The sequence below is a fragment of the Aegilops tauschii genome, chromosome 5 (assembly GCF_002575655.3).
Source record: "Aegilops tauschii subsp. strangulata cultivar AL8/78 chromosome 5, Aet v6.0, whole genome shotgun sequence".
In the NCBI taxonomy this organism is placed as follows: domain Eukaryota; kingdom Viridiplantae; phylum Streptophyta; class Magnoliopsida; order Poales; family Poaceae; genus Aegilops; species Aegilops tauschii.
Window position 1 is genome coordinate 122,437,346 of NC_053039.3, and position 72,089 is coordinate 122,509,434.

General features: G+C 44.4%; 2 protein-coding genes and 2 long non-coding RNA genes across 4 annotated transcripts; 2 read left to right on the forward strand and 2 right to left on the reverse strand.

Annotated features, from left to right (window-relative positions):
• Window positions 1–23,451: 23,451 nt before the first annotated feature.
• LOC109783329 (pentatricopeptide repeat-containing protein At4g13650) lies at window positions 23,452–26,582 on the forward strand. The gene has a single exon (XM_020341940.4). It carries the CDS (start codon window positions 23,737–23,739, stop codon window positions 26,494–26,496), a length of 2,760 nt encoding a protein of 919 aa, XP_020197529.1. The 5' UTR covers window positions 23,452–23,736; the 3' UTR covers window positions 26,497–26,582.
• A 1,609-nt stretch (window positions 26,583–28,191) lies between these two features.
• Window positions 28,192–37,230, reverse strand: LOC109783327 (uncharacterized). The gene is made up of 3 exons (XM_020341938.4): window positions 36,759–37,230; window positions 29,184–30,753; window positions 28,192–29,061 (listed from the first exon to the last, which is right to left on the reverse strand). Exons 1-3 carry the CDS (start codon window positions 36,980–36,982, stop codon window positions 28,363–28,365), a joined length of 2,493 nt encoding a protein of 830 aa, XP_020197527.2. The 5' UTR covers window positions 36,983–37,230; the 3' UTR covers window positions 28,192–28,362.
• Window positions 30,551–31,888, forward strand: LOC123493961 (uncharacterized). The gene is made up of 2 exons (XR_006663754.1): window positions 30,551–30,816; window positions 30,942–31,888. It is a non-coding gene; the product is annotated as an uncharacterized lncRNA (long non-coding RNA).
• A 1,911-nt stretch (window positions 37,231–39,141) lies between the features above and the next one.
• LOC120964401 (uncharacterized) lies at window positions 39,142–42,180 on the reverse strand. The gene is made up of 3 exons (XR_005756499.3): window positions 41,350–42,180; window positions 40,062–40,532; window positions 39,142–39,480 (listed from the first exon to the last, which is right to left on the reverse strand). It is a non-coding gene; the product is annotated as an uncharacterized lncRNA (long non-coding RNA).
• Between the last annotated feature and the right edge of the window lie 29,909 nt (window positions 42,181–72,089).

The window sequence follows — 72,089 nt, forward strand, 5'->3', positions numbered from 1 at the left end:
ACAACAAAGTAGAGGAAGTCTAACTTGTTTTTGCAGGGCATGTTGTGATGTGATATGGTCAAGACATGATGCTATATTTTATTGTATGAGATGATCATGTTTTGTAACCGAGTTATCGGCAACTGGTAGGAGCCATATGTTTGTCGCTTTATTGTATGCAATGCAATCGCCCTGTAATTGCTTTACTTTATCACTAAGCGGTAGCGATAGTCGTAGAAGCAATAGTTGGCGAGACGACAACGATGCTACGATGGAGATCAAGGTGTCGCGCCGGTGACGATGGTGATCATGACGGTGCTTCGGAGATGGAGATCACAAGCACAAGATGATGATGGCCATATCATATCACTTATATTGATTGCATGTGATGTTTATCTTTTATGCATCTTATCTTGCTTTGATTGACGGTAGCATTATAAGATGATCTCTCACTAAATTTCAAGATAAAAGTGTTCTCCCTGAGTATGCACCGTTGCCAAAGTTCGTCGTGCCCAGACACCACGTGATGATTGATACGTCCATTTTGCATCATGCTTTTATATCGATATTTATTTCATTATGGGCTGTTATTACACATTATGTCACAATACTTATGCATGTTCTCTCTTATTTCACAAGGTTTACATAATGAGGGAGAATGCCGGCAGCTGGAATTCTGGGCTGGAAAAGGAGCAAATATTAGAGACCTATTCTGCACAACTCCAAAAGCCCTGAAACTCCATGAAAGTCACTTTTGGAAATAAATAAAAATACTGAGCGGAAGAAATACGTCAGGGGGGCCTCCACCTGTCCACGAGGGTGGGGGCGCGCCCCCCTGCCTCGTGGGCCCCCTGTTGGCCCTCTGGTGCCCATGTTTTGCTATATGAAGTCTTTCGTCCAAAGAAAAGCCATAAGCAAGCTTTTGGGACGAGACTCCGCCGCCACGAGGTGGAACCTTGGCGGAACCAATCTAGGGCTCCGGCAGAGCTGTTCTGCCGGGGACACTTCCCTCCGGGAGGGGGAAATCATCGCCATCGTCATCACCAACGCTCCTCTCATCGGGAGAGGGCAATCTCCATCAACATCTTCACCAGCACCATCTCCTCCCAAACCCTAGTTCATCTCTTGTATCCAATTCTTGTCTCTAAGTCTGAGATTGGTACCTGTAGGTTGCTAGTAGTGTTGATTACTCCTTGTAGTTGATGCTAGTTGGTTTATTTGGTGGAAGATCATATGTTCAGATCCTATATGCATATTAATACTCCTCTGATTATGAACATGAATATGCTTTGTGAGTAGTTACGTTTGTTCCCGAGGACATGGGAGAAGTCTTGCTATTAGTAGTCATGTGAATTTGGTATTCGTTCGATATTTTGATGAGATGTATGTTGTCTCTCCTCTAGTGGTGTCATGTGAACGTCGACTACATGACACTTCACCATTATTTGGGCCTAGAGGAAGGCATTGGGAAGTAATAAGTAGATGATGGGTTACTAGAGTGACAGAAGCTTAAACCCTAGTTTATGCATTGCTTCGTAAGGGGCTGATTTGGATCCATATGTTTCAGGCTATGGTTAGGTTTACCTTAATACTTCTTTTGTAGTTGTGGATGCTTGCAATAGGAGTTAATCATAAGTGGGATGCTTGTCCAAGTAAGGACAGCACCCAAGCACCGGTCCACCCACATATCAAATGATCAAAGTACCGAACGCGAATCATATGAACGTGATGAAAACTAGCTTGACGATAATTCCCATGTGTCCTCGGGAGCGCTTTTCTCTATATAAGAGTTTGTCCAGGCTTGTCCTTTGCTACAAAAAGGATTGGGCCACCTTGCTGCACTTTATTTACTTTTGTTACTTGTTGCTCGTTACAAATTATCTTATCACAAAACTATCTATTACCTATAATTTCAGTGCTTGCAGAGAATACCTTGCTGAAAACTGCTTATCATTTCCTTCTGCTCCTCGTTGGGTTCGACACTCTTACTTATCGAAAGGACTATGATAGATCCCCTATACTTGTGGGTCATCAAGACTCTTTTCTAGTGCCGTTGCCGGGGAGTGAAGCGCCTTTGGTAGGTGGAATTTGGTAAGGAAAATTTTATATAGTGTGCTGAAATTTACTGTCACTTGTTACTATTGAAAGTAATCCTCTGAGGGGCTTGTTCGGGGTATCTTCACCCCGACCAATAGAGCAAAGAGTTGCTCCTCAACATACTGAACCTACTGAAAATGAAAATGTTTACTTTGAAATTCCTTCGGGTATGTTAGAAAAACTGCTAGCTAATCCTTTTGCAGGAGACGGAACAAAGCATCTTGATGAGCACCTAATCTATGTGGATGAAGTTTGTGGATTATTTAAGCTTGCAGGTATACCCGGTGATGTTATTAAGAAGAAGGTCTTCCCTTTATCTTTGAAGGGAGATGCATTGACATGGTATAGGCTATGTGATGATACGGGATCATGGAACTACAAACGATTGAAATTGGAATTTCATCAGAAATTTTATCCTATGCATCTTGTTCATCGTGATCGTAATTATATATATAATTTTTGGCCTCGCGAAGGAGAAAGCATCGCTCAAGCTTGGGGGAGGCTTAAATCAATGTTATATTCATGCCCCAATCATGAGCTCCCAAAAGAAATAATTATTCAAAGTTTTTATGCTCGGCTTTCTGATAACAATCGCACCATGCTCGATACTTCTTGTGCTGGCTCTTTTATGATGAAGACTATTGAATTCAAATGGGATTTATTGGAAAGAATTAAACGCAACTCTGAAGATTGGGATCTCGATGAAGGTAAGGAGTCAGGTACGACACCTAAGTTTGATTGTGTTAAATCTTTTATGGATACCGATGTTTTCCGTAAATTTAGCACTAAATATGGACTTGACTCTGAGATAGTAGCTTCTTTCTGTGAATCTTTTGCTGCTCATATTGATCTCCCTAAGGAGAAGTGGTTTAAATGTCATCCTCCCATAGAAGTAAAAGTAGTTGCACCTATTAAAGTTGAAGAAAAGACTATCACTTATAATGATCCTATTGTTCCTACTTCTTATGTTGAGAAACCACCTTTTCCTGGTAGGATAAAGGATCATGCTAAAGCTTCAACTGTGGTTCGTAAAAGCAATATTAGAACTTATACACCTCCTGAGCAAGTTAAAGTTGAACCTAATATTGCTATTGTTAAAGATCTCTTGTCTGATAATATTGATGGGCATGTTATTTATTTCTGCGATGAAACTGCTAGAATTGCTAAACTGTGTGTAAAGATAAACATAGACCTGTGGTAGGCATGCCTGTTATTTATGTTAAAATAGGAGATCATTGTTATCATGTCTTATGTGTTATGGGTGCTAGTGCTAGTGCTATACCTCATGACTTATACAAAGAAATTATGCATGATATTGCACCTGCTGAGATAGAAGATATTGATGTTACCATTAAGCTTGCCAATAGAGATACCATATCACCCATTGGAATTGTTAGAGATGTTGAAGTCTTGTGTGGAAAAACTAAATATCCTGCTGATTTTCTTGTTCTTGGTTCCCTACAAGATAGCTTTTGTCCCATTATATTTGGTAGACCCTTCTTGAACACCGTTAATGCTAGGATCGATTGCGAAAAGGATGTTGTTACTATTGGTCTAGGTGATATGTCTCATGAGTTCAACTTTTCTAAATTTCGTAGACAACACTGTGAAGAGGAATTGCCTTGTAAAGATGAAATTATTGGTCTTGCTTCTATTGCCGTACCTCCTAGTGATCCTTTAGAACAATATTTGCTAGACCATGAAAATGATATGTTTATGAATGAAAGAAGGGAAATAGATGAAGTATTCTTTAAACAGGAACCCATCATGAAACACAATTTGCCTGTTGAAATCCTAGGGGATCCTCCTCCACCCAAGGGTGATCCCGTGTTTGAGCTCGAACCGTTACCTGATACTCTTAAATATGCTTATCTTGATGAGAAAAAGATATATCCTGTTATTATTAGTGCTAACCTTTCAGAGCATGAAGAAGAGAGATTATTGAAAACTCTGAAGAAGCACCGCGCTGCTATTGGATATACTCTCGATGATCTTAAGGGCATTAGTCCCACTCTATGCCAACACAAAATAAATTTGGAGAAAGATGCCAAACCAGTTCGTGATCACCAACGACGGCTGAATCCTAAAATGAAAGAAGTGGTAAGAAAGCTCCTTGAGGCAGGTATAATTTATCCCGTTGCTGATAGTCAGTGGGTAAGTCCTGTCCATTGTGTCCCTAAGAAAGGAGGTATTACTGTCGTTCCTAATGATAAAGATGAATTGATTCTGCAAAGAATTATCACAGGTTATAGGATGGTAATTGATTTCCGCAAATTAAATCAGGCTACTAAAAAGGATCATTACCCCTTACCTTTTATCGATCAAATGCTAGAAAGATTATCCAAACATACACATTTTTGCTTTCTAGATGGTTATTCTGGTTTCTCTCAAATACCTGTGTCAGCCGATGATCAATCAAAGACCACTTTTACTTGCCCTTTTGGTACTTTTGCTTATAGACGTATGCCTTTTGGTTTATGTAATGCACCTGCTACCTTTCAAAGATGCATGATGGCTATATTCTCTGACTTTTGTGAAAAGATTGTGAGGATTTCATGGACGATTTCTCCGTTTATGGATCCTCTTTTGATGATTGCTTGAGCAACCTTGATCGAGTTTTGCAGAGATGTGAAGAAACTAATCTTGTCTTGAATTGGGAAAAGTGCCACTTTATGGTTAATGAAGGTATTGTCTTGGGGCATAAAGTTTTTGAAAGAGGTATTGAGGTTGATAAAGCCAAGGTTGATGCTATTGAAAAAATGCCATGTCCCAAGGACATCAAAGGTATAAGAAGTTTCCTTGGTCATGTCGGGTTTTATAGGAGGTTCATTAAGGACTTCTCAAAATTTCTCGGCCTCTGACTAATTTATTACAAAAATATATAACATTTGTCTTTGATGATGATTGTGTAGAAGAATTTGAAATACTTAAGAAAGCATTGATCTCTGCACCTATTGTTCAGCCACCTGATTGGAATTTACCTTTTGAAATTATGTGTGATGCTAGTGATTATGCTGTAGGTGCTGTTCTAGGGCAAAGAATTGATAAGAAATTAAATGTTATTCAATATGCTAGTAAAACCCTAGTCAATGCCCAGAGAAATTATGCTACTACTGAAAAATAATTCTTAGCAGTCGTATTTGCTTGTGATAAGTTCAGACCTTATATTGTTGATTCTAAAGTAACTATTCACACGGATCATGCTGCTATTAAATATCTTATGGAAAAGAAAGATGCTAAACCTAGACTTATTAGATGGGTTCTCTTGCTACAAGAATTTGATTTGCATATTGTTGATAGAAAGGGAGCTGAGAACCCCGTTGCAGACAACTTGTCTAGGTAAGAAAATGTTCTTGATGACCCACTACCTATTGATGATAGCTTTCCTAATGAACAATTAAATGTCATAAATGCTTCTCATACTACTCCATGGTATGCTGATTATGCTAATTATATTGTTGCTAAATTTATACCACCTAGTTTCACGTACCAGCAAAAGAAAAGGTTTTTCTATGACTTGAGACATTACTTTTGGGATGACCCACATCTTTATAAAGGAGTAGATGGTGTTATTAGACGTTGTGTACCTGAGCATGAACAGGAACAGATCCTACGCAAGTGTCATTCCGAGGCTTATGGAGGACACCACGCTGGAGATAGAACTGCACATAAGGTATTGCAATCCGGTTTTTATTGGCCTACTCTCTTCAAGGATGCCCGTAAGTTTGTCTTATCTTGTGATGAATGTCAAAGAATTGGTAATATTAGTAGACGTCAAGAAATTCCTATGAACTATTCACTTGTTATTGAACCATTTGATGTTTGGGACTTTGATTATATGAGACCTTTTCCTGCCTCCAATGGGTACACACATATTTTAGTTGCTGTTGATTACGTTACTAAGTGGGTAGAAGCTATTCCAACTAGTAGTGCTGATCATAACACTTCTATTAAAATGCTTAAAGAAGTTATTTTTCTGAGGTTTGGAGTCCCTAGATATTTAATGACTGATGGTGGTTCACATTTTATTCATGGTGCTTTCCGTAAAATGCTTGCTAAATATGATGTTAATCATAGAATTGCATCTCCTTATCACCCACAGTCTAGTGGTCAAGTAGAATTGAGTAATAGAGAGCTCAAATTAATTTTGCAAAAGACTGTTAATAGATCTAGAAAGAATTGGTCCAAGAAACTTGATGATGCATTATGGGCCTATAGAACTGCATATAAAAATCCTATGGGTATGTCTCCGTATAAAATGGTTTATGGAAAAGCATGTCACTTACCTCTCGAACTAGAACATAAGGCATATTGGGCTATTAAAGAGCTCAATTATGATTTCAAACTTGCCGGTGAGAAGAGGTTATTTGACATTAGCTCACTTGATGAATGGAGAACCCAAGCCTACGAGAATGCCAAGTTGTTTAAAGAAAAACTTAAAAGATGGCATGACAAAAGAATACAAAAGCGTGAGTTTAATGTAGGTGATTATGTATTACTATACAACTCTCGTTTAAGATTTTTTGCAGGAAAACTTCTCTCTAAATGGGAGGGTCCTTACGTTATCGAGGAGGTCTATCGTTCCGGTGCCATAAAAATCAACAACTTAGAAGGCACAAATCCGAAGGTGGTGAACGGTCAAAGAATCAAACATTATATCTCAGGTAATCCCATAAATGTTGAAACCAATGTTATCGAAACCGTAACCCCAGAGGAATACATAAGGGACACTTTCCGGAATGTTTCAGACTCCGAAAAGGAATAGGCATGTGGTACGGTAAGTAAACCGACTCCAAAACAGTTCTAATGGCAATATTTCTCCGTTTTGGAATATTTAGAAAAATAGAAAAATAAGAAGTAGTCCGGGAAGGACACGAGGCCTCCACGAGGGTGGAGGGCGCGCCCCCCTGCCTCGTGGGCACCTCGTGTGCTCTCCGGACTCCGTTTTCTTGCACGATATGTATTTTGGTCGGTAAAAATTCATTATATAATCTCCCGAAGGTTTTGACCACCGTATCACGCAATTATCCTCTGTTCTTGTTTCGAGCTGTTTCTCTGACAGATCTAGATCATCATGACGTCTCCAAGCGCCCCCAAGGACAAGTTCTTCGAGAAGGTCATCAACCCCTACCTCGCGGAGGTGCTGCAACACCCTCAAACCATTGAGATGTGTGATGGGTTGCTGCACATCCGCGATGTTGAGGGACCACGGAGGACCGGAAGCGTGGAGACAAGGCTTGAAGCAATGGAGCAACAAGTTTTCAAGTGCCAGGAGATGGTGGAGTGTGGATTTGAGTCCAATCACATAATGATCACGGAGTTCACCAACAACCACAAGCTGGATGCCAAGGACATTGGGGAGGCCATCTTCAAGCTCCACGAGAAAATCGAGCACCTCCAAGCCCAAATCTATGACCTGCAAAACCAAAACTGTGAGTATGAATATAGATTCAAAAGGATGAGTTTGGCTGCAGATTTAAGGATCCCGGAGACTCGATCATCTTTCTATGATGGCGAGCCTATGCCTTGGAAGATGGACGACAAGCCTACATCATCAACAATCCCTTCACCAGCGAAGGAGATATAATCACATGGGTATGGGCACTCCCCTTGGCAACTGCCAAGCTTGGGGGAGGTGCCCCGGTATCATATCACAACCACATCTCCTTTCTTTACCGTTTTTCTTAGTTTGATCCTTTTAGTAGTATCTTGATCTAGTAGAATAAAGTTTTGGTATAATCTAGTTTTGAGTTTTGCTTTATGATCCCTTTATGTAATCGAGTCCGTGAGCTATATAATAAAGATTAGTGTTGAGTCAAGGGCTTGATTATTTTGCTATGATCTTGAGTGAATAAAAGAAAAGAGAAAATAATAAAAAGAAACAAAGAGATCATATTGATCTTATGGAGAGTAATGGCTTCACATAGAAAGAGTATGATGATTAAAAGTTGTTGGGAGTTGGCAAACATAGCTTTGGTCATCGTTGCAATTAATAGGAAGTAATAAAGAAAGAGTGGTTTCACATATAAATATACTATCTTGGACATCTTTTATGATTGTGAGCACTCACTAAAATATGACATGCTAAAGAGTTGGTGTTGGACAAGGAAGACAACGTAATGGGTTATGTTTTCTTATATCTGAGATAAAGTATATTGTCATGGATCATCCAACATGTTGAGCTTGCCTTTCCCCCTCATGCTAGCCAAACTCTTTGCACCAAGTAGAGATACTACTTGTGCTTCTGAATACCCTTAAACCAGTTTTGCCATGAGAGTCCACCATATCTACCTATGGATTGAGTAAGATCCTTCAAGTAAGTTGTCATCGGTGCAAGCAATAAAAATTGCTCTCTAAATATGTATGATTGATTGGTGTGGAGGAAATAAGCTTTATACGATCTTGTGGTGTGGAAGAAATAAAAGCGACGGACTGCATAATAAAGGTCCATATCCCAAGTGGCAATATAAAGTGACGTTCTTTCGCATTAAGATTTTGTGCATCCCACCTTGAAAGTGCATGGCAACCTCTGCTTCCCTCTGCGAAGGGCCTATCTATTATTACTATCTTCTACCTTATGCAAGAGTCATGGTGATCTTCACCTTTCCTTTTTTACATTTTATCCTTTGGCAAGCACAGGATGTTGGAAAGATCCTGATATATATATCTAATTGGATGTAAGTTAGCATGAGTTATTATTGTTGACATTACCCTTGAGGTAAATGGTTGGGAGGCGAAACTATAAGCCCCTATCTTTCTCTGTGTCCGATTAAAACTCCGTAACCACAAGTATTGCGTGAGTGTTAGCAATTATGAAAGACTAAATGATAGTTGAGTATGTGGACTTGCTAGAAAGCTCTGACATAGACTCTTTCTGATGTTATGATAAATTGCAATTGCCTCAATGACTGAGATTATAGTTTGTTAGTTCTCAATGAAATTTCTGATTCATACTTTGCATTGTGAATAGATTATTACTTGAGCATAAGAAATCATATGACAATATCTATATATGTTGCTGTTATGAGAATAATCATGATGCCCTCATGTCCGTATTTTATTTTATCGACACCTCTACCTCTAAACATGTGGACATATTTATCGTTATCGGCTTCCGCTTGAGGACAAGCGAGGTCTAAGCTTGGGGAGTTGATACGTCCATTTTGCATCATGCTTTTATATCGATATTTATTGGATTATGGGCTGTTATTACACATTATGCCACAATACTTATGCCTATTCTCTCTTATTTCACAAGGTTTACATAAGGAGGGAGAATGTCGGCAGCTGGAATTCTGGGCTGGAAAAGGAGCAAATATTAGAGACCTATTCTGCACAACTCCAAAAGCCCTGAAACTCAACGAAAGTTATTTTTGGAAATAATAAAAAATACTGAGCGGAAGAAATACGTCAGGGGGGCCTCCACCTGTCCACGAGGGAGGGGGCGCGCCCAGGGGGCCTCGTGGGCCCCCTGTTGGCCCTCCGGTGCCCATCTTCTGCTATATGAAGTCTTTCGTCCGAAGAAAAGCCATAAGCAAGCTTTCGGGACGAGACTCCGCCGCCACGAGGCGGAACCTTGGCGGAACCAATCTAGGGCTTCGGCAGAGCTGTTCTGCCGGGGACACTTCCCTCCGGGAGGGGGAAATCATCGCCATCGTCATGTGAATTTGGTATTCGTTTGATATTTTGGTGAGATGTATGTTGTCTATCCTCTAGTGGTGTTATGTGAATGCCGACTACATGACACTTCACCATTATTTGGGCCTAGAGGAAGGCATTGGGAAGTAATAAGTAGATGATGGGTTGCTAGAGTGACAGAAGCTTAAACCCTAGTTTATGCGTTGCTTCGTAAGGGGCTGATTTGGATCCATATGTTTCATGCTATGGTTAGGTTTACCTTAATACTTTTGTTGTAGTTGCGAATGCTTGCAATAGGGGTTAATCATAAGTGGGATGCTTATCCAAGCAAGGGCAGCACCCAAGCATCGGTCCACCCACATATCAAATTATCAAAGTACCGAACGCGAATCATATGAACGTGATGAAAACTAGCTTGACGATAATTCCCATGTGTCCTCGGGAGCGCTTTTCTCTATATAAGAGTTTGTCCAGGCTTGTCCTTTGCTACAAAAAGGATTGGGCCACCTTGCTGCACTTTATTTACTTTTGTTACTTGTTGCTCGTTACAAATTATCTTATCACAAAACTATCTATTACCTATAATTTCAGTGCTTGCAGAGAATACCTTGCTGAAAACCGCTTATCATTTCCTTCTGATCCTCGTTGGGTTCGACACTCTTACTTATCGAAAGGACTATGATAGATCCCCTATACTTGTGGGTCATCAAGACTCTTTTCTAGTGCCGTTGCCGGGGAGTGAAGCGCCTTTGGTAGGTGGAATTTGGTAAGGAAAAATTTATATAGTGTGCTGAAATTTACTGTCACTTGTTACTATTGAAAGTAATCCTCTGAGGGCCAGTTTTGCACACGCAGAATACTCGGGTTAAACTTGACGAGCCTAGCATATGCAGATATGGCCTCGGAACCTTGAGACCGAAAGGTCGAGCGTGAATCATATAGTAGATATGATCAACATAGTGATGTTCACCATTGAAAACTACTCCATTTCACGTGATGATCGGTTATGGTTTAGTTGATTTGGATCACGTAATCACTTAGATGATTAGAGGGATGTCTATCTAAGTGGGAGTTCTTAAGTAATATGATTAATTAAACTTAAATTTATCATGAACTTAGTCCTGGTAGTATTAGCATATCTATGTCGTAGATCAATAGCTCGCGTTTAGCTCCCCTGTTTTATTTTTGATATGTTCCTAGAGAAAAACTATGTTGAAAGATGTTAGTAGCAATGATGCGGATTGGATCCGTGATCTGAGGATTATCCTCATTGCTGCACAGAAGAATTATGTCCTTAATGCACCGCTAGGTGACAGACCGATTGTAGGAGCAGATACAGACGTTATGAACGTTTGGCAAGCTCGATATGATGACCACTTGATAGTTTAGTGCACCATGCTTTACGGCTTAGAATTGGGGCTTCAAAGACGTTTTGAACGCCATGGAGCATATAAGATGTTCCAAGAGTTGAAATTGGTATTTCATACTCATGCCCGTGTCGAGAGGTATGAGACCTCTGACAGTACTTTGCCTACAAAATGGAGGAGAATAGGTCAACCAGTGAGCATGTGCTCAGATTGTCTGAGTACTACAATTGCTTGAATGAAGTGGGAGTTAATCTTCCAGATAAGAGAGTAATTGACAAAGTTCTCTAGTCACTATCACCGAGTTACTAGAACTTAGTGATGAACTATAATATGCAAGGGATGACGAAAGTAATTCCCAAGCTCTTCGTGATGCTGAAATCGATGAAGGTAGAAGTCAAGAAAAGCATCAAGTGTTGATGGTTGATAAAGACCACTAGTTTCAAGAAAAGGGCAAAGGGAAGAAGGGGAACTTCAAGAAGAACGGCAAGCAAGTTGCTGCTCAAGTGAAGAAGCCCAAGTCTGGACCTAAGCCTGAGACTGAGTGCTTCTACTGCAAAGGGACTGGTCACTAGAAGCGGAACTGCCCCAAGTATTTGGCGGATAAGAAGGATGGCGAGGTGAACAAAGGTATATTGGATATACATGTTATTGATGTGTACTTTACTAGTGTTTATAGCAACCCCTCGGTATTTGATACTAGTTCAGTTGCTAAGAGTAGTAACTTGAAACAGGAGTTGCAGAATGAACAGAGACTAGTTAAGGGTGAAGTGACGACGTGTGTTGGAAGTAGTTCCAAGAATGATATGATCATCATCGCACACTCCCTATACTTTTGGGATTAGTGTTGAACCTGAATAAATGTTATTTGGTGTTTGCGTTGAGCAAGAATATGATTTGATCATGTTTATTGCAATACGGTTATTCATTTAAGTTAGAGAATAATTGTTATTATGTTTACATGAATAAAACCTTCTATGGTTATACACCCAATAAAAATGGTTTGTTGGATCTCGATCGTAGTGATACACATATTCATAATATTGAAGCCAAAAGATGCCAAATTAATAATTATAATGCAACTTATTTGTGGCACTGCCGTTTAGGTCATATTGGTGTAAAGCGCATGAAGAAAATCCATGCTGATGGGCTTTTGGAATCACTTGATTAATGAATCAGTTGATGCTTGCGAACCATGCCTCATGGGCAAAGATGACTAAGACTCCGTTCTCCGGAACAATGGAGCTTGCAACTGACTTATTGGATATAATACATACTGATGTATGAGGTCCAATGAGTGTTGAGGCTCGCGGCGGGTATCGTTATTTTCTGACCATCACAGATGTTTTGAGCAGATATGGGTATATCTACTTGAAGAAACATAAGTCTGAAACATTTGAAAAGTTCAAAGAATTTCAGAGTGAAGTGGAAAATCATCGTAACAAGAAAATAAAGTTTCTACGATCTGATCGTGGAGAAGAATATTTGAGTTACGAGTTTGGTCTTCATTTGAAACAATGCAGAATAGTTTCGCAACTCACGCCACCTGGAACACCACAGCGTAATGGTGTGTCCGGACGTCATAACCATACTTTATTAGATATGGTGCGATCTATGATGTTTCTTACCAATCTACCAATATCGTTTTGGGGTTATGCATTAGAGACAGCTGCATTCACATTAAAAAGGGTACCATCTAAATCTGTTCAGACGACAACGTATGAACTGTGGTTTGGCAAGAAACCAAAGTTGTCGTTTCTTAAAGTTTGGGGTTGCGATGCTTATGTGAAAAAGTTTCATCCTGATAAGCTCAAACCCAAATCGGAGAAATGTGTCTTCATAGGATACCCAAAGGAGACAGTTGGGTACACCTTCTATCACAGATCCGAAGGCAAGACATTCATTGCTAAGAATGGATCCTTTCTAGAGAAGGAGGTTCTCTCGAAAGAAGTCAGTGGGAGGAAAGTAGAACTTGATGAGGTAATTGTACCTACTCCCTTATTGGAAAGTAGTTCATCACAAAAATCTGTTCCTGTGACTCCTACACCAATTAGTGAGGAAGCTAATGATGATGATCATGTAACTTCAGATCAAGTTACTACCGAACCTCGTAGGTCAAACAGAGTAAGATCCGCACCAGAGTGGTACGGTAATCCTATTATGGAGTTCATGTTACTTGACCATGACGAACCTACGAACTAGGAGGAAGCGATGATGAGCCCAGATTCCGCGAAATGGCTTGAGGCCATGAAATCTGAGATGGGATCCATGTATGAGAACAAAGTGTGGACTTTGGTTGACTTGCCCGATGATCAGCAAGCCATAGAAAATAAATGGATCTTGAAGAGGAAGACGGACGCTGATAGTAGTGTTACTATCTACAAAGCTAGACTTGTCGAAAAAGGTTTTTGACAAAGTTCAAGGTGTTGACTATGATGAGATTTTCTCACTCGTAGTGATGCTTAAGTCTGTCTGAATCATGTTAGCAAATTGCCACATTTTATGAAATCTGGCAAATGGATGTAAAGACTGCATTCCTGAATGGATTTCTAGAAGAAGAATTGTATATGATGCAACCTGGAGGTTTTATCGATCCAAAGGATGCTAACAAAGTGTGCAAGCTCCAGCGATCCATCTATGGACTGGTGCAAGCATCTCGGAGTTGGAATACACGCTTTGATGAGTTGATCAAAGCATATAGTTTTATACAGACTTGCGGTGAAGCCTGTGTTTACAAGAAAGTGAGTGGGAGCACTACAGCATTTCTGATAAATATATGTGAATGACATATTGTTGATCGGAAATAATGTAGAATTTTCGGGGAAGCATAAAGGAGTATTTGAAAGGAGTTTTTCAAATAAAGACCTCGGTGAAGCTGCTTACAAATTGAGCATCAAGATCTATAGAGATAGATCAAGACGCTTGATAAGTTTTTTCAATGAGTACATACCTTGACAAGATTTTGAAATAGTTCAAAATGGAACAGTCAAAGAAAGAGTTCTTGCCTGTGTTACAAGGTGTGAAATTGAGTAAGACTCAAAGCCCGACCACGGCAGAAGATAGAAAGAGAATGAAAGTCATTCCCTATGCCTCATCCATAGGTTCTATAAAGTATGCCATGCCGTGTACCAGATCTATTGTATACCCTACCACTGAGTTTGGTAAGGGAGTACAATAGTGATCTAGGAGTAGATCATTGGACAGCGGTCAAAATTATCCTTAGTGGAATAAGGATATGTTTCTCGATTATGGAAGTGACAAAAGGTTCGTCGTAAAGGGTTACGTCGACGAAAGTTTTGACACTAATCCAGACGACTCTAAGTCTCGATCTGGATACATATTGAAAGTGGGAGCTACTAGCTAGAGTAGCTCCGTGCAGAGCATTGTAGACATAGAAATTTGCAAAATACTTACGGATCTGAATGTGACAGACCCGTTGACTAAAATTATCTCACAAGAAAAACATAATCACACCTTAGTACTCTTTGGGTGTTAATCACATAGCGATGTGAACTAGATTACTGACTCTAGTAAACCATTTGGGTGTTGGTCACATGTCGATGTGAACTATGGGTATTAACCACATAAAGATGTGAACTATTGATGTTAAATCACATGGCGATGTGAACTAGATTATTGACTCTAGTGCAAGTGGGAGACTGAAGGAAATATGCAGTGGAGGCAATAATTAAGTTATTATTTATTTCCTTATTTCATGATAAATGTTTATTATTCATGCTAGAATTGTATTAACCGGAAACTTAGTACATGTGTGAATACATAGACAAACAAAGTGTCACTAGTATGCCTCTACTTGACTAGCTCGTTAATCAAAGATGGTTATGTTTCCTGGCCATAGACATGAGTTGTCATTTGATTAACGGGATCACATCATTAGGAGAGTGATGTGATTGACTTGACCCATTTCGTTAGCTTAGCACTTGATCATTTAGTATGTTGCTATTGCTTTCTTCATGACTTATACATGTTCCTATGACTATGAGATTATGCAACTCCCGTTTACCGGAGGAACACTTTGTGTGCTACCAAACGTCACAACGTAACTGGGTGATTATAAAGGTGCTCTACAGGTGTCTCCGAAGGTACTTGTTGGGTTGGCATATTTCGAGATTAGGATTTGTCACTCCGATTGTCGGAGAGGTATCTCTGGGCCCACTCGGTAATGCACATCACTATAAGCCTTGCAAGCATTGTAACTAATGAGTTAGTTGCGAGATGATGTATTACGGAACGAGTAAAGAGACTTGCCGGTAACGATATTGAACTAGGTATTGAGATACCGACGATCGAATCTCGGGCAAGTAACATACCGATGACGAAGGGAACAACGTATGTTGTTATGCGGTTTGACCGATAAAGATCTTCGTAGAATATGTAGGAGCCAATATGAGCATCCAAGTTCCGCTATTGGTTATTGGCCAGAGACGTGTCTCGGTCATGTCTACATAGTTCTCGAACCCGTAGGGTCCGCACGCTTAATGTTCGATGACGATTGTATTATGAGTTTATGTGATTTGATGTACCGAAGGTAGTTCGGAGTCCCGGATGAGATCGGGGACATGATGAGGAGTCTCGAAATGGTCGAGACGTAAAGATCGATATATTGGACGACTATGTTTGGACACCGGAAAGGTTCCGGAAGGTTTCGGACATTTATCGGAGTACAGGGGTTACTGGAACCCCCCCCCCCCCCCCCCGGGAACTAATGGGCCTTGTTGGGCCCTAGTGGAGAGAGAGAGAGGGGCCGGCCAGGGCAAGAGGCGCGCCCCCTCCCCTTGAGTCCGAATAGGACAAGGAAGGGGGCGGCGCCCCCCTTGCCTTTCCGCTCTCCCACTCCTTCCTTCCTCCTCCTTCTTGGACTAGGAAAGGGAGGGGCAAACCTACTTGTAGTAGGTTTCCCCCTCCTAGGGCGCGCCACCCCCCTTGGCCGGCCCTCTCCTCCTCCCCCCCCTTATATACGGAGGAGGGGGGCACCCCATAGACACAACAATTGATCTCTTGATCTCTTAGCCGTGTGCGGTGCCCCCCTCCACCATAATCCACCTCGATAATATCGTAGCGGTGCTTAGGCGAAGCCCTGCGTCGGTAGAACATCATCATCGTCACCACGCCGTCGTGCTGACGGAACTCTCCCTCAAAGCTCGGCTGGATCGGAGTTCGAGGGACGTCATCAAGCTGAACGTGTGCCGAACTCGGAGGTGCCATGCGTTTGGTACTTGATCGGTCGGATCGTGAAGACGTACGACTACATCAACTGCGTTGTGCTAACGATTCCGCTTTCGGTCTACGAGGGTACGTGGACAACACTCTCCCCTCTCGTTGCTATGCATCACCATAATCTTGCGTGTGCGTAGGAATTTTTTTGAAATTACTACGTTCCCCAACAATGTCTGGGTACTACAATCGTTGAATCAAGTGGGAGTTAATCTTCTAGATAATATAGTGATTGACAGAGTTCTCTCGTCACTATCACCAAGTTTCTAGAACTTCATAATGAACTATAATATGCAAGGGATGACGAAAACGATTCCCAAGCTCTTCGCGATGCTGAAATCGACGAAGGTAGAAATCAAGAAATAGCATCAAGTGTTGATGGTTAACAAGACCACTAGTTTCAAGAAAAGGGCAAGGGAAAGCACGGGAATTTCAAGTAGAATGGCAAGCAAGTTGCTACTCCCGTGAAGAAACCCATAGATAGACCTAAGCCTGAAACTGAGTGCTTCTACTACAAAGGAACTGGTCACTGGAAGCGGAACTGCCCCAAAAACCTTGGCGAATAAGAAGGATGGCAAAGTGAACAAAGGTATATTTGATATACATGTTATTGATGTGTATTTTACTAGTGTTCATAGTAGCCCCTGGGTATTTGATACCGGTTCAGTTGCTAAGATTTGTAACTCGAAACAGGAGTTGCAAAATGAACAGATACTAGTTAAGGGCGAGGTGACGATGTGTGTTGGAAGTGATTCCAAGGTTGATAAGATCACCATCGCACACTCCCTTTACCTTCGGGGTTATTGTTGAACCTAAAATAAATGTTATTTGGTGTTTGCGTTGAGCATGAATATGATTGGATCATGTTTATTGCAATACGGTTATTCATTTAAGTCAAAGAATAATTGTTGTTCTGAATAATACCTTCTATGGTCATGCACTCAATGTGAAGGGTTTGTTGAATCTCGATCGTAGTAATACACATATTCATAATATTGATGCCAAAAGATGCAAAGTTGATAATGATAGTGCAACATATTTGTGGCACTGCCGTTTAGGTCATATTGGTGTAAAGCGCATGAAGAAACTCCATGCAGATGGGCTTTTGGAATCACTTGATTATGAATCATTTGATACGTGTGAACCATGCCTCATGGGCAAGATGACTAAAACTCCGTTCTCCGGAACAATGGAGCGAGCTAATGACTTATTGGAAATAATACATACCGATGTATGCGGTCCAATGAGTGTTGAGGCTCGCGGCGGGTATTGTTATTTTCTGACCTTCATAGATGATTTGAGCAGATATGGGTATATCTACTTAATGAAACACAAGTCTGAAACATTTGAAAAGTTCAAAGAATTTCAGAGTGAAGTGGAGAATCATCGTAAACAAGAAAATAGAGTTTCTACGATCTGATCGCAGAGGCGAATATTTGAGTTACGAGTTTGGCCTTCATTTAAAACAATGTGGAATAGTTTCATAACTCACGCCAACTAGAACACCACAGCGTAATGGTGTGTCCGAACGATGTAATCGTACTTTATTAGATATGGTGCGATCTATGATGTCTCTTACCGATTTACCACTATCGTTTTGGGGTTATGCATTAGAGACAGCCGCATTCACGTTAAATAGGGCAGCGTCTAAATCCGTTGAGACGACACCGTATGAACTATGGTTTGGCAAGAAACCTAAGCTGTCATTTCTTAAAGTTTGGGGTTGCGATGCTTATGTGAAAAAGCTTCAGCCTGATAAGCTCGAACCCAAATCGGAGAAGTGCGTCTTCATAGGATACACAAAAGAAAATGTTGGGTACACCTTCTATCACAGATCCGAAGGCAAGATATTTGTTGCTAAGAATGGATCCTTTCTAGAGAAGGAGTTTCTCTCGAAAAAAGTGAGTGGGAAGAAAGTAGAACTTGATGAGGTAATTGTACCTTCTCTCGAATGGGAAAGTAGCTCATCACAGTCCCGTGATGCCTACACCAAATAGAGAGGAAGCTAATGATAATGATCATGAAACTTCAGATCAAGTTACTACTGAACCTCGTAGGTCAACCAGAGCACAATCCGCACCAGAGTGATACGGTAATCCTATTCTGGAAGTCATGTTACTAGACCATGACGAACCTACGAACGATGAGGAAGCGGTGATGATCCCAGATTCCGATAAATGGCTTGAGGCCATAAAATCTGAGATAGGATCATGTATGAGAACAAAGTGTGGACTTTGGTGGACTTGCCCAATGATCAGCAAGCCATTAAGAATAAATGGATCTTCAAGAGGAAGACGCACGCTGATGGTAGTGTTACTATCTATAAAGCTCGACTTGTCGCAAAAGTTTTTGACAAGTTCAAGGTGTTGACTACGATGAGATTTTCTCACTCGTAGCGATGCTTAAGTCTATCCGAATCATGTTAGCAATTGCCACATTTTATGAAATCTGGCAAATGGATGTCAAAAACTATATTCCTTAATGTATTTATTAAAAAAGAGTTGTATATGATGCAACCAAAAGGTTTTGTCAATCCTAAAGGTGCTAACAAAGTGTGCAAACTCCAGCAATCCATCTATGAACTGGTGCAAGCATCTCGAAGTTGGAATATATGCTTTGATAAGGTGATCAAAGCATATGGTTTTATACAGACTTATGGTGAAGCCTGTATTTACAAGAAAGTGGGTGGGAGCTCTGTAGCATTTCTAATATTATATGTGGATGACATATTGTTGATTGGAAATGATGTAGAATTTCTAAATAGCATAAAAGGATACTTGAATAAGAGTTTTACAATGAAAGACCTCGGTAAAGCTGCTTATATATTGGGCATCAAGATCTATAGAGATAGATCAAGACGCGTAATAGGACTTTCATAAAGCACATACCTTGATAAAGTTTTGAAGAAGTTCAAACTGGATCAGTCAAAGAAGGAGTTCTTGCTTGTATTGTAAGGTGTAAAGTTGAGTAAGACTCAAAGCCCGACCACGGCATAAGATAGAGATAGAGAATGAAAGTCATTCCCTATGCCTCAGCCACAGGTTCTATAAAGTATGCAGTGTTGTGTATCAGACCTATTGCGTACCTTGCCATGAGTTTGGCAAGGGGGTACAATAGTGATCCAGGAGTAGATCACTAGACAACGGTCAAAATTATCCTTAGAGGACTAAGGAAATATTTCTCGGTTATGGAGGTGATAAAGAGTTCGTCGTAAAGAGTTACAGATGCAAGCTTTGACACCGATCTGGATGACTCTGAGTCTCGATCTGGATACATATTGAAAGTGGGAGCATTTAGCTAGCGTAGATCCGTGTAGAGCATTGTAGACATAGAAATTTGCAAAATACATACGGATCTGAATGTGGCAGACCCGTTGACTAAACCTCTCTCACAAAGCAAAACATGATCACACCTTAGTACTCTTTGGGTGTTAATCACATGGCGATGTGAACTAGATTACTGACTCTAGTAAACCCTTTGGGTGTTGGTCACATGACGATGTGAACTATGGGTGTTAATCACATGGTGATGTGAACTATTGGTGTAAAATCACATGGCGATGTGAATTAGATTATTGACTCTAGTGCAAGTGGGAGACTGAAGGAAATATGCCCTAGAGGCAATAATAAAGTTGTTATTTTATATTTCCTTATATCATGATAAATGTTTATTATTCATGCTATAATTGTATTAACCTGAAACTTGATACATGTGTGGACACATAGACAAAACGCCCGTGTCCCTAGTAAGCCTCTACTAGACTTGTTCGTTAATCAAAGATGGTTAAGTTTCCTAACCATAGACATGTGTTGTCATTTGATGAACGGGATCACATCATTAGGAGAATGATGTGATGGACAAGACCCATCCGTTAGCTTAGCATATGGATCGCTCAGTTTTATTGCTACTCCTTTCTTCATGTCATATACATATTCCTTTGACTATGACATTATGCAACTCCCGGATACCGGAGGAATACCTTGTGTGCTATCAAACGTCACAACGTAACAACGTAACTGGGTGATTATAAAGATGCTCTACAGGTATCTCCGAAGGTGTTTATTGGGTTGGCATAGATCGAGATTAGGATTTGTCACTCCGAGTATCGGAGAGGTATCTCTGGGCCCTCTCGGTAACACACATCATGATAAGCCTTGCAAGCAATGTGACTAATGAGTTAGTTGCGGGATGATGTATTATGGAACGAGTAAAGAGACTTACCGGTAACGAGATTGAACTAGGGATGAAGATACCGACGATCGAATCTCGGGCAAGTAGCATACCGATGACAAAGGGAATAACGTATGTTGTCATTACGGTATGACCGATAAAGATCTTCGTAGAATATGTGGGAACCAATATGAGCATCAAGGTTCCGCTTTTGGTTATTGACCGGAGAGGTGTCTCGGTCATGTCTACATAGTTCTCGAACTCGTAGGGTCCGCACGTTTAGCATTCGATGACGATTTTGTATTATATGAGTTATGTGATTTGGTGACCGAATGTTGTTCGGAGTCCCGGATGAGATCACGGACATGACGAGGAGTCTCAAAATGGTCGATAGGTAAAGATTCATATATAGGACGATGATATTCGGACACCGGAAGTGTTCTGGGGGTACCGGGTACATATCGGGTCACCGGAAGGGGTTCCGGGTATCCCCCAGCAACTACATGGGCTTAATGGGCCAAGAAGGGGACAGACCAGCCCCAAGGGGGCTGGTGCGCCCCATGTAAGCCAAATAAAGGGGGAAGGAAAGAGGGGAAGAGAGAAAGGAAGGGGAGCAATTCGGCCTCCCCCTTCCTTCTCTCCTCCCTCCTCCTTCCTTTCCCCTCCGGTTGGATATGGAAGGGGGGGAGGCCGAATAGGGAGGCGCCCAAGTAGGATTCCTCCTACTTGGGGCGCCCCCCTTGGCTGCCTCTCCTCCCCTCCAACCTATATATATGGGGGGCACCGCTAGAACACACATCAACCATTGTTAGCCGTGTGCAACGCCCCCATCCACAGTTTACGCCTCCGGTCATATTCACGTAGTGCTTAGGCGAAACCATGCGCGGATCACTTCTCTATCACCGTCACCATGTCGTCGTGCTGACGAAACTCTCCCTTGACACTTTGCTGGATCAAGAGTTCGAGGGACGTCATCGAGCTGAACGTTTGCAAAACTCGGAGGTGTCGTATGTTCGGTGCTTGATCGGTCAGAACGAGAAGAAGTTTGACTACATCAACTGCGTTGTCAAATGCTTCCGCTTTCGGTCTACGAGGGTACGTGGACACACTCTCCCCCTCTCGTTTCTATGCATCCCTAGATAGATCTTGCATGAGCGTAGGAATTTTTTTGAAATTGCATGCTACGTTTCCCAACACTCCCTTCGGTCAAAGGAGTTGCGGTGACAAGACTCCTTGATGACAAATATGTCATCCTAGCTGAAACTCTGGAGGTGACGAAGGACAGCAAAATGAGCGAGGTCCTGAACCCCACTCTCAGAGGAGGTGCGCGTGCAAGTCATGGGAAAAGAAACCACTACTGAGACATGGCCTGCCATAGCGACTGTGTTTGTGTCACAATCACGCTCTTGGATACAAATCTCAGAGGTGTTGGCGGGCCGGGCCGTCGGTTGCGAGGCGGGCGTCGGCCAACGCCGGGGTGTGTGATGATGAGACGGGGTGGTGCCGAGATGTGAAAACTCTGGCGGTTGGCTCCCGACAACGTGCATGGGGTTATAGGGGAAGATGCATCTTCCAATCTTCCCTTCTGGTGTTCTTAATACTCCCTTCATTCCCTTACACATGGTCACTTCATAATTTTATGTCTAACTTTGATCATTAATTTACCAACAAAAAATGAGTTATATATATCATAAAAAGTATTTTATTGGATGCACATTTCAAAGAACTTTCCGAGGGTATGTTTTTTATGACATATAATTCAGATTTTGTTGACCAAAATTATAAGTCAAAGTTTGACATGAAAAACGAAATGTCCTTTTCAGGGTGCAGGCGGGACTGTCTGTGGGAGTCCCACCAAATCCCACTTAGTCCCAACAAATTTGATGGGCAGTACCTAACAACCCACTACAACTTATATGGGTTTCATGGGTATAAGTGGGATCCCTCTTACAATGCATGGTGTGCATGCTCTATTAGCTGTCAGGTGTGCGCACTCTACTACCTCTCTTTATCGACTGAATCCATGGCGTTCAACGATGATGCGAAGCCTTGCACTTCCAATAGGCAACACCAATGGCTCTGGTGACGATCAAAGCGCCGTATACAAAAGGACAAGGCAACATTGACGATGGATGCGGTAACGACGGTGGTGGACCTGAACGCCACCTCATCGACGGTCGTTCGGGAAGGGTTGGACCTGGTAGTGGTGATGGATGTGAGGGGCAGCATGCAGGGCGACAAGCTGCAGAGCATGAAGAGGGCGATGAAGTTCGTGATAGCGAAGCTCACCCCGGTCGACCCCTCTACGTTGTTTCCTTTTTTCACTCTGCCACCAGGCACTGCCTGCTATGCTTTGTCACGAAGCTCACCTAGGCCGACCTCAAGGTTGTCATCAACGTGCCAGCGGCAGGAGCAACATCTAGTCCGGCCTAGACACCACTCTGACCATCGTCGCCGACCACGCCACCACCAAAGTTCGCACGCCCAACATCTTCCTCATGTCCGATGGCCAACAGAACACCGACGATTCCAAGCAAGCTGATCCCGGCAAGGCCCTACTCAGTGACATCGCCAGGAAGTCCCCTGGTGGGATGTCCAGCTTTGTGCCTGACGGCGACAACGGAGCGCGCCCTTCTCGTAGCTCCTCGGCGGGCTCGTGACGGTGGTGGCATAGGAACTGCAGATGACGCTGATGTCTAAGATGGATGACCCCCCAGAACCTAGACATCATGATTGTGCTTGTCCTCCTGCCATGGGGGCTTGCGTGTGGTGTGGGCGTTTTTAATGTTTAGAAGGGTATAAATGGTAATGGTGGGTCGGCTAAATGTGAACCGGATTAATATATTTTTTGTCGAATGGGAGCCCACTAAAATAGTTTAAGTGGGATGGACTGATTAGTCCCACTTAATTCCACTTTCACTCGGATGACCTTGCATATAAAAATGGAGGAAGTATGAGACTAAAGAAATATTAAATTTAGGAACTGCGGGAGATGCTGTAAATAAAACACTATCGTGTGAGACGTCGCCTATCCTGGTAACTTTGCTCACCGGCACCAGATTAGCGCAGTCGCGCTTCAGCTAGCTCGTCCTGAGGCTGCACAGCAGCCGTCGCTCCGGCGCAGGCCGCCGACCTGACCTCCTCCACCACCTCCAACCTCCCTGCCTCGCGCGTGCTCCCTCGCACTAACATATCACCAGCGAGCTACTTGGACAATGTCCTCCACCCCGTCGCGCCCAAGGTGTTCGGCTCAATGACGCGCCGGGCAGCGGCCTCACTTAACAAGTCGCTCACTGGGTTCCTCGCGCACGAAGATCCGGAGAAGCTCCTGTCGCTCTTCGCAGCCAAGGTCAGGCAGTGCAGGGGCCTTGGCTCTGTTGATTTCGCGTGCGCCTTGCGCGAGTGCAGGGGCAACGGCAAGCGCTGGCCGCTCGTTCCGGAGATCCATGCGAAGGCGATCACATGTGGGCTCGGCGGAGACCGGATCGCTGGCAACCTGCTGATTGATTTGTACGCGAAAAAGGGGCTTGTGCAGCGGGCGAGGCATGTGTTTGAGCAGCTATCTGCCAGGGACAATGTTTCTTGGGTTGCAATGTTGTCAGGGTATGCAAAGAATGGTCTTGGAGAAGAAGCTGTCGGGCTATACCACCAGATGCATCGCTCCGGTGTTGTTCCTACGCCTTACGTTCTGTCTAGTGTACTCAGTGCTTGCACTAAAGCTGCGCTTTTTGAGCAAGGACGGTTGGTGCATGTCCAAGTTTACAAGCAAGGGTTGTGCTCTGAAACGGTTGTGGGGAATGCTCTTATTGCGCTGTACTTGCGGTTCAGATCTTTTAGTCTGGCGGAAAGAGTATTTTCTGAGATGCCGTACTGCGATAGAGTAACGTTCAATACACTGATCTCGCGACATGCTCAGTGTGGAAATGGTGAGAGTGCTTTGGAGATATTTGAAGAGATGCGCTTGTCAGGCTGGACGCCTGATTGTGTAACCATTGCTAGTCTCCTTGTAGCTTGTGCCTCTACTGGTGATCTGAATAAGGGCAAGCAGCTCCATTCTTATTTGCTAAAAGCAGGCATGTCTCCAGATTACATAATTGAAGGTTCGCTTCTTGATCTCTATGTGAAATGTGGTGATATTGTGGATGCGCTCAAGATCTTCAAATCGGGTGATAGGACAAATGTAGTGCTATGGAATTTGATGCTTGTTGCATATGGGCAGGTTAGTGATCTAGCAAAATCATTTGACCTCTTTTGTCAAATGGTAGCTGCAGGGGTACGCCCTAACCAATTCACATACCCATGCTTGTTAAGGACTTGCACTTACGCTGGAGAAATTAACCTTGGAGAGCAGATTCATTCACTAAGCATAAAGACTGGCTTTGAGTCTGATATGTATGTCAGTGGTGTACTGATAGATATGTATTCTAAATACGGGTGGCTTGATAAAGCTCAAAGAATTCTTGAAATACTTGAAGCAAAAGATGTGGTCTCCTGGACATCGATGATTGCTGGATACGTGCAACATGAGTTTTGCAAAGAGGCCCTTGAAACATTCAAAGATATGCAGCTATTTGGAATTTGGCCTGATAACATAGGGCTAGCAAGTGCTATAAGTGCTTGTGCTGGAATTAAAGCGATGCGTCAGGGTCTGCAGATTCATTCTCGGGTTTATGTGTCTGGTTATTCAGCAGATGTCTCTATTTGGAATGCGCTGGTAAACCTTTATGCACGATGTGGAAGAAGCAAAGAAGCTTTCTCTTTATTTGAGGCAGTTGAACATAAAGACAAGATAACATGGAATGGACTGGTATCTGGTTTTGCACAAAGTGGTCTATATGAAGAGGCCCTTGAGGTATTTATTAAGATGTATCAAGCAGGTGTCAAGTATAACGTGTTCACCTTTGTATCCTCTATTAGTGCATCAGCTAACCTTGCAGATATAAAACAAGGAAAGCAAATACATGCTACAGTTACTAAAACAGGTTACACCTCTGAAACTGAAGTTGCCAATGCGTTGATTTCACTGTATGGGAAATGTGGCAGCATTGAAGATGCCAAGATGCAGTTCTTTGAAATGCCCGAAAGGAACGATGTGTCATGGAATACTATTATTACAAGTTGCTCACAACATGGACGTGGCCTAGAGGCTTTGGATCTATTTGATCAAATGAAGCAAGAAGGTCTAAAACCAAATGATGTGACCTTCATAGGCGTTTTAGCTGCTTGCAGTCATGTGGGTCTGGTAGAGGAGGGTCTTGGTTACTTCGAATCCATGTCTAGTGAGCATGGAATCCATCCAAGGCCTGATCATTATGCTTGTGTTGTAGACATTCTTGGACGAGCTGGGCAACTTGACCGGGCAAGGAAATTTGTTGAGGAAATGCCTGTATCTGCTAATGCAATGGTTTGGAGAACCCTTCTCAGTGCTTGTAGAGTGCACAAAAACATCGAAATTGGAGAGCTTGCAGCCAAGTGTCTACTGGAGTTAGAGCCTCATGATTCAGCATCATATGTCCTCCTTTCAAATGCATATGCTGTTACTGGGAAATGGGCTTACAGGGATCACGTCAGAAAGATGATGAAAGACAGAGGAGTCAGAAAAGAGCCCGGTCGTAGCTGGATTGAAGTAAAGAACGTGGTTCATGCTTTCTTTGTTGGTGATTGGTTGCACCCATTGGCCCATCAGATTTACAAATATTTGGCTGACCTAGATGATAGGTTAACCAAAATAGGGTACATACAAGGGAACTATTTTCTTTTCCAAGAAAAAGAGAAAGAACAAAAGGACCCCACTGCTTTTGTCCATAGCGAGAAGTTAGCTGTGGCCTTTGGATTGATGAGTTTGCCTCCTTCTATGCCCCTTAGAGTCATTAAGAATCTCCGTGTCTGCAACGATTGCCACACTTGGATGAAGTTTACCTCTGAAGTCATGAGAAGAGAAATTGTATTGCGAGATGTGTATAGATTTCACCATTTTAACAATGGCAATTGTTCATGTGGAGACTTCTGGTGAAGTGTGTTGAAGTTAAGTTCTTGAAGTGCTCCTCCTGAAGTTCCCTATGTTTCCATTTGTGATCATCAAGGTGTTACTTCAATCTATTCATGTGTGGGATACACCTCTTTGTTGGCCTGTCATGCAAATATCTAAATTTGGAAGCCAGCCCGATCAATACCACAAAACAGGTAACATAAATACATAATAATACATATAATTATGGATTACGTATTCTTGTCTATAACATGCTTTTATTTTCACCTTTGTGGCCGTCATGCCGTTTCAGGGATCTATAATCTTTTTTTCTTTAAAAAAGGTCCACTTTTCAACCCTAAACTATTGCAAAGTTCATATTTCAACCCTGAACTCTAAACCTTTAAGGCCCCACTTGGTTTGTGTGCGAAGCAACGGTACAGGTCCCTCTCACTGTTGATTTTCCAGGGTAATATGTACTATTTACATTTTCTGTCAAAAACTGATGGGTCCTCTCCTTGAGGTCCATATGCTACCAGCCGACGACGCTGCCTTCATGTTCTCGTCCTCCCCAAGTCCGTCAATGTCCCTGTCACTGCGCTCGTTTGCCCTAGCTTGATCTAATTCATGACTTTATCCACGATGACGCCCCTATTAGTTGCTGTGGTTGAAATGCAACATATATAACTGAGGACAACCACGGCGCCGCCATCGCAGTAGCAGCTGTTTCCGTTGTGGCTTAGCCCAGCCACAACAAATGCAGACCGCCTGCAGTAGGAGGTAGCCAGACGGCGTTGTACATCCGATAGAAGGTGGCCAACTGATGGAAAGGTTTTCAGCACAGCCCTATCTTGATAATCTTCGTAGCTGAGAAAACTCTTTCAACAGATACCCGCAGGTTTCTCCCGCCCCATCTTGCCATCTCCACCGCATCCCCGCCGCATCGACTCCGCTCAGACGCCCGACCCAGACGAGCTTCATATGTTTCTCCTCGTGTTTGCCACCGGCAGCCGAATGAGCTACTCCGACGAGCCTCCTCACCGCACTATACGCCAGACCAGTTCGTTCCCCACCGCATTGACGAGTCTGACTGGCCCAAAGCCCCCAAACACTCGCCGAATTGGGCCTCAAGCCTCCTCGCCGGGCTGCCAGGTCGTTCGGCCGTCGCTCCTGGCTCCACCGGAGAAGCTGGCAACTGGCATCGTTGGTGAGAAGCTGGCATCTAGGAGTTGAGGAAGTCAGGTGAGTTCCCAACGGAGCCTTTGTTCTTAACTCGCCATTTGAAGAAGACTGAGTTAGCTAATTTTCCATTTGACCACCAAGTCAATTTTCTGTGTGAATTGTGCATGTCTTGTTTAAAATACGAAGCATGCTGCTTGTCGATACTAAAACAAAGTATCATGGATGAATCCATGAGCTTATGGATGAATAGGAGTGGCAGATGCAGCTTAAATCTGGAGCTGGCAACTTTGAACAAAATTCTGAAAGAATTTCAAGGGCACACACAAGAAGTTTGTGTAAACCAAGAACGCATATTAAGAATGACGTGCTGATAGAATGGCCAGTAAGGCGAATTTCCATACAAAGACATTTGTAAACTGTATGAGTTCCTTACTCAAGAAATCTCCAGTAATATACCAATTAAAGACAATTCTTGAGCCGAGTGCCTCCTAGAAGATGAACCATAGCCTATACACTTGACCTGCTAGCTGCTACCACAGATTTCTTCAGAAAGTACTCTCCATCGAAGCCACATTTTCACTTTATAGAGAACAAATTACAAATATGATTCTGCCCACAACAGGCTGGGAATGATACATATAATCTCTCCCTTTTTTTAAGGATCAACTAATCCACAATAGGTACTAAGAACAACACAAGTAGCAGGTAGCTAGCAGAGTGTGTAAATGTTTAAATGTGCATAGTACTACTCAATGAGCTGACTTCCATTGACACGGAAAGTGCTGGTATAATTCCCGATTGATGTTCCATCTTATTTTTGTCCAGAAGTTTTTGTGCTTCATTCACTAGGGAAGCGAGAGTGCCAAATTCCTTCAGTGCAAGACGATCAGCACTAGCAAAAATCATGAAACCCTCAAGTGCTAACATATTGTCTGAAGCATTAGACAGAGATAGTATCAAGCTGTCAAACCTGTCCAGATTTTTTTTTACGTACCAGCCTCCATGCTGCATCATTGATATTACCATCTTGCTGATAATCTTCATTATCATCAGGCAATTGGCTGTGGGCTCACTGTTTATTTCAACCATCTCCCTGAGCTTCCCAACAAAGCTAAATGCAGCATCTTCTGAGACAATTGCATTAACCAGCGGAGTTAAATCATGACCTTTGTCACTGATCAATTTATCAAATATTGCCGCGCAAAGAGATAATAAAGCCGCGTGCAATTTCCTGTCCACAGATTCCTCATCCTTTTCCTGAAGAGAGGAAATGATTTTGTCCGAACCATTGTCTTGTGATGAAACACCACAACTGCCATGGCCATCTTCTAAGTCAGCTCCTGGTGGCTGATACTTGTCTTTATCTGTTTCATTTCCTGCTTGTACTTCCTTCCTTGGTGATCCACGAGGAAGTATTTGAACGAGAACCTGCAATGGCAAAAGCATGTTTAATTTGAGCAGGTCTTGGACACCAGGGCTACAAAGCTATTCAGACAAGAAGAAACGGTAATAATTCAAGCGAGGGAACAAGAAAACAAAATAAAGTTCACCTTTGGCGTGACATCTTTCATGGTTTTCATTAGTTCCTTGAAACAATCATCATTCTCTTTGTAATGCATACAAAGATGCTTCAGGGTTTCAGCTGCAGTTATTCTGTATGCATTGTGGTCAGCATTAAAGAGCATTCTACTGAGATCATCAACAACACCACCATTTTCCTTCAAGAAGATGGTAGCATATTTTTCGCTTAGCATCGCCAGTGCTTCGCCTGCCAATTTTCTGATGGAGCTATCTTGGGTTTCAGAATCAGAGGTGAGGATGCGAGCCATTGTCTTGATGAATTTTCCTCGGCTTTTGGTGCCCACTCCCGGAGCTGCATCCATGGGTAGTTTGGTGAGAATTTTGATGACTAGTATGTATAATTTGTGTTTACGACAGGTTTTACACTCCAGAATCTGCTCCATGCTACTGATCACTTCCTTGTTTCCGTGGATTTGGTTACGGAGATTCTCGCCGGTGCTTCCGGGAGAAGTCACGATGCGGCACATGACTTGCAGTGATGCTGCAGCTACACTAAACCATTCGTCATGATCGATGAGGTGGAGCATATCAGAGCTTATGGGGGCCATGACCTTGAAGAGAAGGCTCTGGTCTTCGCATATGAGACTGCAGTTATGTTTGTCAGCAGCGAGGCTGTCGAGGATAACAAGGCCTTGCTTCATGAGCGACTTGAATTCATCGGAAGGGGCACTGTCATCGTCAGGCTGTCTCTGAGAGGTTTCGAGCAGTGAAGATATACACAATATGCCTTGTGGAAACCGCTTCAAATGGATCTCTCCAGCAAGCTTCACCACTATCCTGGCGGCGAGCTCCATGATCTCTTTGTCTTGCCGGCTTCTCGAATCGAGCGCCTGCAGCAGTTTCTCAACTATCTGGCTGCAGGATGCCGACCCAATGAGCTGTGCAATCATCGAGTGCTGCTCCTTGAGCTCTGACTGTGCCAAGAGTGCGTCCAAAATCCTTGCCCCGGAGAGGTAGCTGCCAGATGATTCAAACTTCATCAAATCCACGGCGTACGTGACCAGGTTCCTTTCCTTTATGAATGATGGGTCCTTGGCGCACCCATTTCTGGTCTGACGCAGGTACTCCTTCACCGATTTCCGAAAGGGTCCTTCTTTGTCCAGCTTGTATTCTTCGACCACTTTACTGACCAGCCCATCTCCTGCGGAATATGAGAAGAACCTGTAGCAGAAGAGCACACCCTGGAACAGAGCCAGTGAGTACAAGACATTCAGAGCAGGCTGCAGGTTTGCACCTCCATCCACCTCGCCGTAATCGCGCCGTATCAGGCGCCACAGCGATATCCCGCCGGTGATCACCAACCCACACAAGTAAAGTGCTGCTAAAGGGCACAGTATAACTGCGAAAACCAGCTGCTGAATGAACAATATGGTAATCGCTATCAGTAGGCGTGCCATGGAGGGATCCTTGTTATCGGCATTTCTCCTTTTCCTGATGCGCCATCGCCTGTCGATCACCGTGGCATATATAGCACGCAGGAAACCGAAGTACGACCTCCTGATATACTTTAACTTCTCGTTCAGAGATACATCGAAGACCCTGCAGGTCAGAGTTCCCAGTTAGACCATGTGTGTCCTAAGGCAAGGGTTCAACTTCATTGCAGTAAGGGCCAAACCTTCTAATACACATGAATAAACACTAATTTACATTGATTTGCCTAATTTTATTTGGGGTCAGTTGACCCCAATGCTCCGTCACTAGGGAATGATATTGAGGATATCTTGCAGCTCACACCGGAGGAGAACGGGCTCCTCATTGCTCCCTTCCCAGAGAAGAAAGTACGCGAGGCCATGTCTTAGATGGAACACAACAAATCTTTGGGGCCAAAAGGATTCCTACCGAGTTTTATCAAAAGTTTTGGGAGGTCATTAAAGGGGACTCGTTGCAACCCTTCACTCATCTACACCAAGGGTAAACACCCTTGTTCGGCTGAATTTGGGCCGATTATGCTACTGCCCAAGAAAGGCGTGACGTGCAATTTCAGCAGTATCATCCTATTTGCCTCCTAAGTATGAGCATTAAATTTATCAGTAAGGTCATCACAAATCGTATTGCAGAAACCGTCCACAACTTTATCTGTCCAACTGAATGAGCTTTCGTGCCGATCTGACACATCCTTGAGGCTTTGTTCGGTTAATCCCATCGGTGGATTGGAGAGGATTTGCAGGGATTTTGGCTTGTAGGGGATTAATTCTCTCTCAATCCCCTTCAAATCCATCTCAACCGAACAAGCCGTGAGGGGGTTAATAGTTTTATTATAGGAAACCATACATGAGCTTCACATTAAGAAGCTAGATGGAGCGATTTTTATGGTTAACTTTGATAAGGTGCAGTGTACTTCCCAACAACAGACTTTGTGTATGAAGGGGTTCACACTACAGTGGTGCCACTAGATTGCACGATTTGTCCAAGGTGCGAGTGTGAGCATCGCTGTGAATAATGGTGTTACTATCGCACAATTTTAGAGTTGCAGTATGTGCACTTTGGCATTTTAAGGTGTGCGTCCTCGTTGTGTTTGTATTGGAGACATTGTATCTGTATGTTCTCTTTTACAAACTCGGTTTTTAGTGAACTTCCTGGTTAGTGATCTAGTATAGGTTGGATTTTTGTAGGTTTGCAGAGTGAACATCTGATTTTTATTCTATATAGTGAACTATTGTAGATTGTATGTAAACTTCTATAGTTTTGCATAGTAAATTGCTGAATTTCTAACATTAAACATGGGCTATGTTCTTTTTAGAGATAATTGGTTTTATACTCTTAGTTGTGTCCCCCTCGTCAGGATTGCCCCTAGTTTTTGAAAACACGTGGTCTTGCCCAACCCACTTCGGCGTCTTGTGCCTTTGCCCTTTGGCCGTTTGACCGTCACTTTGAAAACTTCATAACTAATTCATACTAAATCAGTAAATGCAAATAAGATACCAAAATGTTCGGAGAAACATCACCTGTATGTCAATGTCACTTGCATTCATGAAAAAAGTGTTGGTAAGTGCTCATCCGAGTTTTAGCTCTTATCATACCACCATGAACAGTAAAATCTAATAAAAATTTTAAATTTCAAAAAAAAAAGTTGATGGAAAAGAATGACAAATGTTTTAAGTGCTTGCCAAGTTTTATCAGGGAATGACACTCGTGAAAGTCGTTTCCAAAAAGACAATCTATTTTCGAGTGATGATCGACTTCCATGAATTTCATTCCCAGATTAAACTTGGCAAACACTTAGAACATTTGTAATTCTTTGCCACCAATTTTTTTTGATTTTTTTTAGATTTTACTGTTCATGGTGGTATATTAAGAGCTAAAACTCGGATAGGCACTTACCAACACTTTTGTCATGAATGCAACTAACATTGACATACAGGTGATGTTTTTCCGACTATTTTGATATCTTATTTGCATTTTTCTAATTTAGTATGAATTAGTTATGAAGTTTTCAAAGTGACGGTCAAACGGTTAAAGGGCAAAAGCACAAAACGCCGAAGTGGGTTGGGCAAGACTAGGGATGGCAATGGGTACCCATTACCCATGTACCCTGCGGGTAAAAACCCTATTAGAGTAAGGGTATGAGACAAAATGTTACCCATGGGTATACAAATAGAAAAATCTTAAACCCATCGGGTAGAGCGGGTAGGATCACATAACCCATACCCGCATACCCATGTACCCTTATAAAATCTAACATAATATGGACAAATTACCTCTACACTTTGTCGTGAGTTAGTGAACTTAAAATTTATGACTATGTGCTACCATTTATGACTATGTGTTGATGTTTTGATGTGTAGTTGTTTACAAGGAAGTGTTGATTTTTATAGAATGTGTTGTTGTTTTAGATGTGTTGTTGTTTATAAGTATGTATTTATGTTACTATGTGTTTTTGTTTATAAAATATGATTGTATGTTGTTGTTTATAATTATGTGATGCTCAAATTAATGCTATTCAAACATGTGTGTCTTTACCCGTGGGTACCCATTTACCATGTCGGGTGACGGGTATGGGAAAAAATTGTACCCACTACCGGGTATGGGTACGGGTGATGGGTAACTCAAATGGGACGGGAAAGGGTATGGGGTGGCTCCACCCGTACCCAAACCCTGTGGGTGCCATCCCTAGGCAAGACCACGTGTTTGCACAAACTAGGGGCAATCCTAACGAGGGGGACACAACTAAGGGTATAAAACCAATTATCTCTTCTTTTTATGGTGAACTATTGTAGATTGAGAGAGAACATTTGTAGTTCTTGAGGGTGAACCGATGAGTTTTCTAGAGTGAACTTCTATTGTTTCTTAGTGAACTACTTACTATTGTTTTTATATGGTGAGAAGGTGTAGATGGAAAAGTGAACTGCAGTAGTTTCCAGAGAGATTTGTTTCTACATTTTATATAGCTAAAATTATAGTTTTGCTAAGTAAACTTTGATAGCTTCTGCACCGTGAATTGTTGTAGTTTGTAGAGTGAACCTTTGTGTATTTATACAGTGAAGGGCTCACGCTTTGAAATGTGAACATCTATTTTCACATTTTTTATACATTAAACGACTGAGTTTTGGAGAGTGGGCTCATGTTCTTATGTAATGAACCACTGAAGTTGAAAGAATATACTTCTATTTTCTATAAACTGCTGAGATTTGAAGAGATTGTTTTATATAGTGACTAATGTGTTTGTGGAGTGAACTTATGATCGCTTTATGCAGTGACCTCCCATGGTTTTTATACCAGATTTCTGTAACTTATATTGTGAACTAATATAGTTTACAGAGTAAACTTTTGAATATCCCATCTTTGTAGTGCTATGCCGTCTAGTTTGTCCCGTGGATGTCCAACTTTTTATACTTTACAATGAACTTATAAATATTCCACCTTTTTTTTTTCAAAAATGGGTTAAACCACCTTGACTTCTGCATTGATTGATGGACATAAACATATGTTATTTATGATTGTAATAATGCCAAGCAAAACCAAACATTAATGTCAAACAAATTGACTTACAAAAAAGAAATCAACTAAAAAAGGAAGAAAGAAGACCATCCACATAAGACGAGCCTTGCGCCAACATCTCCAAAATCATACTACATAGGGTTGTGAACCAATCCACTAGTCGCTCCAAGAGAACACCTTCGATAGGGAATTGGCGTTTGCACTCATGGAGTGGTTGGTCCAACCAGACACCGGACCAGGGGCTATCACCTTGTTGCAGATCTTCAAAACAACACCTTTAACATGGTTACGATGTGTGGACATTGATGGTTGATGTTGCCTAGTCAAGACAGAAGATTAATCGTGGGTTTTCACCCTGGAGGGAATACAACCATGATGTCAGCTGCTATAGCCGCCGTCCATCACTTTCGCAGACAACTCACACTGAGCTATCCGACTAAAGGATAAATCACTTGAACTGAAGAAATCAACTCAACGCTTTCAATAACTGCCGCCAAGTCGTCTAGTCGATGGTTGTCGTGTGTGCATGGTAGCGCTTAGAATCCGCTGCTACCAAATGTGCCACCTAGATGGGATTGCTCGCAAGGGCCTCAATCCGCTCACGGTCGAGCCAAATCCAGCCTCAATGGTGTTCACAGAGCCAGATCCATGCTCAATGGGACGTGCCAATAGCTATGAGGGAGTACGCGTCATTAAAGATAATAAATGATATTGTCTATACACGTTGTTATGGTATGCAGCCTAAGGACCATATCGAGCTTGATTCGACTAACAGGAGGGGTGTTGCTTTAGGCGACATGTTGATTTGTACATGGTGAGTTTGAATCAGGCGATGAGGCCTAGGGTAAAGTGTGGAGGGGGCATCACTAACTTTTTGTAAGGGGCGACGTCGGTTTGGGCAGTGCCACGGATGAGGAAAGTTGGTCAGTGCCGGCGGTTGGGTCATGAATGTTGTTGGTGCCATGGTTGATAGGGGGCATAAAGTTTAGGGGGAAGAGGGAGGCTCCTCAAATTTGAGGGGGGGGGGTGTTTGAGGAGTTAATTTTTTTAGGAAAGGACTAGGTGGAATTAAGTCCACAAAAGAAGTACTACCCCCGTCTGAGTTTATTAGTCCTCACCGTACTTGGGTCAAAGTTTGATCACATATTTGACCAGCAAAATGTTAATGCATGTCGTCAAAAAATAATATTGTTCAATTTGTATTTGAAATAGTTTCCAATGATATTATTTTTGCTTCATATAAGTTATATCTTATTAGTTAAAATCTAGTCAAAATATGACCCAACATAGGAGGGGACTAGTAAATCAGAACAGAGGTAGTAGTCTTTAGGGAGTTATAAGATTTTGAGATAAGGGCTAGAGATGCTCTTAGGCCATTTTGGTTTTGATGTGCATTTTTTTTAATTATTTTTATATGTTCTATTGATAATATAGTGTTATTTAATCTGCGAACTTTAGGAGATATTTAACAGTGCTATTCTTATGTAATTTTCATACAGATATTACATACTAGATTTTTGACCAACCAAAAAACTCCATGTTTTCAGTGGATTAACAACTCTCAGTCGGTGTTTGGCAATGTCAATCAGTGCCTAGGATTTTCATAAATCTATATGTAAGAACAAGATTTCTATTCCTAAGCCAATGGGTTAAGTGTTTAACAACTACTACCTCCGCACGAATTTATTAATCCCCATCATGTTTTGGGTCAAAATTTTACCACATATTTGACTAGCAAAATGTTAATGTATGTCACAAAAAATTATATTGTTGGATTCATATTTGAATTTAGTTTCCAATCATATCATTTTTGCTACGTATAACTTGTATTTTATTAGTTAAAGCCATGGTCAAAATATGACCCCCAAAACAAGAGGGACTAGTAAATCCGGTTGAAGATAGTAATTGTATGCACTGAAGTTTATAAAATAAATTCAGCATGAGGGGGCAGGATCAATAATCTTATAAACACAAACTTAGTTTACTAATGATTCGGTGAAGAACAAGCCTCTTTTGGCAGGCCTCTCACAGTGAATTATCATAGTAGATTATTATGCAATGACATCTTGTTAGGCACTTCCTCTGTAAAGAAGTATATTTAGTATTTAACTGTCATGCTATAGTAATAAATAAATGGGAGGAAGTAGTGTCAGTTAAACTTGTGAAAACTTAAGAAAACATTATCTTGAATGATCTCATGCGTTCCTCTCTCTATAGATTCTATATAATAATAAATGATATCGTCTATAGTAACATCTTTTATAAACTATGACACGTTTTGTCGTGAAATCGAAGAGAGTACCCATCATACATTATAGTAACTCCTCCATTGTGCAATAAGTATTTGATCTATCCGTAGACTTGGGTGTTCCCGTAAGGTCTCTTCTAAATTACATGAGCCTACTTTTTGGCCGACTCAAATCAACTACACTTTAGCATAAGGTTTCAAGAAACACTCAAAGTGATGGAACCAGAGAAGAGAAAACATACAAAATCTTGACAGTGTATAAAAGATGCGACAACAAAATCTTGACAGTCTATATTGAAATCTCTAAAAAGACTTATATTTCGGAACGGGGAAGTAAATAGCAATTGGTAAGACTAACCCAGCAGTCTGAACAAGAGTAATAATGGTGAGGCACCAAAAGTCTTTCTTCCGTAGCATGGACACAAAGCCGCCGAGGAGGACGACAGTGGACCATGTGAGCACCAGGACGCCCATCCCCCTCACGGCCATGGACAGGTACCCCATGAACAGGGCGTAGGTGTTGATGGACACTACCTCCCATTTGGCGTCGTAGGAGGCCTTCTTTTCTCTCCTTGAGGCCATCGATCTCTACTGCCGCAAAGAGTTTGAGGTGTATATGAATGGAACGCGATGAGCCAATACATATAGCAGCATGCATGCGTATGCCAACTGTCCTAGCAGGTTGCTAATACGACTTTGCAAAAACAATGATAGACCTTGACGCCGAGCTTGTCGTTGTTAACTAATTTGAACGGCCCATGTGAGCGGCGCGGACGCCCTTTCTCCCTCTTAATGACCTCGTCGCGCGTGAGAGGCTGCTCGGAACACGGAGAGTGGAGGTGGGAACACACGTGACTTTGATTTTGTGTATTACTACCTCCGTCCTGGTTTATTGACTCCTTCGTATTTTGTGTCAAATTTTGATCGTCAATTTAACTAATAAAATGTTAATGCATGTAACAAAAATTATATCGTTGAATTTGTATTCAAACATAGTTTCTCCTGGTATATTTTTTATGACATGCATTGACATTTTGTTAGTTAAATCTATGGTCAAAAATCTGACACTAAATACAAAGGGGACCAATAAACCAGAACGGAGGTAGTATCTGATTTCAAGCTTCGGGGTAAATACCCTAGGTCCGATCCTAGTTTTTTTAAACAAGGTCTGATCTTAGTTGGTTATACCTAGCAATGACTGTATTTTTACATCGTCATCTTGTTGGAGCACTGCTTGAAGTTGGCTTGAACTTGATCTTCATAGCGAAAACTGATGACCTGGTTTTTAATGGTTGGATCCGGTGACGACGGGTGACCTTCGAAGGGAATGGGTACCTCACATTGTATTTGGCACGATGATGCCCTAGCTTTGTTCTTCAGTTCTTGTTGAACGATGCAAACATTTTTTAAAGTAATAAAATGCGCCATGAATGCTTTTCCTAAAAAAACACGGAATGGAGATAATTATTACAGGTCAATTGGATAGAAAAAAAAAGGTGAGCTGTCAACTTTCAAGTTTAGTTAAGTTAGGAACCTTCTCACTTTCTTTCGTTGTCATTCATACTCCCACCTTGCTTGCCACGATGCTAATTAAGTACTAGAATAGAGTATATTGTAATCCATGTCAGGCAAAGTTCAGCATGCTAGTTACATATTGCTTTAATATGAAGCGTCATGTGGACTTCCGAACAAGCTGTGTTTGTAAGAATCATGCCTGCATTTCTTATTATAACTACTAGATGATACGTTACATGTTGTGGAAATCAGTTTTAACATTTGATTGTGTAATATAAATATTTAAATTAATAACACGCAAACCAAAATTAAAAAGTACTCCCTCCGTAAACTAATATAAGAGTGTTTAGAATACTAAAGTAGTGATCTAAACGCTCTTATATTAGTTTACAGGGGGAGTACATATGAGTTATTATATTTAATTATGTATAGTTGTAAAATATTTATTAAACAATATTTTTTTTCATGCATGGTTGCATGTTGTGGTGATTCTTTTTCTATGCATGGTTGTATGTTGAGGTGGGTTTTATCCCATCCATAATTTTATGATGTTGTGACATATTTGTATATTGAGATAAATAAGTTAGTAGAATGACTCCCTGACATAGAATTAGTCATGGTCTTAGAATAAAAAAAATTAAAGCTACCAATAACAATGTAAGTCCAGGTCTCGTTCAATATTGGTGCATGACATACTTCAGCAAATTAATACTCTCTCTCAGTCTAGAATTAACTGCCGCTGATACGTGTATATCTTATTTCAACGATGGTTAATTTCAGACAGAGGTTGTATAACTTTTGGCAGTGAAAATATTAACACTGGAGATGGCAACGAATTTGACCTGGACAGGATCATTCGCTTAGGACATACCACCTCGCTCCGATCTAAAACTATATGAAAGCTTGATGTGTATATTTTAGATAGACTAGTAAATATGCATGTGCGTTGCTACGGGTTGATTTAATTGAATTTTTCTGGCCATGGAGAATTTAGTCAATGTCAAATTTTCACAACTCATATTTTCCTTCCTTTAGGCTCTCTTTCCTTCGGCATATGCCTGTCATAATTCTCGAGACGGGTCTTTTCTCGTTTACAACTCATATTACAAAACTTGCTGAACTGTCGCTTATGTTTCTCTTTCTCCTAATTTTCAGCACAAAGCTCTTCCATGAATCTACACAGTACAAGTAGCTAGCACACTATCATAATAGGTTTTGGGCAAGCGTAGGTAACAGTTCTTGCATATATATTTGGCTGCAAACTGGAACATTTTGCAGCACATATTTGGCTTTGTCTCTGTTCATAGGCTTAAACATACATGTTCTTAAATGATCTCTAAAGATCTCACAGACAGGTCTATATCCAATTGCTTTAACAAAGGCAAGTGCATATTACACTGATAATCCTCCATCCCAACTTATCATGAACATATATAAAGTATGTCAAGAGAAAGCTAAAACAACTACATAAGGCCTACATAATTTCTTTAATGTTGGCAGGTGCGGCAACTGTTGATGGCTGGAATTGCCTGTTTCCATACTTGAATGGAAGGATGTACACATAACTAAAAAAAGATGGAGGATTAGTAAATAAACTGGGAAGGTTACATGCTAAGTAATAAAGCTCATCGATCATGAATAAAGCAAGTCAGCAAGCCTAAAAATTGCATTTGGCTTAAGTACATGATGTTGAATATATATGAGTGGATGCCTTATTCGTGGAGCATTTCTTCAATCACTTCAGATATAAAATTACATAGTGTCACAAATTCCATTTCAGTCTCTACATGCTTAGTTCACAGAGCATTATACTTGTTGAAAGCAACATCAAGCCATGGCTTTATATTTCCATTAAAGTGTGTCAATGAGCTGGGCCAATGCTACCAAGACAAGAGTGTGTCAGTGATGGGCGTCGTCTAGTCGATGCCAGTGGCGATACCTAGGGTGTCCTATGTAACAAGTTCACTGCACATTTTTTTGGCTAAAGCAACACATATATGTGGAAATCATGTAAGAATAATTAAACTATTATAAACATATGTATTTTACAACTTTGAATTAATGTCATAAACATATTTGTGCTTGAATGGAACTGTCGTAAACCTATCAAAATTGAAGAAAGAGTAACAAGATGTGTTAGCATTACCTTGCAGTTGGACCACCATATCCGAGCACATCCTTTGAGTGCCCAGCAAAGGTCCTCCCTCTCTCTCAAACAGGAGTCACACACCCAGCTAGCACTCGCCAACACATGGATCTCTCTTCCCCAACTCCTATGCTTCCTGCCTCCTTGTCCAGCTTGCTCTCTATGATGATTAAGGATTGACTTTTGCTACTGGAACCGAAATCCTTCTATTCCTGCTGCTATTCCTCTCCTTTTTTCCATCACTCACCAATCAAATCCCTTGATTTCGGTCTCTAGTTACGGGGTTGCAGAGGTGCGCATACACTCGAGCTCAAATACGCGTACCAACAATGCACGGGCATGAGGTGGAGTGCAAAGGACTGCCTCACATCGCAGGCTTCGTGCTGGAGGCCGGTGCACCCTCGTTTGATTTGTTCGAGCAGCTAGTGGTGTCGCTCCTGGATGAGCTTCGGCTAGGAGCTCTGTTGTAGCCTGCATATAAAAAGGAACATATTAAAATGGATTATTCCTTCTTTATTGGAGGGGTAAGATGGATTATTCCTTAAATCTAAAGAAGTTTCTAATTTTGAACTGTTTGCTACATATTGCTCCCAGTATATTGATAGTATTAGTTCTTGATAGTATTGTGTGCCAACTCATTTATCCTTAAAGCTAATTTATTAAATCTAAATTATTCTATTGCCATTTGCTACATAATATTAGTCCTTCAAACCTGCAGATCACGGAATCAGAAAACTGCACTCCATTATCCTTACAACTAATCTCTGTAATTATAATATGCCAGTCGTTGAGGTGTGTTCTCCCATCTCTCACACAATGATCCAGTATGCAAGAATAGTACAGAACAAAATCTCAGATCAACAAATAGATTTAAATAAAGCTAAACAAATTGCCGCAATTTCCATATCCATAAATGTTTATGTTGTAAAAAGGCAAAAACAGATAAGAGGATATATCCAGAATCTTTAAATGTGAATAATTAGCACCTACTGAACATAGATAGTGCCTACATCTATAAGCTTCAAGAAAACAAAATAGGTATCAAAATTAGACTGCATGACATTTTGAGCCATAATTATGGAAAAATCAGAGGTATATTGTTGAACAATGATCCAAATCCGAATTTGCAAGGAAAGAGATAAATTCCATATTGCTCGATGCACATAATGCAATAACGGGTTCAGCAGCCAGCCATACAAAATCAACTACTCAGTATGTCAGGATTTGAGGAAAGGATTAGAGGATTCAGAGACCGGGGGAGAAGGGAGCCCTGGCTGCCCTTGCTCACCTCTGCCTCGCTTGCTCCATTGCTGGCTCCTACGCTGCTATGTTTCGTCATGAGTCACTATAATTTTCTCCAGATCGAGGATGAGAAGCTCAGCTCCCAGCCACAACGGTCACCCGTGCTCCACCCAGTCTTGATGTTGCACGGCTCATGACTACCACCACGCAGAGGACGCCCGTGCTCATGGTCGTCTTCTCCCCCACCTACATGATGCAGCCGTGTCCCCCACCCTCGAAGCGAAGCCCCTACAGTGGCCTGGCAGCGGTGATAGGAGAGCACACGCACGCCAACTAAGACCCTGGCCTGCAAGACCATGCTTCTCCCCGACCTCCGCATGTACTCCTACTCTGTCAACGATGTTGACTACCAGAGACCAGCGCTGGGGGGCTGGGAGCCGACGGCGACCATGTGCGCGGGTAGGGCAGCGGGCACCCGGGGACGCGACGACCACTGCTCCAGCACCCCGCATGCTCTTCCCAGAGCAGGTACCGGCGCGAGGCTGGCTGTGCGACACTCCCCTCCCCCATCAGGCACCACACCGACGACGACTGCTTCCTCCGCCTCCTCGCCACCACCACCGTCGCGCTCCCCCTGCCAGGTCAGGCCGTGCTGGAGCAGTGGCGTGTTAGCCTCGTTAGCTTGGGCGGGCCGTCGCGAAGACGGGGGCAGCGGCGTGCCGAGGGGGAAGGGTGGGGCGACGAGATGGAGCGGGGGCGGCAGTGGATCCGCAGCGGCGAGCGAGGGTGGGGCAACGGCGGCGGCGGCGGCGGATCGGCTCGTGAGAAGGAGAGGATAGAGGAACTGCGGCCGCTTCGCTCGGGACAAAGGCGCAGTGCTCGGGCCTGAAACGTTTTTTTTTCACTTACGGACGGACTATTGAGGACTGCGGGTTGATTCTTAAAAAAGCCAGGGACCTTTCTATAAAAGCACCGCGACGGTGAAGCCCACAGACTCAATCCGTGTGTTATTAGGGAGGATAGATTAGAACATCTACAAATCATTTTAAATAATCATGTAAAGTTCAAACAAGAAAACGGATGCCTGTTACACTCTAGCTGAGCTCTCCGGTTCTTCTTCATCAGTGACTTGAAATACTGACTCTTAAACCTTTCTCAAACAACCGGACATGAAAACGCCACTCAATCGGCCATTTAAAACCGTCCAAATGTCTGAATCGTCCGACCCCTCAAACCTAGTCTATATGTGAGATGGATATGGACATGTCCAGACGCCTTCTTCGGACTCGACAAGCCAGACCCATCTCAAATCCGCTTCAAATTAACCAAATCCACCAAATCAACTGCCTCCTTCCGCGTTCGTCCTCCATTTCCCGCGTCCGAACCGTTGCCCTCCTCCACCCTTTCTCCTTATCCGCATAGCCATCTTGTCCGCCACCGTAAATGTCAATGTTGACTACCTCGTCCCCCATCGTCGTCATGGAGGACGCCTCCATGGAGTTCGTGGGGTCCCGCATGTCCTCTCTTGCAAGGCAAAAAACGTCGTTAGGAGGGATCGACACGCCCGATAGTGCATCCGAGAAGCAGTCGAGAAGGTAGGTGCATGGAGGGAAGCTGCGGAGAAGGCCGGTGACATCATATGGGCCCGTCGAGTCTGACGACTGCCTCTATGTCGTCCACTGTGATCGCGAGAAACAACAAGCCATGGTCGTGCTTTTTCCCCTTCTTCAGCTCCGGCCGACGCCTCTAGATCCACCTGACCACCTGGCGACGCCCCTTCTTTCGCCATCAAGAGCTAGCCCAATTGATGGTGGCGTAGTCCCCGTTCGTGGCTCAGGCGGCCTCCCACGGCCTTGGGCGAACGGCGGGAGACATCGGAGGCGGAGGCGGAGGCGTAGCGGTCAGCGGCAAGGGCTCGCAGCGCTACCACAGACTGGACGACGGCTGGTCTGCATAACATCCGCCGACGCTCCTCACTCGTCCTGCAAACTGCAGCTGTCGAGACGCCCCCAATAGCTAGAGCCTCGTCCACACTATGGATCGGTGCTGCAAGCTCTGAACTTTGAGAGAATTCCATATTAACACTGTTTTAAAAAAATTTATCTTATTTGACATTGAAAAAAAAATCTTTTTTTATTTAACACCGAGTCTAAATTTTATGTCCTTTATTATGACACTTTCGTTCATTTAAACTCTTAACGATGTTAAATAATACCTGAAAAGACCTACCTACCCCTTATGTGGTATGTGATCAAAATTTTACGTGTATGTGTATCCGGCCTACTCGTTTTGCTAGGTGCGTGAGCCAATTTCCAAGCAAAATCGATCGAGTGCTTCTGGTAGCTCTTGTTTATGTGCCGCTACGGGCACGTCTCCTTGCTCGGTCCTTCCTTGTGCGTGAGTTTCGTTCGTGGTTTTTGTAGATGCGAGTTGCACTCCTGTCTCCCCCGTCTGATAGGTGCCTTGATAGATATTAGTTACTACTCAGGTATTTTGAAAACTATCTCAATTCTGAACTTCTGTCAAAAAAATCTTAATTCTAAACCATATCTTTTTTAAAATCAAATCAATTATTCGCTAACCAACCTTGCCCATAGCCGGTTATGTACTCTATTTACCCGATTTCCGGACTTGTTCTCCATTGCGATGGAGCCTCGGATCACGGTTGGGGCGGCCCTTATTGATTTAGGGCACCTTGCGCTCCAGCGGCCACTTGGGCCTCCGGAACTCGCCATGTGGCACGAACTCCTCGAGTCCATTGCCTTGCACGAACCGAATATGGACCAGGAGACCGATCGCATATCCTGGTGGCTTGAGTCTTCCGGTTGTTTCTGTTGGGGAACGTAGCATGCAATTTCAAAAAAATTCCTACGATCACGCAAGATCTAGCTAGGAGATGCATAGCAACGAGAGGGGGAGAGTGTGTCCATGTACCCTCGTAGACCGAAAGCAGAAGCGTTAGCTTAACACGGTTGATGTAGTCGAACGTCTTCACGATCCAACCGGTTAACCACCGAAAGTATGGCACCTCCGAGTTCTGCACACGTTGAGCTCGATGACGTCCCTCGAACTCTTGATCCAGCAGAGGGTCGAGGGAGAGTTTCGTCAGCACGACGGCGTGGTGACGGTGATGGTGATGTGATCCCCGCAGGGCTTCGCCTAAGCACTACGTGAATATGACCGGAGGAGTAAACCGTGGAGGGAGACGTCGCACACGGCTTGGAACAATTGGTATGTCTCCAAGGGGTGCCTTGCCCACGTATATAAAGGAGGGAGAGGAGGAGGCCGGCCACCAGGGGCGCGCCAAGGAGAGGGGAGTCCTACTAGGACTCCAGTCCTAGTAGGATTCGCCCCCCCCCCCTCTTTTTTTCCTTCTCATGGAGGGGGAAAGAGGGAAGGGAGAGGGAAGAGGAGAAGGAAAGGGGGGCGCGCCCCCTCCCTTAGTCCAATTCGGACTCCCTATGGGAGGGGGGCGCGGCCACCCCTTGTGGGCTGCCTCCCCTCTCCCCTATGGCCCATGTAGGCCCATTACTTTCCCCGGGGGTTCCGGTAACCCCTCGGTACTCCGAAAAATACCCGAACCACTCCGAAACTATTTCGGTGTCCGAATACCATCGTCCAATATATCAATCTTTACCTCTCGAACATTTCGAGACTCCTCGTCATGTCCGTGATCTCATCCGGGACTCCGAACAAACTTCGGTCACCAAAACACATAACTCATAGTACAAATCGTCATCGAACGTTAAGCGTGCGGACCCTACGGGTTCGAGAACTATGTAGACATGACCGAGACACCTCTCCGGTCAATAACCAATAGGAACCTGGATGCTCATATTGGCTGTTGGCTCCCACATATTCTACGAAGATCTTTATCGGTCAAACCGTAATGACAACATACGTTATTCCCTTTGTCATCGGTATGTTACTTGCCCGAGATTCGATCGTCGGTATCCTCATACCTTTTTTTTAGAAAAGGAGGAGGACCCCCGGCATCTGCATCTGGACGATGCATGTAGCCACTTTATTAATTATTCACACAAGACCTTACAAAGTCATACAACAGTAAGACTAAAGCCACCGTCTAGGCAACATCTGTCGCTACTCCTATCCAGTTGATGTAGGGATGCTGATAGTCTGGGCCTAATACCAAACAGACCTCGCAGCCAAACCTAACATCTAAGACCTGAGGTCCCAACCAGGACGCCTGCCGGGTATGGGGCACCCACTAGTCGGCGCACTCCTCAACCAGGACGCCTGCCGGGTATGAGGCCGCCGCAGCCACCTGCCACCAATCCATTTTCAGTGTTGTACTGCTGCATCTACCTTGCCCGATCTAGCTGCCATCGACGCCACCACGACGCCAGACAATGCCACCATCCTGCGCTCGTCCATCATCACACACTCACCGGCGAGACCCCGCTGCTCCATGCCGCTGAGACCCGCTGTTGTCGACATGCCAGATGCCACGCCGCTCCTCCGACGTGAAACACCACATGTTGCCACTGGTCCCATCCCCTCCGCCTGCAGTTCCTCAAACCGAGCACCCAAATGCCCCAGGCGGCGCCTCCAAGAAGGGTACGACACACGCAGTGCCGCCGCCGCCCAATCTAAAGAGATTTAGGGTTTTCACCCGGGCATGGGGTCGGGGTGGAGGGCAGGGACCTCGACGGCGCCTGCAAGGAGGAGAACAGTGACCCTGGTCGTCGCCACCGTCGGGATGAACGAGTCATCTAGAGTTTCCTTCGGTCCAATGTCGCCTCTACCAGCCCCCGCGAACGCACCGAGGCCGACGACCGCGATCGTAAGCCACCAAGTGACTCACCGCCCACGCGGTCAAGACGCCGTCCATCCGCCCCCCGCGAACGTCGCCAGCCGAGGGCGCCGTCGCCATGCCTAACGGGGCCGCCGCCCCTTGTCCAGGTTCCTCCACGAAGGCCGGAGTGGCGAGATCCGCCACGAGCGACGAGATCCGGCACCACGCGGCCGACGCCATCGCCCAAGCCCGCCATCGACCGATCCCGCCACCGCCGGGAGCCCGCATGCTACCGGGAGTCCCACACAGCACCCGTGCACCGCCGCGAGTCCGCCGCCTTCGGGATCCGCCACACTGTCGGGAGGGCCGCACCTCGCGGATCAGGACGCCCGCGCCGCCGCGGATCCGGGAACGGAAGGAGAGACCCTCCGCCGCCGCCGTCGCACGCACGGGCTTTGCCGGGCGCCGACCATCGGCAGCGGCGGAGGGGGAGAAGCGCGTTGGAGGGACTAGGCGGCGGCGGCTGAGCCCTCCTGAGTCGCCCGCGGGGGAGGCGACGTGAGAGGGACGCACCTAGTTCAATCTCGTTATCGGCAAGTCTCTGTACTCATTCCGTAATGCATCATCCCGTAACTAAGTCATTAGTCACATTGCTTGCAAGGCTTATTCTGATGTGCATTACCGAGAGGGCCCAGAGATACCTCTCCGATACTCGGAGTGACAAATCCTAATCTCGATCTATGCCAACCCAACAAAACACGTTCGGAGATACCTGTAGAGCATCTTTATAATCACCCTTTTACGTTGTGACGTTTGATAGCACACAAGGTATTCCTCCGGTATTCGGGAGTTTCATAATCTCATAGTCAAAGGAATATGTATAAGTCATGAAGAAAGCAGTAGCAATAAAACTTAACGATCATTTGATGTCTACTACACAACCTTCTTCTTGTAGACATTGTTGGGCCTCCAAGTGCATAGGTTTGTAGGACAGTAGCAAATTTCCCTCAAGTGGATGACCTAAGGTTTATCAATCCGTGGGAGGCGTAGGATGAAGATGGTCTCTCTCAAACAACCCTGCAACCAAATAACAAAGAGTCTCTTGTGTCCCCAACACACCCAATACATTGGTAAATTGTATAGGTGCACTAGTTCGGCGAAGAGATGGTGATACAAGTGGAATATGGATGGTAGATATAGGTTTTTGTAATCTGAAAATATAAAAACAGCAAGGTAACTAATGATAAAAGTGAGCAAAAACGGTATTGCAATGCTAGGAAACAAGGCCTAGGGTTCATACTTTCACTAGTGCAAGTTCTCTCAACAATAATAACATAATTGGATCATATAACTATCCCCCAACATGCAACAAAGAGTCACTCCAAAGTCACTAATAGCGGAGAACAAACGAAGAGATTATTGTAGGGTACGAAACCACCTCAAAGTCATCCTTTCTGATTGATCTATTCAAGAGTCCGTAGTAAAATAACATGAAGCTATTCTTTCCGTTCGATCTATCCTAGAGTTCGTACTAGAATAACACATTAAGACACAAATCAACCAAAACCCTAATGTCACCTAGATACTCCAATGTCACCTCAGGTATCCGTGGGTATGATTATACGATATGCATCACACAATCTCAGATTCATCTATTCAACCAACACAAAGAACTTTAAAGAGTGCCCCAAAGTTTCTACCGGAGAGTCAAGACGAAAATGTGTGCCAACCCCTATGCATAAGTTCACAAGGTCACTGAACCCGCAAGTTGATCACCAAAACATACATCAAGTAGATCACGTGAATATCCCATTGTCACCATAGATAAGCACATGCAAGACATACATCAAGTGTTCTCAAATCCTTAAAGACTCAATCCGATAAGATAACTTCAAAGGGAAAACTCAATCCATTACAAGAGAGTAGAGGGGGAGAAACATCATAAGATCCAACTATAATAGAAAAGCTCGCGATACATCAAGATCGTGCCAAATCAGAGAGAGATCAAACACATAGATACTGGTACATACCCTCAACCCTGAGGGTGAACTACTCCCTCCTTGTCATGGAGAGCGCCGGGATGATGAAGATGGCCATCGGTGAGGGATCCCCCCCTCCGGCAGGGTGCCGGAACAGGGTCTCGATTGGTTTTTCGTGGCTCTGGAGGTTTGCGGTGGCGGAACTCCCGATCTAGGTTATGTTCTGGAGGTTTCTGCATTTATAGGAATTTTTTACGTCGGTCTCACATCAGGGGGGGTCTCCGAGTCGTCCACGAGATAGGGGGGCGCGCCCAGGGGGTGGGCGCGCCCTCCACCCTCGTGGACTGGTCGGGACTCTTCTGGCCCAACTCTTTTACTCCAGGGGCTTCTTTTGGTCCATGAAAAATCATCAAAAATTGGCACGTCAATTGGACTCCGTTTGGTATTCCTTTTCCGTAAAACTCAAAAACAAGGAAAAAACATAAACTAGCACTGGGCTCTAGGTTAATAGGTTAGTCCCAAAAATCATATAAAATAGCATATAAATGCATATAAAACATCCTAGATGGATAATATAATAGCATGGAACAATAAAAAATTATAGACATGTTGGAGACGTATCAAGCATCCCCAAGCTTAATTCCTGCTCGTCCTCGAGTAGGTAAATGATAAAAATAGAACTTTTGATGTGGAATGCTACCTAACATATTTATCAATGTAATCTTCTCTATTGTGGCAAGAATATTCAGATCCATAAGATTCAAAACAAAAGTTTAATATTGACATAAAAACAATAATACTTCAAGCATACTAACAAAGCAATCATGTCTTCTCAAAATAACATGGCCAAAGAAAGTTATCCTACAAAATCATATAGTCTGGCTATGCTCTATCTTCATCACACAAAATATTTAAATCATGCACAACCCCGGTTTCAGCCAAGCAATTGTTTCATACTTTAGTATTCTCAAACTTTTTCAACTTTCACGCAATACATGAGCGTGAGCCATGGACATAGCACTATAGGTGGAATAGAATATGGTGGTTGTGGAGAAGACAAAAAGGAGGAAGATAGTCTCACATCAACTAGGCGTATCAACGGGCTATGGAGATGCCCATCAATAGATATCAATGTGAGTGAGTAGGGATTGCCATGCAACGGATGCACTAGAGCTATAAGTGTATGAAAGCTCAAAAGGAAACTAAGTGGGTGTGCATCCAACTTGCTTGCTCACGAAGACCTAGGGCACTTTGAGGAAGCCCATCATTGGAATATACAAGCCAAGTTCTATAATGAAAAATTCCCACTAGTATATGAAAGTGACAACATAGGAGACTCTCTATCATGAAGATCATGGTGCTACTTTGAAGCACAAGTGTGGTAAAAGGATAGTAGCATTGCCCCTTCTCTCTTTTTCTCTCATTTTTTTTGTTTTTTTGCCTTCTCTTTTTTTGGCCTTTTTTATTTTGTTATTTTTCGTCCGGAGTCTCATCCTGACTTGTGGGGGAATCATTGTATCCATCATCCTTTCCTCACATGGGACAATGCTCTAATAATGAAGATCATCACACTTTTATTTACTTACAACTCAAGAATTACAACTCGATACTTAGAACAAAATATGACTCTATATGAATGCCTCCGGCGATGTACCGGGATGTGCAATGAATCAAGAGTGACATGTATGAAAGAATTATGAACGGTGGCTTTGCCACAAATACGATGTCAACTACATGATCATGCAAAGCAATATGACAATGATGGAGCGTGTCATAATAAACAGAACGGTGGAAAGTTGCATGGCAATATATCTCGGAATGGCTATGGAAATGCCATAATAGGTAGGTATGGTGGCTGTTTTGAGGAAGGTAAATGGTGGGTTTATGGTACCGGCGAAAGTTGCACGGTACTAGAGAGGCTAGCAACGATGGAAGGGTGAGAGTGCGTATAATCCATGGACTCAACATTAGTCATAAAGAACTCACATACTTATTGCAAAAATCTACAAGTCATCAAAACAAAGTACTACACGCATGCTCCTAGGGGAAGGGTTGGTAGGAGTTAACCATCGCGCGATCCCTACCTCCCACTCATAAGCAAGACAATCAATAAATAAATCATGCTCCAACTTCATCACATAACGGTTCACCATACGTGCATGCTACGGGAATCACAAACTTTAACAAAAGTATCTCTCAAATTCACAACTAATCACTAGCATGACTATAGTATTACCATCCTCATATCTCAAAACAATCATAAGGAATCAAACTTCACATAGTATTCAATGCACTTTATATGAAAGTTTTTATTATCTCCCTCTTGGATGCCCATCATATTAGGACTAAATTTATAACCAAAGCAAATTACCATGCTGTTTATAGACTCTCAAAATAATATAAGTGAAGCATGAGAGTTCATCTATTTCTTCAAAATAAAACCACTGCCGTGCTCTAAAAAGATATAAGTGAAGCACTAGAGCAAATGACAAACTACTCCGAAAGATATAAGTGAATATCAATGAGTAGTTGAATAATTATGAAACTATGTGAAGACTCTCTAACATTTAAGTATTTCAAATCTTGGGATATTATTCAAATAGCAAGCAAAACAAAACAAAATGACATTTCAAGGATAGCACACATCATGTGAAGAAGCAAAAACTTAGGCTCAACTGATACTAACCGATAATTGTTGAAGAAAAAAGGTGGGATGCCTACCGGGGCATCCCCAAGCTTAGATGCTTGAGACTTCTTGAAATATTATCTTGGGGTGCCTTGGGCATCCCCAAGCTTGAACTTTTGCGTCTCCTTAATTCCTTTTATATCTCAGTTTCTCTAAATGTCAAAAACTTCATCCACACAAAACTCAACAAGAACTCGTGATATAGGTTAGTATAAATCCATGCAAAACCTTATCATTCTCTACTGTATAAAATCAATAAAATTATTATTTGATATTGCCTACTAAATGCCTCTGCATATTTAACACTCCTATCCTCAAATAGAATCATTAAACAAGCAAACATATGCAAACAATACAAACAAAACAGCAATCTATCTAAACAGAACAGTCTGTAAAGAATGCAAGAGGAACCATACTTCCCTAACTCCAAATTATGAAAATTGACCACACTGTAGAAAATTTATCAGAGCTCAATATGAAAAAAGTTTCAACATTTTATCATATTCTGACTTTTCTAGGGAATTTTTTCAACAGCGATAAACTTTCTGTTTTGAAACAGCAACATGTATACTTGCAAAATAAGCATGGTAAAGGCTATCCTTGAAATTTTTATTGAAAAGAAAGATGCAAAACATTATTCTAAATAACATAAAGCAAATCCTAACAAAAGAAAATGACGCTCCAAGCAAAACACATATCATGTGGTGAATAAAAATGTAGCTCCAAGTAAAGTTACCGATGAACGAAGACGAAAGAGGAGATGCCATCCGGGGCATCCCCAAGCTTAGGCTCTTGGTTGTCCTTGAATATTACCTTGGGGTGCCTTGGGCATCCCCAAGCTTAGGCTCTTTCCACTCCTTATTCCATAGTCCATCGAATCTTTACCCAAAACTTGAAAACTTCACAACACAAAACTCAACAGAAAACTCATAAGCTCCGTTTGTATAAGAAAATAAATCACCACTTTTGGTACTATTGTGAACTCATTCTAAATTCGTATTGGTGTAATATCTACTGTATTCCAACTTCTCTATGGTTCATACCCTCCGATACTACTCATAGATTCATCAAAATAAGCAAACAACACATAGAAAACAGAATCTGTCAAAAACAGAACAGTCTGTAGTAATCTGTAACTCTCGAATACTTCTATAACTGAAAAAATTCTACCAAATTAGGAAAACCTGAGCAATTTGTGTACCAATCCAGAGCAAAAATAATCAGATCAAAAGCACGTTTTTGTGAATTATCAAAACTAATTTACTGGGCGCAAAAGTTTTTGATTTTCAGCAGGATCAACACAACTATCACCGTAAGCTATCCTAAAGGTCTTACTTGGCACTTTATTGAAACAAAATCTATAAAACATGATTACTATAGTAGCATAATCATGTGAACACACAAAAACAATAGGGGTAAATATTGGGTTGTTGTGACGCCCTCGATTCAGTCGTACACTAATCATACACGCAAATGTGTACGATCAAGATCAAGGACTCACGGGAAGATATCACAACACAACTCTAGACACAAATTAAAATAATACAAGCTTTATATTACAAGCCAGGGGCCTCGAGGGCTCGAATACATAAGCTTGAATACACAAGAGTCAGCGGAAGCAACAATATCTGAGTACAGACATAAGTTAGACAAGCTTGCCTTAAGAAGGCTAGCACAAAAGAATCTACGATCGAAAAGGCAAGGCCTCCTGCCTGGGAGCCTCCTAACTACTCCTGGTCGTCGACGGTCTTCACGTAGTAGTAGGCATCGACGGTGGCATCTGGCTCGTGGGCTCCGACATCTGGTTGCATCAACCGGAAAGAAGAAAAAAAGGGGGGAAAGGGGGAGCAAAGCAACCGTGAGTACTCATCCAAAGTACTCGCAAGCAAGGATCTACACTACATATGCATCGGTATCAATGAAATGGGCTGTATATGTGGACTGAACTGCAGAATGCCAGAAGAGAAGGGGAAAGCCTAGCCTATCGAAGACTAGCATCTTCTGGAAACCACCATCTTGCAGCAACAGGAGGGAGTAGAGTAGCATAAAGTAAAGTAGTAGTAGTGTTATCAACCTCGGCCAGAGATCCTTTCTCAACTCCCTGCGAGAAAGCAATCCCAGAGCCATACTATCCATTTCAAATCATAATCCAATTCTCATATCCATGTCTCATCTCAAGTATCCAGTTCTAGTTGTATCGATCGGGATACAACTCCAAGTGTCCGTTACCGTAGGACAGGCTATCGATAGATGTTTTCTTCCCTACAGGGGTGCACCAACTTACCCACCATGCTCGATTAACTCCGGCTGGACACACTTTCCTGGGTCATGCCCGGCCTCGGCCAAACAATACGCCGCAACCCGACCTAGGCTTAATAGAGAGGCCAACACGCCGGACTAAACCTATGCCCCCAGGGGTCATGGGCCATCGCCCCGGGAACTCCTGCACGTTGCGTACGCGGCCGATGAGCAGACCTAGCTACCTCCTTCAAAAAGGCAGGTGCTTACGCAGTCCAACCCGGCGCGCGCCGCTCAGTCGCTGACGTCTATTAAGCTTCGGCTGATGCATACGACGCAGAACGCCCATACTATGCCCACGTGATGGTTAGTGCTATCAGGCTAGAGGCCCCTCGGATCAAATATCCAAATCATAGTGGATTAGGAGCACACGGTAACAAGCAGAGACTCACGAAAGATGTGACCCCGTTGCCCCGTCTCGAGGACTTGCGGCAAGGGCTAGGAATACCCGACCACGCCTCGTAATTATCTCGCGGGCACCCTCCAGGTCAACCCATGTCCACATCACTCGCAATTAAGCTCGCGTGGGTACCCCTCAGGGACGACCCGTCTTTAGTAACATGGTTCAGTCTAAATTCATAGTAACCATAGTAACTGTGTGTCCAAACATCAAGGGGAAAATCCGAGGAATCACCCCCGGTGAATTCCACTCGATGTAATCATCAAGGTGAACATAAGAGGGACCACCCTCGAGGTTCACACTTGAGGGGTTGCACGACAGAGTCGTATCAGAAGTGGTTAAGGAGGAAATCACCCTCGATGACCACGACTGAATAGCTACACTACAGGGTTAACATCAGAAGTGTTGATGAGGTCTCACCCCCGGCACTTGATAATAACCGTGTAGTGTAGAGCAACTAAGGGGAAAGTGATGTGCGGTGCCGGGGCCTGGTCTTCGATCCTATTGATCGGGTCTTCAATGATGAAGCAGGGGCAACAAGGACAAGGTGGGAGTCACTGATGGATCACTTACCAACCTATACTAAGAAGTTTAGGTTAAGCAGGTAGGTAACAATAAGCAGGTTACAAAAGCAGGCTATGCATCAGAATAGGAGCAAACAATAACAGTAGCAAAATCTAATACAAGCATGAGAGAATGGAATGGGTGATATCGGGATGATCAAAGGGGGGGGGGCTTGCCTGGTTGCTCAGACCAGAAGGAGGGGTCGTTGGTGACGTAGTCGATCACAGCGGCATCGGCGGCCGCCACGGGGTATGCCGAAGAGAAGAGGGGGGAGAAACAGTAAATACATAGCAAGCAAGTGCATAACAGGACAACATGCATAGCTAGACGTGTTCTAACGCGGTCCTAGACGTTATAGGTGAAGGGGGAATCCAACCGGGAAGGTATTCCCGGTTCCGGACCTGTGTCAGACAGATGACCGGAGGGGGAATGTTCCATGTTCAGCATGCTAGGGGCATGTGACAGATGAACGGACCGTGTATTCGGATTCGTCACGTTTTTCTGAGCAACTTTCATGTAGAAAACATTTTCATCGGAGTTACGGTTTATTTTCTATGAATTTTCAAAGATTAAACCATTTTCTGGATTTATTTATATTAACAGAAATGGAATATGATGTCAGCATGACGTCTTGATGACCTCAGCAGTCAACAGAGTAGCTGACCAGGTCAAACCTGACATGGGGGACCCACCTGTCATAGACAGTGGGTTAAGCAGAGTTCAAACTAATCTAAATTTAGTTAGTAAAACTACTAGGCCCACCTGTCAGTGTCTAATTAACTAAACTAATTAGTTTTAATTAGAGGATTAAGCGGTGGGACCCGCACGTCAGTCTCACTGGGCAGCCCAGTCAGCAGTTGAGTGGGTCAACCCAATCAACTGGGACCCGTGGGGCCCACGGTCAGCCACCCATAGGTGAGGCCTGGCCTTGCCACGTTGGCCGGCCGGCGGCTGAACACCGGCGAGCACGAAAACGCGGCGGAGGGCACTCGCCCTCGTCGGGATTTGCCTACAGGGTGTCTCCGGGGCTGGGGTTAAGCGCGTTCGAACGGGGAGTGAGCGGTGCAGCTGGTGGTGGTGGTGGTTTTGCCGGAAACGGCCGGAATCGGCGCTAGCGACGAGTGGAGGCGGCGACGTTCTCGGGCGCTCGTCGAGCTAGGTGCTAGGGGGCACGGGAAGGCGCGTGCGCGTTGGGCTCCTGTGAGCACCAGGAGCTGGATGTTGTGCTCAGGCGAGCACGACAGGGGCCGTGGCCACGGCGGCGAGGCGTACCGCGGAGCTGAGCTCGGCCCAGGGCGGCGAGCATGGCTACGGGCGAATGGGGTGTCGCGGGAAGGGGGAAGGAAGCAGAGGCTCACCGAGAGCCTGCAGGTGTGCAATCGTGGGCTCGGGGGAGGCTCGGCGGAGCGAATCGATGGCGGTGACCTCGAGCGTCCCGAGGAGGAAGACGGGGTGGATCCGGCGCTGTGGTGCCTTCCGGCTCCAACGGCGTGCACCGGCGACGTGGAGGAGGACGGCGGATGCCTATGGTATGTTGGCAATGCGGGGCGATGACGGTGGCCGCGGGATCGACGCGGCGATGGCGGTGGGCGCGCTCGGGCAGTGGGGAGAAAAGGGCGAGCGCGAGCAAAGGGGACATGGTAGTGGAACTGGGAGGGAGAGGGAGAGTCAGAGAGGACGAGGGGGGAGTGTGAGAAAGGCCCGAGGCATCGGGGGCGTGGAGGCCTTATCCTCCTCGACGCAGGCGAGCAGGTGCGGTGGGGCGCGCTCGGGGCACGCACCAGGTCGGTGGAACAGGAGGGAGGCGCGGTGCAGGGAGCTGGGCCGGCTGGGCTGGTTGAGGTCCAGGGGGGCTGTGGGTCGTCCGGCTGGCCGAGGTGGGCCGAGGCCCAAGGGGAGGCTAGGGCTCTCCCAGCCCTTCTTCTTTCCTTTTCCTTTTTTTTACTTTAAACATTTTTTCTTTTCTTTTAAAACTTCTGTTTCAAATAGTTTAGGCCAGTTAAACAATTTGCAAAAAAAAAGTTGGACCACCACCAATATTAACAAAGGATTATTTGCCACATGATGAACATTTTAGTTTTCATGTTTAAGCAATTTAGAATTTCACTTAGCATTTGAATTTGCATTCAAAGGGAAAATTGAAATAAACATGAGACAATAATGGTCAGAAACTTGTTTAGCAAAATTATGAACTTAACCCCAAGGGTTACTGTAGCATCATTACACCGGGGTGTTACAACTCTCCTCCTCTAAAAGAAATTCTCGTCCTGAGAATTAAGAGGTAGAAGGGAACAGGTCAGGGTATTCAGCCCGGAGGTTATCTTCGTGCTCCCAAGTGGCTTCATCTTTAGTATGATTCGACCATTGCACCTTGAGGAACTTGGTAACCTTCTGGCGGGTTCGACGTTCAGCTTCTTCAAGAATGCGGATAGGATGCTCTTTGTATGTGAGATCATCTTGAACTTCAATCAATTCCGGATCCACTTCATGTTCCGGATCCTTGAAGCATCGACGAAGTTGCGACACGTGGAAGACGTCATGGACATGAGAGAACTGAGGTGGCAACTCCAATTGATAAGCCACCAGTCCATGACGGGTCAGAATGTGGAAAGGACCAATGTAGCGCGGAGCTAGCTTGCCCTTGACTCCGAACCGATGAGTGCCTCTCAAAGGAGTGACACGCAAATAAGCTTGTTCACCAGGTTGATAAGTTGAACCCCAGTGTTTCCGGTCATAGTTGCTCTTCTGGCGGGACTGGGCCGCCTTGAGATTATCCCGGACAATGCGAACCAGCTCTTCAGCTTGTTGAATAATGTCTGGACCAATGAGCGTCCGTTCCCCAGTTTCTGACCAATTCAGAGGGGTTCGGCACTTACGTCCATAAAGCACTTCGAAGGGTGCCATTTTCAAGCTGGCTTGATAACTGTTGTTATAAGAGAACTCCGCATAAGGGAGAGATTCTTCCCACTTCTTGCCGAAAGAAATAACGCAAGCCCGAAGCATGTCTTCAAGAGTTTGATTGACTCGCTCGACTTGGCCTTGGGATTGGGGGTGATAAGCAGTGCTCCAGGTTATATGAGTTCCCATTGCCTCTTGGAAACTATCCCAGAACTTCGAAGTGAATATACTGCCGCGGTCTGAACTGATCTCCTTCGGAATGCCGTGGAGTGACACAATTCTTGAGATATACAAGTTTGCTAATTGACTAGCAGTGATAGTCTCCTTGACTGGCAGAAAGTGAGCAACCTTCGAGAATTGGTCGATGACGACAAAGATAGCATCGTTACCTTTCTGAGACTTGGGAAGGCTAGTGACGAAGTCCATCTGAATCTTATCCCACTTCCATTCAGGAATCAGAAGCGGTTGTAGAAGTACAGCCGGTTTCTGATGTTCTGCTTTGACGCGACGACAAACGTCACATTCTTCAATATATCGAGCAATGTCTTGCTTCATTTTAGACCACCAGTACTTCTGACGGATGTCTAGATACATCTTGGTACTTCCCGGATGAATAGAGAGAGGGGTATCATGCACTTCTTTCATCACCTTCTCTGTCATAAGCTCGAACCGGGGTACTACAATATGATCTCTAAAGTATAAGGTTCCATCTTCACCAAGTGAAAAATCTCTGGATTTCTCTAAGGCAAGATCCTTTTTCATTAAATCAAAGTGAGCATCTTTGGCTTGAGCAGACTTAATTGCTTTCAGAAGAGTTGGTTCCAGGACGAGGTTATTCAGAGAACCCTGTGGAACTAGTTGGAGGTTCAGCTTGCATAGCTCTTCATAAAGGCGGGGTTGAGCTTTGAAAACCATGTGATTGTTGCAATAAGACTTACGGCTCAGGGCATCAGCCATTACATTAGCCTTGCCAGGGGTATAGGATATACCGCAGTTGTAGTCAGCAATGGCTTCCATCCATCGCTGCTGACGGAGGTTCAAATCTGGCTGGGTAAACAGGTACTTCAGACTCTGATGATCGGTGAAGATCTCACAACGATTACCGAGAAGGTACTGTCGCCATAGCTTCAGTGCAAAGATAACTGCAGCAAGCTCGAGGTCATGAACTGGGTAGTTCTCTTCATGAGGATGCACGTGACGGGAGGCATAAGCAATCACTCTGCGCTCTTGCATTAGGACACAGCCTAATCCTTGTCGTGAAGCGTCGCAATAGATGACGAAGTCTTTGCGAGAATCAGGGGGAGCAAGCACTGGGGCAGACGTCAGCTTGTCCTTGAGTGCCTGGAAACTTTCCTGACATTTGTCTGTCCAATCGAACTTAACGCCCTTGTGTAGCAGATTGGTCAGTGGCTTGGCGATCTTGGAGAAGTTCTTGACAAAGCGGCAACAATAGCTGGCTAGTCCGAGAAAGCTTCTGACTTGCTTGACAGTCTTCGGAGGGGTCCAGTCAAGAATAGCCTGAACGCGCTCTGGGTTGACGGCAATACCATCCTTGGAGATGACATGCCCAAGGTAGGTTAATTTGGGTAACCAGAATTTACACTTGGAATACTTGGCATAAAGTTGATGTTCTCGAAGCTTCTCCAGAACAAGACGAAGATGTTCATCATGCTCTTCTTTATTCTTTGAATATACCAGTATATCATCCAGATAGACTACGACGAACTTGTTGAGGTAATCCATGAATATATAGTTCATCAGACGAGAGAATGTAGCTGGAGCATTGGTTAAACCGATGAAGCATATCGAGTAACGAAGGCTGTCTTGGGAATATCCTCTTCACGAACACGGATCTGGTGGTAACCCAACCTCAAGTCGAGTTTAGAGAATATCGATGAACCAGCCAGTTGATCATACAGATCATTGATCCGAGGAAGGGGATATTTGTTCTGAATTGTAGCTTGGTTGATAGGACGGTAGTCTTGGACCAAACGGTTTGTTCCGTCCTTCTTCTTGACGAAGAGAGAAGGTGCTCCCCAAGCAGAGGAACTTGGACGAATGAAACCCTTGCGAAGAGATTTGTCGATTTCTGCCTTAAGTTCAAGGAGTTCATGAGGTGCCATCTTGTAGGGTCGTTTGGCAATAGGAACGGTGCCTGGTTTCAAGTCGATGACGAACTCGACAGCCTGGGCAGGGGGTATTCCTGGAAGTTCTTCTGGAAAAACGTCTTGGAAGTCGCGAACGACTGGAATCTTTTCAATTCCCTCAAGAGGTGCTGCGTTCAACGCATTCAAAGCATAAAGTCGTGCTTCAACGTTTTGAGCAATCTGAGCATGGTAGCTTACTATCTCATCGGAAGGATGTAGGAGATGAACGACTTTGGTGGCACAAACAATAGAAGCGGTATGTGCTTTCAACCATTCCATTCCCAGAATGAGGTCAATATTGGAAGACTCCAGAATAATGGGAGAAACAAGGAATTCCAGCCCTTCAATGTCAACGGGAACGTCGCGACCAATCATGGTAGTTTGACATCGGCCCGCAGGGGTGCGTACCACTATTGGAGTGTTCATGGGCTCGCATCGAATGTCGTGTGCGTATGCAAAATTTTCTGACATGAATGAATGTGATGCCCCTGAATCGAATAAAACTGAAGCTGGTACTGAATTAACAAGGAGAGTACCCATCACAGTAGCAGGCTGGTCTTGAGCTTCATTCAGATCAATGTTGTTAGCCTGCCCATGACCATAAGGTCGGGCATTGTTGTTGCGGGGTTGATTGTTACCACGACCCGCAGCAGGAAGAGCCAGTTGGTTCTGATTCTGAGGACATTTCCTGGAGTGGTGACCTGGAAGGCCACACTTGAAGCATAGACCATCATTGGGGTTGGGATCAGGAGCTTGGGGGGTACAGCTCGAAGAGGCTGCCTCTGCGGTGGAGGAGGCAGACGAGGTGCAACATAGGACTGTCTTGGTGCAGGTGCAGTTGGGCGGTACATGCTGTGGGGGATCCATATCCGACGCTTCTGCGCTGGCAGGCCCGAAGATGAGCCAGCGTCATGGCTGCGCCTGAGGGATCCCTGGTGTTCCTGTAGACCAGTCTCAACCTGAATAGCCTTGTTCACCAAGGTGGCGAAGTCGGCAAAGTCATGAACGAGCAGTGCTAGCTTGATATCAGGGTGAATTCCATCACGAAACTTCTCTTGCTTACGAGCATCAGTTGCAATGTCTTCTTCAGCATAACGAGACAATTCCAAGAATTCCCGATGATAAGCATCTACAAACTTGTTTCCTTGGGTGAGGTTGCGGAACTCTCGCTTCTTCTTGTCCATGATTCCCCGAGGAATGAAGCGGGCACGGAAGGCAGCTTGGAAATCCGGCCAAGTGATGACCGTTCCAGCAGGTAGGGTACGCCTGTGGCTGTCCCACCATTGAGCAGCGGGACCCTTCAGAAAGAATGATGCAAAGGTGACATAGCTAGCAGGGGCCACAGTAGGAGACTCCATTTCATACGTGATGTCGCGGAGCCAGTCATCAGCATCGAGGGGTTGAGTTGAGCTGCGGTAGATAGTTGGGTTGAGGCGCATGAAGTCCTGCAGAGTTACTGGGGTTGGCTGTTGATTCATGTTGGGGCGAGGAAACTGAGCCATCATTCCTTCCATGAATTGACGATTCAGCTCAAACTGTTGCATCATTCCAGCAAAGAATTCGGGCTGTGGTGGATCGTTGGCACCACGGCCACGACCAACAGGTCTAACCATCCTGCTAACATGTAACAGGGGTAGTTCAGCATTGATCATTTGCAAAGATAAGGATCATTCATGATGAAACATGCATAAAGAAAGAGGTACGATGGATACCACTTCATAGTCAACACGACAATGTGTGCACTACTCAAAATACTATTCTAAGGAATAACTATGGCTTATCCAACTTTGGGGTGAATGTGGTCACGGGATCCTAATGTTAGAGTTAGCAAATTCGTTTAACCCAAATAGAAGAGAGATCAGAGTCCCAGAGTATAGACGAGGAGTAAAAGATCCTAATACCACCCAATGGCGACGTGGGCCCGTAAGACACACAGCCAATGTTAGTAAAAGTTTTTCAGTGACTAGACTCGACTTCGGCCAAGGAGTTGGAAAGGGGGCTACCTACAGGTAGTCGGCTCTGATACCAACTTGTGACGCCCTCGATTCAATCATACAATAATCATACACGCAAATGTGTACGATCAAGATCAAGGACTCACGGGAAGATATCACAACACAACTCTAGACACAAATTAAAATAATACAAGCTTTATATTACAAGCCAGGGGCCTCGAGGGCTCGAATACATAAGCTTGAATACACAGGAGTCAGCGGAAGCAACAATATCTGAGTACAGCCGTAAGTTCGACAAGCTTGCCTTAAGAAGGCTAGCACAAAAGAATCTACGATCGAAAAGGCAAGGCCTCTTGCCTGGGAGCCTCCTAACTATTCCTGGTCGTCGACGGTCTTCACGTAGTAGTAGGCATCGACGGTGGCATCTGGCTCGTGAGCTCCGACATCTGGTTGCATCAACCGGAAAGAAGAAAAAAAGGGGGGAAAGGGGGAGCAAAGCAACCGTGAGTACTCATCCAAAGTACTCGCAAGCAAGGATCTACACTACATATGCATCGGTATCAATGAAATGGGCTGTATATGTGGACTGAACTGCAGAATGCCAGAAGAGAAGGGGAAAGCCTAGCCTATCGAAGACTAGCATCTTCTGGAAACCACCATCTTGCAGCAACTGGAGGGAGTAGAGTAGCATAAAGTAAAGTAGTAGTAGTGTTATCAACCTCGGCCAGAGATCCTTTCTCAACTCCCTGCGAGAAAGCAATCCCAGAGCCATACTATCCATTTCAAATCATAATCCAATTCTCATATCCATGTCTCATCTCAAGTATCCAGTTCTAGTTGTATCGATCGGGATACAACTCCAAGTGTCCGTTACCGTAGGACAGGCTATCGATAGATGTTTTCTTCCCTACAGGGGTGAACCAACTTACCCACCACGCTCGATTAACTCCGGCCGGACACACTTTCCTGGGTCATGCCCGGCCTCGACCAAACAATACGCCGCAACCCGACCTAGGCTTAATAGAGAGGCCAACACGCCGGACTAAACCTATGCCCCCAGGGGTCATGGGCCATCGCACCGGGAACTCCTGCATGTTGCGTACGCGGCCGGTGAGCAGACCTAGCTACCTCCTTCAAAAAGGCAGGAGCTTATGCAGTCGAACCCGGCGCGCGCCGCTCAGTCATTGACGTCTATTAAGCTTCGGCTGATGCATACGACGCAGAACGCCCATACTATGCCCACGTGATGGTTAGTGCTATCAGGCCAAAGGACCCTCGAATCAGATATCCAAATCGTAGTGGATTAGGAGCACGTGGTAACAGGCAGAGACTCACGAAAGATGTGACCCCGTTGCCCCGTCTCGAGGACTTGCGGCAAGGGCTAGGAATGCCCGACCATGCCTCGTAATTATCTCGCGGGCACCCTCCAGGTCAACCCGTCTCCACATCACTCGCAATTAAGCTCGCGCGGGTACCCCTCAGGGCCTACCCGTCTTTAGTAACATGGTTCAGTCTAAAGTCATAGTAACCATAGTAACTGTGTGTCCAAACATCAAGGGGAAAACCCGAGGAATCACCCCCGGTGAATTCCACTCGATGTAATCATCAAGGTGAACGTAAGAGGGACCACCCTCGAGGTTCACACTTGAGGGGTTGCATGACAGAGTCGTATCGGAAGTGGTTAAGGAGGAAATCACCCTCGATGACCACGACCGAATAGCTACACTACAGGGTTAACATCAGAAGTGCTAATGAGGTCTCACCCCCGGCACTCGATAATAACCGTGTAGTGTCGAGCAACTAAGGGGAAAGTGATGTGCGGTGCCGGGGCCTGGTCTTCGATCCCGTTGATCGGGTCTTCAATGATGAAGCAGGGGCAACAAGGATAAGGTGGGAGTCACTGATGGATCACTAACCAACCTATACTAAGCAGTTTAGGATAAGCAGGTAGGTAACAATAAGCAGGTTACAAAAGTAGGCTATGCATCAGAATAGGAGCAAACAATAACAGTAGCAAAATCTAATGCAAGAATGGGAGAATGGAATGGGCGATATCGGGATGATCAAAGGGGGGGCTTGCCTGGTTGCTCAGACAAGAAGGAGGGGTCGTTGGTGATGTAGTCGATCACAGCGGCATCGGCAGCCGCCACGGGGTCTACCGAAGAGAAGGGGGGGGGAGAAACAGTAAATACATAGCAAGCAAGTGCATAACAGGACAACAGGCATAGCTAGACGTGTTCTAACACGGTCCTAGACGTTATAGGTGAAGGGGGAATCCAACCGGGAAGGTATTCCCGGTTCCGGACCTGTGTCAGACAGATGACCGGAGGGGGAATGTTCCATGTTCAGCATGCTAGGGGCATGTGACAGATGAACGGACCGCGTATTCGGATTTGTCACGTTTTTCTGAGCAACTTTCATGTAGAAAACATTTTTATCGGAGTTACGGTTTATTTTCTATGAATTTTCAAAGCTTAAACCATTTTCTAGATTTATTTATATTAACAAAAATGGAATATGACGTCAGCATGACGTCTTGATGACCTCAGCAGTCAACAGAGCGGCTGACCAGGTCAAACCTGACATGGGGGACCTACGTGTCATAGACAGTGGGTTAAACAGAGTCCAAACTAATCCAAATTTAGTTAGTAAAACTACTAGGCCCACCTGTCACTGTCTAATTAACTAAACTAATTAGTTTTAATTATTAAAATGTTTTAATTAGAGGATTAAGCGGTGGGACCCGCACGTCAGTCTCACTGGGCAGCCCAGTCAGCAGTTGAGTGGGTCAACCCAATCAACTGGGACCCGTGGGGCCCACGGTCAGCCACCCATAGGTGGGGCCTGGCCTTGCCATGTTGGCCGGCCAGCGGCTGAATGCCGGCGAGCACGAAAACGCGGTGGAGGGCACTCGCCCTCGTCGGGATTTGCCTACAAGGTGTCTCCGGGGCTGGGGTTAGGCACGTTCGGACGGGGAGTGAGCGGCGCAGCTGCTGGTGGTGGTGGTTTTGCCGGAAACGGCCGGAATCGGTGCTGGCGACGAGCGGAGGCGGCGACGTTCTCGGGCGCTCGTCGAGCTAGGTGCTAGGGGGCACGGGAAGGCGCGTGCGCGTGCGCGTTGGGCTCCTGTGAGCACCAGGAGCTGGATGACGTGCTCAGGCGAGCACGACAGGGGCCGTGGCCACGGCGGCGAGGCGTACCGTGGAGCTGAGCTCGGCCCAGGGCGGCGAGCATGGCTACGGGCGAATGGTGTGTCGCGGGAAGGGGGAAGGAAGCAGAGGCTCACCGGGAGCCTGCAGGTGTGCAATCATGGGCTCGGGGGAAGCTCGGCGGAGCGAATCGACGGCGGCGACCTCGAGCGTCCCGAGGAGGAAGACGGGGTGGATCCGGCGCCATGGTGCCTTCCGGCTCCAACGGCGGGCACCGGTCGACGTGGAGGAGGACGGCGGACGCCTATGGTATGTCGGCAATGCGGGGCGATGACGGTGGCCACGGGATCGACGCGGCGACGGCGGCGGGCGCGCTCAGGCAGTGGGGAGAAAAGGGCGAGCGCGAGCAAAGGGGAGAGGGGAGTGGAACTGGGAGGGAGAGGGAGAGTCAGAGAGGACGAGGGGGGAGTGAGAGAAAGGCCCGAGGCGCCGGGGGCGTGGAGGCCTTATCCTCCTCGACGCCAGCGAGCGGGTGCGGTGGGGCGCGCTCGGGGCGCGCACTAGGTCGATGGAACAGGAGGGAGGCGCGGTGCGGGGAGCTGGGCCGGCTGGGCTAGTTGAGGTCCAGGGGGCAGGGGGCTGTGGGCCGTCCGGCTGGCCGAGGTGGGCCGAGGCCCAAGGGGAGGCCAGGGCTCTCCCACCCCTTCTTCTTTCCTTTTTTTTACTTTAAACAATTTTTCTTTTCTTTTAAAACTTCTGTTTCAAATAGTTTAGGCCAGTTAAAAAATTTGCAAAAAAAAGTTGGACCACCACCAATATTAACAAAGGATTATTTGCCACATGATGAACATTTTAGTTTTCATGTTTAAGAAATTTAGAATTTCACTTAGCATTTGAATTTGCATTCAAAGGGAAAATTGAAATAAACATGAGTCAATAATGATCAGAAACTTGTTTAGCAAAATTATGAACTTAACCTCAAGGGTTACTGTAGCATCATTACACCGGGGTGTTACAGTTGTCTCCCAACAAGCGATTTTCTTTAATGTCTTTTTAGCTAGGCATGATAATTTCAATGATGCTCGCACAAAAGATAAGAATTGAAATATAACGGGAGCATCATGAAGAATATAACTAGCACATTTAAGACTAACCGACTTCCTATGCATAGGATTTTGTGATCAAACAATTTATTGGAGCAATAATCGACTAGCATAGGAAGGCAAAACAAGCATGACTTCAAAAATTTCAACACATAGAGAGGAAACTTGATATTATTGCAATATGTAGATGCATATGATCCTCTCTCATAATAATTTTCAGTAGCATAATGAATGAATTCAACCATATAACCAGCACATAAAGCATTCTTTTCATGATCTACTTGCATAGAAATTTTACTTTATGGTAGTGGGAGCAAACTCAACAAAATAGCTATCATGTGAAGCATAATCCAAATGAAAATTAAAATCATGATGATAAGTTTCATGGTTATCTTTATTCTTTATAGCATACGTGTCATCACAATAATCATCATAAATAGGAGGCATGCTTTCATCATAATAAATTTTCTCATCAAAACTTGGGGGACTAAACATATCATCTTCATCAAACATAGCTTCCCCAAGCTTGTGGCTTTGCATATCATTAGCATCATGGATATTCAAGGAATTCATACTAACAACATTGCAATCATGCTCATCATTCAAAGATTTAGTGCCAAACATTTTAATGCATTCTTCCTCTATCAATTGAGCACAATTATCGAAATCCATATTTTCACGGAAGACATTAAAAAGATGAAGCATATGAGGCACCGTCAGTTCCATTTTTTTGTAATTTTCTTTTATAAAGTAAACTAGTGATAAAACAAGAAACTAAAAGATTCGATTGCAAGATCTAAAGATATACCTTCAAGCACTAACCTCCCCGGTGTCACGACCGGTTTTCCAATAAAAATATTTATTGAGAGACCGATCCCTTTTACGGACCAGTAAAGAAGAATTCCTTCTTACTGGTAGACATAATCTTGATCACAGAAGAAAAATACCAGGAGTACTGAATATAATACAAGGTTGAGCGGAGACTGCTCAACAATTTATTACAACCACGCCAATAACACATAAAGGCGGATAGGGTGGCATAACTAACTCACGATAAAAGCGGTGGTGGATATATCACAGCGAAGTGGGTGATATGACTCCTGAAAACTACAGCTCTTCGAGCTTCGGAGTGAGGCTCGAGGCGACTTATTGTGGGTGGCGGAAGCGTATATGATACAAGTGACCAATATCCAGGATCACACGGGACTGACTAGGATTCCTCTAGGCGTCGGACTCACTATCAAACTCTTCATCCATGAGATCGCCTTCGTCAGCATCTGGCCAAATCAACAAGCCAGGTGAGTACTATGAAAGTACTCGCAAGATAGTTCGGACATAAGATATAACAAATGTAAACATGATGCATAAGAACAGATTAACAAGTGCACTCAGACAACGGGATAATAATGCATGGGAAAATAAAGAGAAGTCGGGCGGTAGTCCTCCCGAAATCCCAAAATAATACTGAGGGCCAAACGAGTGTCTGAATGACTCCTCGAGAGGAAACAAAAGAAATAACAATGCCGCAGTCGGGCGTCAAGGCGACACCACATAAAGGGCTTATAATGAAATATAAAAGACAGTGCATGCCACAGTCGGACGTCTGAGCGACATCACATAAAGGGCTTATATCATAAGTAAATAACAAGGGTGCCACAGTCGGACGTCTGAGCGACATCACATAAAGGGCTTATATCACAAGTAAATAACGAGAGTGCCACAGTCGGACGTCTGAGCGACATCACATAAAGGGCTTATATCATAACGTAATAATTCGGTAGTTCAGGAATATAAATCATTTCAAGTACGAAATAAATAAAAGGTTAGTCCATCCACAGGAATAACGATTAAACTGGGTTTACCACTCAAGCTTGTTCACCGGGGATTTACCACGAGGATTGACATAGATATGGATATACTGGCCATGGTCCTTGACCATAGATACGATGACTCGGAAGGATTTGACTCTGCAGAGTTTGTACTTTAACCACAACCAACGGATTTCAGTAGTCACGGGCACTAGTTCCGTTTACGGTGTTTTGGAAGAAACACATCTAACCAGTACACACCCATTCAACATTCCAAAGCCAGGAATCACCCTCGGCAACGTTCAAGAAAAACCTTGAGACGGGGAGGCTACAACCTCGCGTAGCATGGGATCAAATTTATATACGCGCGCTCTAAGGGGTGCCCCCCTCTCGGTCCCAACCGGAAACACCCATGCCCCCTGACCGGATGACTGGCTTTAATCCAGGGCCATGGAACCCTCATCCCGGCCCCTCTATTTGGTGTGTACACGGAAAGAGGTTAGCAACTTACTAAACCGTATTCTTGGCAGAAAACATGTGGCGGCACGGAAAGGGGAAGAATGATAACGTGACTCAGTCCACGTTAACGTCGGAGTTTAACGGACATCGTAAGGCTGGCATGCTACAACAATACCACCTTACTGCCTTTCATGTCACCACATGACTAGGCCATCTCTCATCAGAGATCACAGTAACTTCGGAACACACGGGTAGTTGCCTTACATGCAACGAGATACTCACCGATGCTCATATGCCATGCACAAACCATTCAAGCAAACATGCAAAACACCCGTCATATCAAGGTTCAAACATGCTTGCCTGGTTCGGAGAAGTCGGAGTCTAGCTCGGCGAAGTTCGCGGCTCCGTCACCTCTTCCGGAACCTACGGTATAGCGAAAACGTATACTAACATGAAAATCATCGCGTGCATAAAAGTTGTCCCAATTTTTTTCCAAATAAACACTATAAAAAACTAGACAAAAATATAAGACTGTCAGAAAAAGAATCACTCAAAAATCATCTTTTATTAAAAAGTTATAAGTGTTTTAGTCCAGGGACTAATCTGTGATGAAACAGAAAAGATCCAGGGACTTAACTGAGAAAACAGAAAATGCTTCGGAAAGAAATGCGCCAGCCCAAAGGGAAAACGTATTCTGCCCGAAGGCGCCAACTGAAAACGGTTCGCGGGTGAGAGAAGAGAGGCTGACGGGGGGGTCCACACGTCAGGTTTAAAAAGTTCGCCGGCGCCCGAAGATTGCGGTGGTCGCCGGCGTCGAACCACGGCGAGGCAGGGAGATCGGAGTGTACCAAGAGGTTCAGTGCGTCCTTCCGCGTCAGTGGGTGGTGGACTCGACCGACGACGGCGACACTTTCTCCGGCGGACGGCGGCTCGGGCGATGGTGGAGAACTCCGGTGGGTGCTGCAAACTCCGAATTGAAGCGCGGGTCAGGAGAGTAGATGCATAGGGAAGCTACTGGCAAGAGTTGAAGGGTGGAGGTGCACGCATGGGAGCGAATCGAGCTGGATCCCGTGGCGGGTCGCGGCGGCCGGAGTTGGGGAAGAAGGCTCCCTCGGGGCTCTTCCAGTGGCTAGGCGTGGTGTTGGAGGTGTGCAGAGGTGGTGTGGGTTCGAGTTGGAGCTCGGGGCCTCTATTTATAGGCGGTTCGAGGGGGTGGCCGTGAACGGGATCGCTCCGGCGAGGCAATGGCTGGGTAGTGGGTTTAGGGGGCTAGGCAGCATCAGTGAGAGTTACTGGTCCCGTTCCACTGCTAAACTTGGTCGGGCTTGGCGTAATGGTGCCGGTCCTCGACGGGGTGGCCGTACGGGCACGGCGGCGGCAGAGAGCGCGCTCCGCGCCTAGTAGTTCACGACGAGGGTGGCAGCGCGCACTGGGGAGTGGGTGGCCACGCGGCGGCCTCCGGTGGCTTGGGCGGCGCTGGGCGGCACCGTCTACGCCGCGCCCCTCTCTGGCGGCCGCAAAGCCGCCGCTGCCGTCACTCACGGGGTGGCGCACCTCCTCCTGCTCGTCGCCGACGCCCGCAACCTTCCAGGCGTTCGTGCGGCGCAGGGACAAGAGGGAGGGGACGGGGAGCAAGGCGCCACAGCGACACTGGCGAGATTGACAACGAACACTGAAGAAAACGACAGTAGTTTCAGACACTGTTAACTGAACTTGACTGAACATGATAGCAACAGTGTCCAGCAGGTGTTCGATGAAATGATTTGGCAAGCAGAATTTTTTTCTGGAGCTGGGACTTGGTGAGGTGACCTCTCAATGCACCCAGAGGCTGCCTGATTTTTCTCAGATTTTTAGGAGAAGGATTCAAATGAATTTCATCAAATTTGGCAAATGAGGTCCAAACTTGCAGCAAGTGTAGTTTGAAAAATTTGAACTAGGGACCAGTGGATCTTCATGGATCCTGGTTGAGGGCTCAAAGGACTAGATAGGGAAACTGGATTGGAAGCAAAACTCAAAGCAGAGAGGGTAGCTCCTTTGTAAATCTCCAAGAGCTAGAATAGAGGGCAGAAATTGTTTTTGATGAGAAATAAATGGAGAAGAATTTTTGGGGAGGTTCAAACTGCTGGATTTGAAGTGTATCATGATCCAAAGATGGGGAAAGGCTTAGGGGAGGGGATTTCCACTTAGGTCATGGCAAGAGGGATTTTTGAAAAGGGGGGAAGATCACTCAAAATGCCCTAGGGCTATTTAAAGGGTTTTTCAAAAGAAATTTTTCCCAAGTGAAAAGCATTTGGTTTTGAGTCAAAATAAAAAGGGCAAATCCTCCAAGACCAAGAACCAAGTCTTGGGTGAATCCAAAACAAAACACTTGCCATAAAAGAAAGTTTTTGAGAGGGTGGGTTCTTTAAAAGAAAATTTTAAATACCCTCCTCATATAAAAATAAAAGTTTGAAAAATCCAATTAAAAATTTTGGGTGTCACACCCGGCAACGGCGCCAGAAAAGAGCTTGATGTCTACTACACAACCTTCTTCTTGTAGACGTTGTTGGGCCTCCAAGTGCAGAGGTTTGTAGGACAGTAGCAAATTTCCCTCAAGTGGATGAACTAAGGTTTATCAATCCGTGGGAGGCGTAGGATGAAGATGGTCTCTCTCAAACAACCCTGCAACCAAATAACAAAGAGTCTCTTTCGTCCCCAACACACCCAATACAATGGTAAATTGTATAGGTGCACTAGTTCAGCGAAGAGATGGTGATACAAGTGCAATATGGATGGTAGATATAGGTTTTTGTAATCTGAAAAATATAAAAACAGTAAGGTAACTAATGATAAAAGTGAGCAAAAACGGTATTGCAATGCTAGGAAACAAGGCCTAGGGTTCATACTTTCACTAGTGCAAGTTCTCTCAACAATAATAACATAATTGGATCATATAACTATCCCTCAACATGCAACAAAGAGTCACTCCAAAGTCACTAATAGCGGAGAACAAACGAAGAGATTATTGTAGGGTACGAAACCACCTCAAAGTTATCCTTTCTGATCGATCTATTCAAGAGTCCGTAGTAAAATAACATGAAGCTATTCTTTCCGTTCGATCTATCCTAGAGTTCGTACTAGAATAACACCTTAAGACACAAATCAACCAAAACCCTAATGTCACCTAGATACTCCAATGTCACCCCAACTATCCGTGGGTATGATTATACGATATGCATCACACAATCTCAGATTCATCTATTCAACCAACACAAAGAACTTCAAAGAGTGACCCAAAGTTTCTACCGGAGAGTCAAGACGAAAACGTGTGCCAACCCCTATGCATAAGTTCACAAGGTCACTGAACCCGCAAGTTGATCACCAAAACATACATCAAGTAGATCACGTGAATATCCCATTGTCACCACAGATAAGCACATGCAAGACATACATCAAGTGTTCTCAAATCCTTAAAGACTCAATCCGATAAGATAACTTCAAAGGGAAAACTCAATCCATTACAAGAGAGTAGAGGGGGAGAAACATCATAAGATCCAACTATAATAGCAAAGCTCACGATACATCAAGATCGTGCCAAATCAAGAACACGAGATAGATAGATCAAACACATAGCTACTGGTACATACCCTCAGCCTCGAGGGTGAACTGCTCCCTCCTCGTCATGGAGAGCACCGGGATGATGAAGATGGCCACCGGTGAGGGATCCCCCCTCCGGCAGGGTGCCAGAACAGGGTCCCGATTGGTTTTTGTGGCTCTGGAGGTTTGCGGCGGCGGAACTCCCGATCTAGGTTATGTTCTAGAGGTTTCTGCATTTAGGAATTTTTGGCGTCGGTCTCACGTCAGGGGGTCTCCGAGTCGTCCACGAGATAGGGGGGCACGCCCAGGGGGTGGGCGCGCCCTCCACCCTCGTGGACGGCTCGGGACTCTTCTGGCCCAACTCTTTTACTCCGGGGGCTTCTTTTGGTCCATAAAAAATCATCAAAAATTGGCACGTCAATTGGACTCCGTTTGGTATTCCTTTTCTGTGAAACTCAAAAACAAGGAAAAAAACAGAAACTGGCACTGGGCTCTAGGTTAATAGGTTAGTCCCAAAAATCATATAAAATAGCATATAAATGCATATAAAACATCCTAGATGGATAATATAATAGCATGGAACAATCAAAAATTATAGATACGTTGGAGACGTATCATCATTATGCTAAGCTAACGGATGGGTCTTGTCCATCACATCATTCTCCTTATGATGTGATCCCGTTCATCAAATGACAACACATGTCTATGGTTAGGAAACTTAACCATCTTTGATTAACGAGCTAGTCTAGTAGAGGCTTACTAGGGACACTATGTTTTGTCTATGTATCCACACACGTATCAAGTTTCCGGTTAATACAATTCTAGCATGAATAGTAGATATTTATCATGATATAAGGAAATATTAATAACAACTTTATTATTGCCTCTAGGGCATATTTCCTTCAGTCTTCCACTTGCACTAGAGTCAATAATCTAGTTCACATCGGCATGTGATTTAACAGCAATAGTTCACATCTTTATGTGATTAACACCCATAGTTCACATCGC

What these genes read in the sequence shown, in the direction of transcription:
- LOC109783329 (XM_020341940.4), top strand. Translation starts at nt 23,737, where the DNA reads ATGACGCGCCGGGCAGCGGCCTCACTTAACAAGTCGCTCACTGGGTTC.
- LOC109783327 (XM_020341938.4), bottom strand. Translation starts at nt 36,982, where the DNA reads ATGGCCTCAAGGAGAGAAAAGAAGGCCTCCTACGACGCCAAATGGGAG. An exon ending in ACTCTTGTTCAGACTGCTGG is followed by an intron (nt 30,754 to 36,758) that starts GTTAGTCTTACC and finishes TCTGACCTGCAG; the next exon opens with GGTCTTCGATGTATCTCTGA. An exon ending in TGAAAGATGTCACGCCAAAG is followed by an intron (nt 29,062 to 29,183) that starts GTGAACTTTATT and finishes TTGCCATTGCAG; the next exon opens with GTTCTCGTTCAAATACTTCC.